The sequence below is a fragment of the Micrasema longulum genome, unplaced genomic scaffold, assembly GCF_059751315.1.
Source record: "Micrasema longulum isolate JH-2025_06_02 unplaced genomic scaffold, ASM5975131v1 h1tg000385l, whole genome shotgun sequence".
Lineage (NCBI taxonomy): Eukaryota > Metazoa > Arthropoda > Insecta > Trichoptera > Brachycentridae > Micrasema > Micrasema longulum.
This window is the reverse complement of record NW_028277586.1, coordinates 112,668-184,756: the sequence shown is the minus strand read 5'-3', so window position 1 is coordinate 184,756 and position 72,089 is coordinate 112,668. Positions and strand designations below refer to the sequence as shown.

The following is a 72,089-nucleotide window of genomic DNA, read 5'->3' as shown; positions in this document are numbered from 1 at the left end:
TAAAAACATTTACGATGCAAACGTTGATGAGTGCAGAAAACGTAGAAGACCGAGAAAGAAATGGAACGGTCAAATTTTACAAATACTTAAAGATGGACATGTCAAAAGTAGGAATAATCAGCGTGCGTGCATGAGATGTATGAATGTAGAGCAAGTGAGGTCAGTATGCTAAGACAGAGTGATATGGCGTTCTATCCTCTCCGTCTGGTGAACGGCGTGATGATTAGTTTATTTTTTGTTGTGAACATAAGCCTTAAATAAAAAAAACACATCAAAATTGAATTGTAAATTTCATGGAATTTACGAAAACCAGAATTTTTTCTAAATGTACCTACTTATATTTTATATGGGTAGTCTTATTTTACCGATTTTTAAGAATTTGTACACTTTTGAATAAATAGGTTTTTTTTATTGGAACCTTCCACGTAATCCCTTAAGCTCCCTTGGCTTATTTTAAACATAAATCTTCTTGAGAGGTGTGTGTGAGCAATTCTATTGCCGATTCCGCCATCTTTGTAAAAGGAAAAACTCGTGCGTCAGAAAGATTTTCGCGATATTGTATTTTTCATGGTTACAGTATATACCCTCTATCCCTTCCACCCACTTACACCCCTGTAGTCTATTTATTTATATTTTATTTTATTACCTTTATTATTTTCCTATTTCATGCATTATTTGTTTATTTTTTTTTGTTTACATATTAGTACATTTTCTTGTATATAAATTATTTTACTAAAACGAAAAATCCCACATAGGCATAACCTGTACGTGGGTATACTTAATCAAGAATACACTCCAAGAATGAACTCTACGGTGTAGATATATAAATAAATATTAAAAATAGAGACAAAATAAACACGGAAAATTACATTTAAATTACACTTTTAAAGTTAAAAGCTCATCGCAAATTAACAATTTGAATAAAACTGCATGTTGAAAATTGTAAATATTTTTTGTATTTATAAAATACGAAATATTTTTAGTTATTTAAAAAGAAAGATTATTTGACAATGTTTTGAGTATGTCCAAATACTTGCAGACTGACTAGATTTCCTCCCTAGGGAGTTATCAATATTTAAATTTGTTGCAACAGAGAGGAGAGACAATTTTATTTTTAGAAGGAAATATGGAAGTCTAGGCATTTACCGGGCTTTTGACCTTGTAGCAGAATGTTACACAGTGTGTAAAATGGCCACTTAAACCATCCAATGACAGGTCATAATCATCAATGACAGGTCAAAAATTTGGACAAAATATTGTTGATAAATTTACCTGGTCCATGAAGAAGTACAGAAATTGGAAAAAAAATTCAGGCGTTGCTTAGTATGTAGGTGAAATAATTCAATTAGATGAATCTCACCCGTTTAAATAAAGGTTTCAGCTCTGTAACTTCACAAACATTAACAGATAAAATAATTGAAGGAATATAGATGTTTAAATATGGGCAGAATGGTGAATGTTACACAGTAAAGAGGCCACTTAAACCAGCCAATGACTGGTCAAAAGCCATGTAGATGCCTAGACTTCTATATTACCTTCCTTAAAATGTTCTTTATCTCTGTTGTAATATGGTAACAATGTTTTGAGTATGTCCAAATGTTTGTAGATTGGCTGGATTTCTTCCTGGAGTTATTTACAAATTACAAATTTAGATCTGACTAACTCCCCAGGGAGGAAATCCAGTCTGTCTACAAACATTTGAACATACTCAAATCATTGTTGATATAATTTGAATTTAACATACTTAAAAAAAAAAAAAACAATTTATATCATTTCGTCATTTGAATTTTAACAAAAAGGTTTCTTACTTTTTACTTAACTCTTTATTGTACCATTTTTAATACAATTTACAAGTTTTAAGCAAATATTTTGTTCATACTTACGCACCCATACACACGCACCCTCTCCCTCATTCATTCCCACACGCACATGTATCCTCTCCCTCATTCATTCACGCATACACACATTCACATACACATGAATACAAACGTCACACAAATACAATTACTAAACTTCTTTTCTTATATATTATGTGTCATTATATTTACAGTGGATTTTTTTAATTGGCTTTAGTATTGTTAAGATTTTTCTAATTATTTTGTTTATGTACTAGCTGTAAAAATCCCAAATAAAATAAAATAAAATAAAATAAAATAAAATAAAATAAAATAAAATAAAATAAAATAAAATAAAATAAAATAAAATAAAATAAAATAAAATAAAATAAAATAAAATAAAATAAAATAAAATAAAATAAAATAAAATAAAATAAAATAAAAAAAAATAAAATAAAAAAAAATAAAATAAAATAAAATAAAATAAAATAAAATAAAATAAAATAAAATAAAATAAAATAAAATAAAATAAAATAAAATAAAATAAAATAAAATAAATATATTGATTGAACTAAACCCAAACAACCTTAACCTTCATAACCCTCACAATCTTAGAAACTTTTTACAAGTACAGTATCTGGTCATATCATATCTTGGCAGACATGGCAAGTGTGTCATCTTTAACCCAGGAGTGATAACACCGCTTGCTTCTCGAATGTTTTCCTTTGCCGTAGAAAAACATCAACAGTACTGTTGGGTTAAACAATGAAAGTAATAATAAATAAACCAATAATTAAAAATCAAATGCCGCCTTATTTTTGTTGAATGAAAGTAAGATGATCAGTCGTGCGCTTCAGGTATTGCGAAGCTCTTTTGTCGGAGTTATCATTGAATGTCCCCGGCTACCGCACCCGTCACACGTCGAGTATTTCATGTGCCAGCAGTTCGTACGAACTATGCCCTGAACTCTCCACTTATACGGTTTGCTCGTAAATATAATTTGAACTTTCCCCTTATTTATCCATTTGATTGTAAAAAAAAAACATTTAAAATGCGCGTACGCGTCTTAAAACATAGTTTATTGTCTTATACTTAGTTTCAATAATAAAGTTTTATTTTATTTTATTTAATCTCTAATTCTTAATATTTTAAATATATTTATATTTTCCACACTTGACACTTGTGCAATATTTACACACACGTCCACCCTCATTCCAATATAACACCCACTCACCCACCCTCTCACTCACTTACACTCACACAAACACACTAGTATGTATTGTACGTGTATTTAATGTATTTCTGTGGATATCTGTCATTGGTTTTATTCTCTGTATATTTTATTTGTTATATTTTTGTTACATGTATTACTGTTGATATCCCCAATATTTTTTTTTTAAAACTACTCAGGGATTGGGAAATATTATATTGATAAAGAGTCGTTTTGATGAATGCGTGCGGTTATGTTCGTATATGGGACATAAAGGATAAGGCCTGCCAGAGAGTGAAGGTGCACCCTTATGTGAGGGTATGTATGTGTGTGAGAGGGAGAGAGTTTATGAGTTTACTAAAAATCCTTCCTTTTTTTTATTAATTTTTTACGGTTGTCGGCCGTCTGGTGTAATGGTCTGCACGTTTGTCTACCATGCAAGAGGTCTCGGGTTAGATTCCCGACATAGTTGATATGAAAAATTGATTTAAAAGGGTGTTTTCACACTAGGATATTTCATAGCCGCCGAACTGGTACCTGAAGCGTAAGACTGATCATCTTACCTTTATGTAAAAAAAATGAATAAAATACGCTGTGAGTGGTGTACCAATGCATTGCCCTATGCACCAGTAAAGAAGCAAATTAAATATAATGAATCAATTTTTATACATAAAATAATTAAGGGGATGAATAAAATAAAAACAATGATAAAATAAAAACAATGATAAAATTTAACCAACAATGTCATACATATGAAACAAGGGATAAAAAAAGATAAGATTACCAATGAGGAGAAAAACAGAAGCTGTACAATGAGTTACCTGAAGAAATAAAGGAGATAGAAAAGATTGAAATATTTAAAATTAATTTGTAAAAATATGTTATTGAAAAATTTTGATAAAAAAATTGTAATTTCATTAAAAGTTTATATTAGTTCTTTAGATGTTATGAACTAACTTAATAAAACATTAATAAATAAATTAGGTTCGATAAGGGAATGATGATTTTGGTTCACAAACAATAAACAATACATTTCTGTTATAATTTCAAGAAAGAAAAACGTGATATTTGCCTATTGTTCATCAATAGGCAAATATCACGTTTTTCTTTTACATTTTTAAAGTAATAAAGGTCTATGACATACTATCCACTAAAACAAAATATTTTTGCTCATTATTAGTAACATAAAAAATACTTTTATATTTGTAATTTTTAATTCACGTAAAAACGGTCATTCCATTGGCCACGATTATACGTCACGATTCGTGTTTATTTGTTCCTGCCATTGAAATTTGTGTAGAACAATTTCATGAATCTTGACGTCACAACAACCAAAGCCGAACTCGCCGCGTTTTTCTACTAACATATTTTTATTGAATTTCTTTTTTACATTTATGTACGAAAACATTTTTCCACGATATCCATATTGATTTTGAAAATACAATTAACTATTCTAAATCCATTTCGTGTATTTGTATCGGTTGTCGTAGTATGCGATATTTCCCTATTATATGTGAACACTACAGGTATAAATAAAAAAAACACAAGTTTTATTTTGGAAATGAAATAAACATTTTAACTAGTGTTAGTTAATATTAATATATAAACAAACTTTTTATATCTTCCGGTTTCGAGACGTACCATTCTCTTCGTCAGGACACTCACTACACGAACATGCAAATACTAAAATACCCTTTTACATTTACCATCACCGTAGTGTACATAGTATTTACGAATAAATAACATGCAGAGTTAAGGGGAATGCAAACACCACCGTGGCCGAACATGCACTAAAAATTTGAACAATAATATTCGGTGGTATGTTCTAGAATGGGTGAGGTTGGGTGTTTGGAAGGAAGCTATCTTCTGATTACAATAATTACGCCTGTAACTTATTACAGTTTTACCAACATAATTCAAATAAGAGACTATTTGATTTCATGAGTTCAGCGATTAATAGTCCTGATACAATTATAAATGTATTGATTACGTTTTGTGCAAATTCTTTTCTTTGTCAAAAAACAGCGCTTTTGACAAAAAATAACACTATATTTCCCGGTCGCCATTGAAGTAAAATAATGTATTTAGTGCAACAAAAATATATTGTGAGGTCCATGGCCGATTAATTGAGGCCCACAGGGCTGAATAAATAGGGCTTGAAGGGCTGGATGTTCTAGTTTTTATTTATTACGTAGTCTTTTTATATTAATTCAGTTTGTTGGATAAACATCCACGCCACCAGCGTTGCCATACCCGATCAAGCGAAAAAAGGTAGATTCAGAAAAATAAATCGGTAGATTTCGGTAGATTCGGGAGTGGGGGTAGGAGGAGAAGAGGGGGAAAAAATAAATTTGACAGTTGTTCAAAATTAAAGCGCCGTTTTGCCTAAGGCCGTTGCTTCAAATAGTTGAAAACGCTTGGTAAATGAACAATTGAAAACCAAAGGGACTGCAATAAGCGAATCACCAAAATAAAGTGATTTATAATGTCAAAAAAATGTAAATTACAATATTTCATTTCAATACTCAAATATTCATTTAAGAAAAGGAATATTTGAATTGGTTCTTTAGATTAAAATTCAAAATATTATTTTATTGAATGAATGGCATAATTTTATCAAAATATATAGTATTTTTATTGTCAAACAAAGAAATAATTAACTGTTTAAAGTTCTATCAGTGCAACTTAAAACTTAATAAAAACTGCTAACTGCTGAAGTACTGAACAAATTATTAAAACAATGATCAACTAAATTTGAATAGATATTTAACTGAAGATAAAACCATTTATATTATTTTCAATATAAAAAGTGATCCCTCTACATTTCACTTCATAAAATAGACATATATGATTTATTTTACCATAAGTATTTATTCAACAATAGCCAATTCCATGGAAAAAACAAGGAAATGTATAAAAATCGGTAGAATTTCAATCGAATTCGGTAGATCGGTAGATTGCTTCCAAAATCGGTAGATCTACCGAAAAATCGGAAGGTCTGGCAATGCTGCACGCCACCAATGTCAGAACAAATATACCCATAAGTATGAATTTTTTTTAGCTTTGAGCAAGGCTCTATTGTGGGTATTCAATTATATTTTTATGCCCTCAAAGGTCTCTCTTACGACCTGTGAATGGCGGAAAGCAGAACCTCCCCATAAATCAATTATTTCCCGTTAACCCTCTTTATATATTATATAACATCATTAAGTACGGAAACCCTACTTCAAAGACCAAAAAATATGTATTATGTAGGTTACCTCCCTATGTTTCTGGCGAAACTCAATTGTTTTGGGTTTTCGGAAGCCAAAAAATATTTTCACGTTTGTGAAGTAAAGACAGGAATACCCGGTATTTGTCGCCGACACGTGACCGTAGTAGAAAATGTTAAGCTTATCTTTTGTTATCAGCGTGTCGATGTTAAACAAGAAGAAACGCGTTTTGACTTTTCTTCATACAAACGTATTCCCGTATTTTCTCCCTGGATTATAGCATTAGAGTAGTGACTTTTTTACACGCTATAAATATTTACTATTGACGTGTCTCAATTGCTTTGCTTTTTTGATACATTGTTTCTTATCAGGGCAAGGACTATCCAAAATCCTGTTAAAGCGCCCAGTTTTATCTGTCGTCTTTGCACGTACGGTAAAAAGTAATGATAAATAAAAGGGAAATATCACTTTTTTTTACAATTTTAAATAGTAAGGGTCTATAAAATATTGTCAAGTAAACAAAAAAATGTACTTCTAAAAAATATTTTTTAATTTATAATTTTCAATTCCCGTGTAAACGATTCATTGCCACGCCCCTAATACGCCACGGTTCGGTTAAATTTTGAACTTTGTTTGTGACCGTTTAAATTTGAATGAAACATTGTCACGAAGCTTGACGTCACAATTTGCAAGGCCAAACATGTCGCGTTTTAAAGAAATATTTTTTTAACAATTTCGTTTTAAAAATTAAGCACAAAAATATTTTTCGACAATATCGATATTGATTTTGAAAATACAATTAATTTTTCTTAATCCATTTACACAAAGGTACGAACACAAAATATTTATTTCTGATATTTAAAAAAAAAAACCCAATTTATTAAGTTTTGTCGTACGGAAAACAGTACAACGAAGCGTCGATTTCAATTAATTAGACAAATTCAGTCCGACGTGCAGTTGCCCTTTTCACACAGTATCGGGAAGGCATTTGCGAGAGAGTAATGGAAAAACAAATACCTATTTATCAACATTGTCCGGCTTCGCATATTCTCTTAACTCTTAAAAGACTGTGGTAAATATTCCCTTTGCACGCGGTGATGTAACATCGTGTTACCACTAGTAAATCACGGAATTTTCTAAAGTTCGGACATTTGAAAAAAAATATGGAAAAATACTGTTTGATAATTCCTTTTCCATAATTTATGCAAATAAACATATATTTCAGCCCTGTTAGAGCAAAATAAATTCAAAATCATAAATACGCCGCTCATATTACGCGCGTGCGTCCCCCATCGCTGTCATCAACCAACTGAATACTGAATCCTGAATCTGTTTTACACAACACTCACTGCAAAACAGCGTCTCTGTATTCCTTGTTATGATTTATATCTTCGTGCTCTCTCTTATACAGATGTGTTAATGAATTAGCGGACATTAATTATTCGTAGCAAGGATAAATATTTTTTGTATTAACATCCAGCATAGTTATACAAATTTTACTTTCCAAATCTGGTGTGAAAATGTCTATTTGAAGTTTACAAAAAATACGAGTTCATCATTTAAGTAGAAAGAGAGATATATCAAGTCTTGTGTTCTATTTCGACTAGTGTGACATCACAGCCACACAAGAGTTAAGCTATCACAATGCAGATTAAAAAAAAAAATTAGAACCAGCACCCAGGAGTGTTTTTAACTCAATGGCTACCTCAATTAAAAATCCCGAAATAAATAAATCGAGTGGAAATTATGTAGTCTGGTCAATGCGTTTCCTTACCATTCTTTAAGTCCCGGGTTCGATTCTCGGAAAAGTATATGTACAAAGGAGTTTTCACTGCAATATTTTATGATTTCTGGTCTGGCGCCCGAAACGCAGAATTGATCGCGTTACTTTTGTGTAGAGGCAGCCCTCTTATAACACGGTCTCCAACCATACGGTTTCACACTAAAACTAGACGAATTGTTTTTCCTAAATGCAGGCAAATTTACCGTTGATAATGCCTGTAGGGATAATGATTGGTCTGTTGAACAGCCTCCCAAGAGAGGTGAATCTTTTTCATGCTGGGATTACCAGTTTTAGACAATTCCTATCTAACTATGTATCAAACGGTGTGTTAGTAATTTATTCGTCTTTATTTACTATTGTTTTTATGAACTATATATTGGACCTTAATAATCTAACGAGCTTTTTTTAAAACATGTTTTTGTAATTACCTAGTAATAAAATATAAGTTCATCGTATTGGGTGTTGTATTGTATATTAAAATTAATAAATGTAAAAAACAAATACAAAATTATGATGTATGGATGTACATCATCAGAAAATAAAATGGTTGGAATATTAGAACTTGCGAAATCGATCGGAGGTGAAGATTTTATCTTTAAAAGTTTACTCAGGACGTTCAAGTTTTATTGATAAAAGATAAAATGCCAGAGTAGATTTGTTGGTAATAGGTTCAGACGTTCAATTTTTTTTTCTCGTGCCGCGACAGTGGTTCAGAATAGCACCCCAGGGGTGCAATTATGAAGTTTCTCTATCTCTCTATGATATGGATGTATGTATGTATGTATATGTGGCTCTGTATGTATGTATGTGTATATATACATATATGTATATATGCATGTATATGTGTGTATGTATCTGTATGTATCTGTGTATGTGAATGAATGTTTATAAGGGTGCACACGTGTGTGTGTATGTATATGAAGATATATAAATAAAAATATATGTTAGTCTGCCTAGCACGGGTCTTCTCCTACTAGGCATTGCTTTATAATATATAATATATACATATATATATATAAAAATATTTTTTTTTTTTTTTTTTTCTAAGTGACTAACTTTTGCTTCTTATATGGCCACACTGATGATTAAACGTCAAAAAATATGAACACTTGAAATCAAACATGATGATTTTCATTTAGAACATTATTGCGACCTTAAGCCTTATCCAAAACACGTAATTAGGTCAAATTGACCAAACCGTATTAGTTTTATTTCCGTTTTTAAAGCAGTTTTATACACCATTTAACGTTTAATCATCAGTGTGGCCATTATATGAAGCATTAAAAATAAAAACCTTCAAAATAATCGCTCTCTAAGGGGGTAGAGATGATCCAGAGTACCACCACAGGATTCTGATTCTATTTCACGCACATAACTGTATTCTTAATCCCTCTGGACATAAAACAAATAAGTTCTGTTATGTTTAAACAATTTATAAAAATATTTGCTAGCACCACAACTAACGAGGCATGAGACTTAATAATAGCTAAGAATCTGCGTCTAGACTTAATAAAAATTACATAAAATTATTTTATCTCACTGGGAATCGAACGTCAAGCCAGTGTTTTAGCGTTCATGCCATTAATATCGATAACGTATTTTAATTTTGATGTAACCAGAGGCGAGACAGGTTTTTTTAAAACAAAAGCGACATATTTCATTCGGAGATAAACATTTTTGGCAATCTGCCACGGCGACTTTAATACCTACTAAAATAAGCTTGATTTTATGTTCATGTAGTTTATTAATCAAGCGTATATGATATATATTTACCTTTTGTTATGGCGGCCATTCGCAAGACAATCGTCTACATTATTTTCGGACACTTTGTTTTTCAGCGGAAATCATACGAAAATATTTGCGAGTAGATTCGGCTATTTCTGATTGCGTCCTACTTTTTGTGGGATTACGTTTAAAAATATATATAAATAATCGTTACTTATAAAATAACATTTGTATTTGAAGCACGTGGGTTATTCAGTATAATAATATTTATTTTATTATAATTAAATAAATATAAAACAACATTGTTTTTATTATAAATTAAGTATACCTTGATTAAGAAGATTGTGTATCTTTGAAACCGGTCGGTGGAAAAAAAAGTGGTTAAAAATAAAGCTGTTTTGTATTTATTTTATTCAATTATTACTTATACCACAGTAAAGGTTTTACTATCAAATGCTTTACGAAGATCAATAAAAATACTGACAGATTTTTCGTTTTTATCTGGTGCATCATTGATGTGTGAAGTAATTTTTACTATAGCGTCATCTGTCTGTACTTAAGCCCTGAATAAATCCAAGTTGATTTTTGTTAATGATTTAAAATGAATTTGTACAATTTGTAATTCGTTTTTTATCATTTTTTTCGAAAATGTTAGATACCTATAAGATCGGACGATAATTGCGTCTCTTCTCCGGATCTCCTGTTTAAAAATCGGTGCAACAAAATGGTGTTATGTATGTTGTTAAAGCGTTATATTCGTCCCAACTTAACACAGGAATTTGGTTCCATGGAGTTGGGATTTGTGTCTCAAAAAATGTTACATAAATATATTGTGAATAAAATAAATAAATTAATGAAATGCCAAGACTTCCATATTTAGTTATCAAAGCTTTCTATAGTTGAAATATCCTTGGATAACTCCCTAGGGGAGAGGACGGCAAACTGCGGCTCGCGAGCCACATGCGGCTCACACCTTCATTCGATTTATTTCGTCTACCGGTTCTAAAAAAAAACTTTAAGGATTATTGCCACTGAAAATTCAAACCCGTGGCGATAATATTGCTAATGCTGTCATTAAATGCATAGAAAAACACCATATTAAGCTCGATAACATTGTATCAATGAGGCAGATGGGGCACAATGTTTTAAAAAAAATATATTTTAAGTAAAAAATTAATTACGTGATACTTTTTTATCATTGCATCATTCAACAAGGACCGCTTTGTGCGCAGATATTTCCATAAGAAATGTTTTAATGATCAATATTGCCATCACCGTTTTAGCTGAAGCTTTTTATCATCGCCAATTTAAAGAATTTCTAGTTAAAATGAAGAGTGAATGCGCATATTTTCTGCTGCTTATGCGCGTACTTTATTATTGAGGTACGTTGCCATTTATTTATTTAATTACATACATGTAGTTAATTACACATTATTTGAGACAAAGGTCCCAACTCCATGGGAGTAAAAGTCCTGTGTTGAGATGGGACGAGTAATTAGTTGACACAGACACATGAGTATATTACCACAAATATAGGATAAGAAATATAAAAAATAATTTTAAAAAACACATCATACAGAAGAAACAGTTTAAAACATTAATGAATTGGCTCTCAAAGAAAATCTTAATTGTTTAACTGCTGATCTTTGGCTCTTTTGACTAATGAGTTGATGTATATTTGAGATTTGGACTAGTTAAAACATTGTTAAGAAAATCTTTGAATATGTAATTCAACGTAGTAATTTTATTGCAAAAAAGTATTAAAAAATATAATAAAGGTTTTACTGTCTTACACTATCACACTATTATACTATTATCGCTTTCACATTTGACCCGCAATATATTTTACTAAAATATTGTTGTGTTTATGTTACATAACTATATTTGTATTGGGAACATTGTAGCCAAAAGCGCTTTCCATTATATCAGGAAGTGAATAGTGTAATGGTATCCAGAATATATTTAGTAGATCCTATTCTATTCTTTGAAATGGGGGTCACTACGACCTGTGAAGATCTGCTGTGATGGATCCTCGTAAATCATTTCTCGCCCTTCAGCCCAGGTCTTCAAAGAGCTTGGCTACTGTGTGGAAGGCAAGAGATCTCATTTTGCTAAATATCTCCCTCCAAGCCCGGATCCTTTGAGTATCGGACTGTTAGAGAGGGATCGAGCTCTTAAACATCCTCAGGTTTAACTAGCGATCCACCAAAGATGCAGTTTTTTTAATGATGTAAAGCACCACATACACATGTGTATAGGTGTTTCCTCATACCGCAAAAACCTACATATACGAAGTTTCACCGTAGAACATTGTAACTTAATTTGATGTATAAATTTTAAAAGATATATCCTAATCGACCTCACCTACTAGACTGCTGAGCCCACTACTAGACTGCATTGAAAAACTATATTTTACCTTGAACTAAAAACGATTCTACAACAATGTACCCCTTGAAATTCACGCTTTGCCAACAATGAATTTTAAAGATTTTGTCAAGCACAGGCTGTTTGAAAAGAGCTACTACAGAGTCGAAGAATATTTGCAGGACAAGGCAACTTGGCAATAGATTCGCGTTCATTGATTTTAGTTTGTTGATTTGAATTGTGTTGTTGATTTTAATTGATCAGTTTGTTGACATTAATTTACTAATTGTTGAATTATTGTATTATATGGTCGTAATTTATCGACGTTTATAAGTGATTCAATAAATTCCTATCTACAGAATATATTAAACTAAACCCCTGTGAAAGAATGTAAAAATGCTTTGAATGAGAAGATAATTCGTATTGTTTGTCAACGATATATTTTGTTTGTTAAAATTTTCGTTGACAAGGACTGGATTTCACTTCCTTAACAGGGAAATCGCGTTTTTTTTCATTTTTTAATCAATGAAATACTGTCGAGTAGAAAAAATGTATAATTTTAAATTCCCGCGAAAACGGTTCATTCAATTGGCCATGCCCGCGCCACTAATGCGTCACGATTCGGTTAAATTTTTAACTTTGTTCATCACCGTTTAAATTTAAATAGAACATCGTAACGAATCTTGACGTCACAACTTTCAAGCCCAAACATGTCGCGTTTTCGTAAAAACATGTTTTTAATGTTTTAATTGGTATTCGTAGTATGTGATACTTCCCTATTCAAATTCTTGACAAAATTTGGATGAAATCGATGCCTCTTTGGTAAATTATATTTAGTTTAAACCTGATTGACAATCGTAGATATCATTTTGAACCACTTCCTCATGGACTGATGACAATTTTATTGGACACCGGATAGTACTGAATTAGTAGCGAGGAAATGCATAATATGTAGGTACTCTATACTGCATCCTACATCCACATTTATATACATGTAGAAGAGGGCGGGTAGGAATGAACCACTTTATTAAAAAAAATGTTATCCTGGGGAAACTACTCTTTAAAAAAAAAACTTTTATTTTTAATTTTTTTTTATTAACACACTAAAAATCGATAAATTTAAATTTAAAAAATGTGTAAGTAGGGGCTAGATTTCTTACCGTCCATGCGCTCTGTATTTGCAAGACGTGCTGTTATTAAGCTTTTATCTGTTATAATTGAAATAGATCTTAATAGGAAACGAGGAACTAGAATCTTAACCGTCCATGCACTCTGTAGCTGCAAGACGTGCTGGGATATTTATTTATTGTAGAGCGCCCTTGAGGTAATTTTCACAGAAATGGCGCTTTATTAATTATAGAACAATAATAATAATAATAACCTCGTTTTTCATGTTTTTTTTCTCACGGTCCAAATTTGAAAAAAAAAAATTAAACATTAATTTAACTACGCGTAATATAATTGAATATAATTGGAATGCCCTACATTGCTCTTTTACTTGGCGTATGATATAATATGATGGTGAATAATCTCTATAAGATATGTTGTTCAATAATTTATTTTCTTTAAATTGTAAAAAATCATAATGTAATTTAGGCCTGTTAAAACAAAATTAATGAAGAAAACATAAATTCGCCGGTCATTTAACTGGCGTGCACTCCCACTCACTGCCAATAACCGACCGATTTTGTCTCATGCTCAAGTTTTATTCTCATGCTCTTTCTTATACAGTTAAACAGATTTATTGTGGTATTGGCATCACTTTCACTCACATAACTATTCTCAGCATAGTAAGAATAAATATTTTTTGCATTAAAATCCTGCATATTTATATAAATTTTACTTTCCAAATCCGGTGTGAAAATTTCCATTTGAAGATTACAAAAAATAAAACTTCATAATTTAAATAAATAAGAGAAATATATTAAGTTTTCTACCCTATGTAGAATCGTGTTACACCACAGCCACACAAGAAAAAATGAAGGTACAATAAATAGTATCTTGAAAAAATTTGGTTGACGTAATGATTTAGTTTATTTGTTAACTCGAATAATGTTTTTTTTTTTTTTTTCAGAAATGTGTTCCCGCCAAATCTCATGCAGGCGACCATTTTCCAATACAGAACATTCCTGACGAAGCCAGATAATGTTACAACAGGTAAATAAGTCAATATAATAAACTAAAAAAGGTATTTTTACATTTTAAAATTACTTTTAAGAAAATGAAAAACGCAAATAAAGCTAAAATGTTTTTTAAAAAAGAGATCCTCGATTTTCCAAAAGGTTTTCTTTTCGGTATTGCTGATGGTTCTAATTATGAATAAATATTAATAAAACATTTAGTGGCAATATCACCTGCTAAAAGCAGTTTAACATGTATAGTATAAATTACAACCAAGATGGAATACATTTTAGAGAAGGGAATATGGAATTGTAGGTATTTACAGGGCTTGACATTGGCTGGTTTAAGTGGTCATTTTACCCGCTGTACAAAATACACATTAATTATATATGTACGCGTATGTATGTACGTATTTGTATTTATGTATGCATATATGTTTGTATGTGTATATGCAAATATATATATATATATATATATATATTTGTAAATATGTATGGATGTGTGTGTATGTATATTAGGGTGTCCCAGACTATAAGGGCAATTTTTTTTTTACAGATTGAGACACGCTATCCCCTTTTATTTTGTTCCATTTGACCTTAATAACTGAAATAATAAATATTATTGAAATCGGATAGCGATAACTCGTGCCGACTTGATGTCAAACTTTGAATATAAACGTTTGTATGGAAACCATAGGGGAATATTTTAACTTAATATTTATTTTGTAAATAAAACAATGGTACTTTGATTATTGTATCATATTTATTATGTATTATACATATTAATTATTTAAAGGACATTATTAATTAAATTTTCTTTTTAAGGTTTGTTTTTTACAGTCAGGATATACTTTTCTGTTTTCTTGTACGCAACGTAATAAATATTGTTTTTGTTCCTCGTCCACTGTGATTAAGCCATGAAAGTCTTGCATCAACTTAACAGCTCTTTCAGCCGTATCATTAACTGCTTTCAGTGACTGCACCTTCATTTTAGCGTTTTGAAACGAAGTAGGACACTCCGTGAGAAAACTGTCATCAATTTTGAGTCGCCTGAAAAAGGATCTGCTGTTCATGGAAACAAAGTCTTCGATGTTTTTTTCGAAAAGAAGCCCGCCAAGTTCTTCTTTTGATGGAATGTAGCGTTTATTGTGGACCGATGGATTTTCTTTGGCCAAATTAGCAACTATTTTTACCTTACTTTCTTGGTTAATATCATCGTCAAATAGAGACAAGATAGACACTTTGTCTGCTAAATACCACAAATGCTCGTCTGAACGATTCTAAATCAATTTTAGAATCGTTCAGACGTAAAAGCGTTTCTTTGTGGCATTATATCTTCTCTACATTGATGTTTTTCCAGTTTGATCGAAAATTTTTGAATAAAGGGATATCGGGACTTGTAGTGACTTGGCTGATTTAGGCCTCGAACACAGCTTTTAGTACCAATTCGTAGATGTGATGGCGGCAAGCAAAAATCAACATTTCTCTGTTCAATTTCTGTTCGAGAAGCACACATGCACCATCAATTCGGCCTGTGTTAGAAGCAGTAGTATCACAACAGAGGATCTGTGCTTTATTTTCAAGATTCCAGTCAACAATAGCATTCCAAACTGCTTGTGCCTGTTCGCTTCCCGATAAGTTTTCTAATTTTGGCACAGCAATAAGTTGTTTTTTATTATCGTATGAAATAACAATTGGTAGACGTTCTTCTTTAGATTTGCGTACATCTAAAGCCGGCAACAGTTTTCCATCCCAGTGGACAGTTACAGTATCTGGTACATCGTTTTGAAAATTAAGTTTTATGGCTTCTGCGCGCTGTTTTCGCTTTTCTGTACGAATTCTTTGGATGAAGGACTTGCTTATAAGAAATTCGTCAGTGTTGTGGCCAAGTGCTTCAATAGTTGCTTCAATAATAAAGACAGAATCTCTTATACTTAACTGACACCTGTCTAATGCCGCCACCAGTTTCGGAGTAACGAAATTTTTCTTCACAGAAGTTTTAATAGTATCGGGCTGTTTCCTCTCAATTGGAATGGACAAATCTTCTTGTAAGTCCGTTACTTCAGAATCAGAAGATGAAGTTTTTTGTAATGGCTCATGAGAAGACGTAAAGGGTATTATGGATACCAAATAAGTGGCCAGCCGCTTTTGCTCCTGGATATTTCTAAGACTCACCTTTTCCTCCTTTTCTGTCAATTTTTGTCCACTCCAGCTAAATGACCGGGTCGTCCTGGCTCTCTCTGCTTTTGTAAGAAAATCTTATCTTCATTTATCTTTATTAATTGAAGCGCATCGGCATGTGCAATATCAAACATTTTTTTGTATTTGTAACAAACTCTTGTCGACGCTGCTCAAACACATCTTGAGTTTTGTTTGCATCTTTTTGCAAATTTCTCCAATCTTGGTATAAGGCTACAAGTTTCTTAACACAGTTAGGTAAAGATTTAGTCGGTAAACGTGCCTTTTCCCAATAAATAATGCACTCGCGAATAGTAAGATTTGCACTTTCATTGACGCTTAAATTGACTTTGCGAATATTATTAAAAAAAACCGCCAGCACTTGTCCATTAGAGAAAAGTTTAGAACCTGTAATTTGATGTTTTATACCCCAAACCAAAAATATTTCCTTTTTAGAACTGCGTAACTCCACAGACACGTTGACACAATGAAAACAATGCATTCACTAATAAAAACAAACACGATATAACAAGCACATTAACACTTAGTTCGCGCGCGCCGTACTATGTAAGTTCTGACAAGTTCCGATGCAAGTCGGCACGGGTTGCCGTGATTCAATTTACGTGAAATTTTATTTATAAGTGTTTTGACATCATTCAAACAAAATTAGAGGGTATGCATTGAAAAAATGAAACTTTAATTTTTCTGGGACACCCTAATGTATATGTATGTATGTATGTATGTATGTATATATGTATGTGTATATATGTATGTATGTTGTATGTGTACCTACATTTATATTAATTTTTATTTAATTTTTATTTAATTTTGCATTGTTTTATATTTACTTACTCTTTCTTCTTCCTTCTTCTCTTCCTTCCCTATTTTCCAATCCCACTTCCTTTCACTCCTAGCGAACCGTATGTATTGTTTTTAATATTTTTGTTCCCATATAAAAACCCATATTTGGTCTTCTTGTTTGTTGTTATTCTGTATGTATAGTTTATTATTTACTGTGTTGGTTTAAAAAAAAATAATACACCATTCTGCCTGTGTTTGAAAATACACGAGGCCTCTAGTATCGATTTCCATTATTTGTCAATTTGATTTAAGCAAAAGTAATATTTGAGTTGTTTCCTTATAACTATGAGAAGAGAAATATGATTTTGATATAATTATTTACCAAAAGACGCATTTTGTTAGTTCAATTTTCGTTTTAAAATGGGTCTATTTCCAAAATTTGTCTTATGCATACAGCTTCAATCCTTTGTAGAATGAGCTGTGAGACTCTGTTTCTTTTCTCCTCATTGTAAATCTCAACTTTTTTTATCCATTGTTTGTTAAATTTGATTATATTTTTTATTTTATTTATCCCCTTAATTATTTTATGTATAGTGCTACATTAAACTTTATTTTTTGCTTTACTGTGAACTTTACTTGATTATTTTCCGTTTTGTCAAAATCTGTTTTTATGGCTGCTTGCAGATCTTACAGAATACAAAATCGGGGGTGGTTACACCGATGGCACTAATGTGCTGGGTCTGGTCACCTTCAGTGTGGTATTCGGTATTACCATCGGCAAGATGGGACGCACAGCCAAGCCTCTGCACCAGTTCTTCTTTGCCCTCTCCGAGGCCATGATGATTATCACCAACTGGGTAATCTGGTAAGTACTAAAGTTCATATCAAGAGCAGAGCCGGAACTACCACAGGTTCTGCTGGCACAAAGAACCAGACATTTGCTTACAAGGGAGGAGAGAATAATATGCTCATATTGGATTCATTTTCAAGCTATACAACATACATTACACCTCTAGCTTGCATGTGACGGAAATACAATAAAATACTGCAGAAATTGCAAGATAAACATATTTCAAGATCCTTTCCCAACGTTTGCCAATAATCTCTTAGGAATCAATTTTAATCAACAGTAGATGTGAACAACCTCTCTTTTATAAAATATATTTTGTCAGCTGACAGGTAAAAGAGATTTATGATAAAAAGACTTTATGTCACTAAGTTCATTATTTTTTAACAATCTCTTGCATTAAAATAATCTCAAGTCCACTATGCGACCCAAAACATCTGTTTATGATTGTATATTTCACTCACTACAGTTTTGCAAGAGATTGTTGAAAATGTAAAACTTTGTGATATAAAATTATTTTACCATAAATCAGTACTGAATGAGTTTTACCGATTCAAAACACTTAATTAACACCAATTATAATCCCATATCTATTCTGTGTGATTTTGTTATTGAAAATAATATACGTGCGGGGAATTGTTTCGACTAATGTAATGGTTTTTCTTGTATGCATCTTTGTAGAATTACTTTATAAAATAAATAAATTTACAAATGTTAAATTTCCGTCCCTTTTAAGTAAGTGACGGGGCGCTAGATCTCGTTTGATCCAGCTCTGATCAAGAGTTGGTCATACCAACTCGACCTAGACTTATAAGGCCTCATCCATGCGTAAGCCTTTTTTTAAAAATCATCATTTTTTTAGGATCTAACACAATATACTCCATACATTTATATAACATGGAGAAAAGAAAAAAGAAAACAATTATTTTACAATAATAATTTATCATGGAGTAAATGCCAATTCAATCAATAAAAAGAATTACCAATTTTTCAGGATGTCTCCCATTGGTGTGTTCTTCCTTGTGATGGCTAAGATCTTGGAAACTCCAAGTTTCTCCGAGATGGTGGGTCAGCTGGGCTGGTACTTCCTTACCGTCATGTTCGGTCTGTTCCTGCATGGATTCGGAACTCTCGGAGTCATTTTCTTCATCGTCACACGGAAACTGCCCTTCGGCTATCTTGTCCAAATGAGCCAGGCCTTGGCTACAGCATTTGGTACTTCTTCAAGGTAATTGAACTTTTATCAAAATAAAAAACTGTATCACTACTATGTGGAATAAATGACTGTTTCTATTGTATTTGTTTCATAGAAATATGCCAAACATATTTTCCTTATTAAGTTGTCAAATTACAAAAATATGTGGTGTGTTACACAGTTAGTTTAGTATGTTCAATAAGATGACATCAAGTGGAGACAAGTTCAGTCTGTAGTGTAGTGGTTGGCGCATTCAACTACCATATTTTAGAGGTTCTGGGTTCGATTCCTGGCAGGGTGGATGTGAAATGTTGGTTTTTAAGGTGGTTTTACATGGCAATGTTTCATTGATAACCTTACCTCCGTGTAACAATAATGATAGATTGTGTCATTCGCCCACTCTACTTTTGAAACACCTGCTCCACAAGTGTATAGTTTATATAATATTTTTGTACATTATATACAATAATAGGTATACCTTCAGAGAAAAGTTATATCAATATGCGTAGTGTTTTTAACTACTTTTAAATTTTGCAAATTTCCCTCTGTATTTATGTTTTCTGTGTATATTCTCTTTAGCAAAAATAAAATTATATTGTTAAGTGTTCTCGGCATGGGTTACCCCAGTGAGGACACATAATAATGTTTTAAAAAAATAATAAATAAATAGAAGATACACTTGGAACACTTTCAAATTGTAATATATTATTGCATAGAGGAAACAACATATGTAATCAACAGAGTCCATTCTACAAAATTAGTTAGGTTACCTTTATAATTGGATTCTTACTGTTTTTTCATACATTAAAGTACCGTCTTTGGTAACAGAACCATACAATTACATAATATAGGTAACCCTTCTATAACACGGCCTCTAACAACAAGGTTTCACTTTAGCACTATTCAAATTTTGCAGAAAACCTCCAACAACACGATTATCACAACACGGTTCTGTATAATATATGATGTATGTACACTTGCAAAATTGATCAGCGGTGAAGATTTTGACGATGTAACAATGATAATTCAGAATGTTCAAGACTTATTGATAGAAGATAAAATGGAGGATTTGTTGGAAATGGATTCAGACGTTTAAATTGATTTTGAGGAGAAGAAGGGTGATGTAGATTGTAAAATAAAAGAATTGGCTTTAAAGAAATTACAAGAAAGTCTAAGCCTAGCAAAAAATTTAGAAACAGTAACCTAATCAAATTTACAGGCTTTTAAAAGGTGACACAAAAGGGAAAATTATAAAAAAAGATTCAGAGAGTGAAGATGATAAGATCTTTCACCCGGAAAAATGTTTACGTTTATTTGTAATAAGGAAGACAATTATTTAAGTATCGATTAAACAAATGGAAAAATATTTTTTTGCTGTTTAATGGATAAATTATATGTATGCTTAATGATATGTTTATTTTTTACAACTAAAAAGCTGTTTTTTTCAAAACCTAATCCCCATTTTTGTACTGGCTCTGAGTCTCAAATAATATGGTTTCACATAACACGTCATTTTATGGGAACTTGGGTATCATGCTGTGGGAGGGTTATCTATATTTATATATAATATCTCTTATATTGTTGTTTATTTACTCTTAATTTACCGTGTTCTTTAAATTAAATACATTTTCCGTATTTCTTTTTAGCTCTGCAACAATGCCAGTAACAATCGGAGTCTGTGACAAGATGGGGGTCGACCCACGAGTGTCTCGCTTCGCTATTCCCATCGGAGCCACTATCAACATGGATGGCACTGCTCTGTACGAAGCTGTCGCTGCTATCTTCATTGCCCAACTGAGGAATGTTCCGCTGTCATTTGGCCATATTGTCGCTATTTGGTACGGTAGAAAAAAATTTTTGGAAATTATGATAATTGTATACACTGTAAATTATTCTAGGAAAACATTTCTGGTTTAGAAATGTTTTATAAAATAAATTAAAATAGACTTAAACATTGCACAAATCCAAATATGGTACAAATGTTCTAGATTAGATTAGATTGTAACTAGATTATCAAAACAATAAAACGCTTTGTACTTACCGCCAATCTGCCAAACAAAATGGAGTTTTTACCCTTGCACTGTATCTGAATTATGCTATTTACATAAATTATTAAATAATAAAGTAGACTCTTATAACCTACTCTCCAAAATTAATCTTAATGTCCCCTTTTGCGTGACACAAAATAAGTATTTGTTCCATCTGCCAGTCTGTAGCATTAACTATGCACAACACTATTTCCTTTATCCTCGTACTCTAACCATAATGCTTTTTTTTCATCTATTGATATATTTTACATGCCCCTTAATTTATTTAAAAATAAATTAAGACTCATTATTTCTGGCTCCGATACGATCCCACTTACTATTTAATGATGCTCACACTTACACACACCTGAACACTTACTCCTACACTAATACACATAAACACACATCAACACTTACTCTCATACAAATACACATAAACATACCCTTTTGTTGTAACACAATTTAATCATATGTATGATTCTTATTTGGAAACTTTGCTGGTCTGTCTTTAAACTGTATTTTTTTTAATGTTACTATATCATTGTCGACTGTTTGTTTCTTTAAAAGAAATAAATTAATTATTAGAGCTGTGGTTTAGGGTTTTGGTCTCAACAATAAATGCTACTAGAGCAGTGTCGCGGACTCACGGAACAAAGGCTCAAACCCCACTCTACTTAACTTGATTCCCATTTTCTAATAGTAAGTTATTTTACAAGTCATTGTAAATGGCCCCCTAAAATTGAAATATTTAGGTAAATCAGAAGAATATGAATATTTATTTTTATCAAAGACAAAAAAATGGGCCAATTACATATTAATAATAATACAATAATGTAACATTTTTGTATGACCTAGTAAATTCACAATAATTAGTTTTATCTGGACACACGCCCTTTTGAGTTTGATATTTTATTTAATACAACAAATATTACATTGCATTATATAGTTGCGTAATCATCATAATCGCGATATCCTTTACTTATTTTTGATGTTTTTTTTTCATTTTTCTCGCTTCTTATAATTAAGTTAGTAGTAATTATTAATGTACAAATAGTGTGATCATAAGTTTTAATGTAAAGGATTTTCACCGACAAGTCATATAAATTGGCTTAGTAAGTCCAGTAATAAAAAAAAATGTGTGTACAATAAATAAATAAAAAATAATAACAACGAACCAAAAATGTATTTATTGCTATTTACAAAAGCAAAATCCGCAGTGTCTATTTGTGTTAACAACGTTATATGCACAAAATTGTTCCTGCAGTCTCATTAGTAAACGTACACTCAGTAAAGAATGTTTAAATATAATTATATGTACCCCAGAATGATTTTCAGTCTTTTTAAAATTATGTTAATCATTTTTTAAATTTATGTACTTAATTATTCAGATTCCAAAAGGCATAAGTTTAAAACATGTCTTTCTTTCAATTTTAGTGTGACTGCAACAGCAGCGAGTATCGGAGCAGCGGGTATTCCACAAGCTGGACTTGTGACAATGGTGATGGTCCTAGATACAGTTGGATTACCTGCTGAAGACGTTACAATCATTATTGCCGTGGATTGGTTATTGTAAGTACTAACAGAAAAAAGGTGTTCTTTGTAAAATCAAGGATTTCACAACATCAATCATTGAGTGATTGGGCTTGTGTGTATTTAATGTTACGTATTCATGCATTCATTTGGCATGTCATTGTTTAAATAGTTTATCGAGATCCCAGAATATCTTATTTAAAACCAACAAATTCAAAAAATTGAGAGCCATAAATCAAAATAAAGTTTTAATTTATGGGGTAGTAATAAATTTATTTGTTGAGAGAGCAGGTTGTTAGTTTATGTTACCCGAAGGACTGAATGAACTGGTGTTAAAAAATGTGAGGACTCAAAATCTGTGTTTTATTTTAGTTCATAAAAGTCACACTGTTTCAACATGGTATATCCATTTTCTTTTGTTAGATTACCACATTATTTGTATTTATAATTCCCAACCAACAGTGAGGAAGTTCAGTGTTATTTAAAAAAATGAATTCTTAATAGACTATTGAAGTAAACCTAAAAAATTAAAATATGTACCCTGTTATGAACTGGTGATTTGCAGCCATTCTACGACATCATTTGACATGATTGGATTAGTTTGTAGGAACGACAAATGGTTTGTTTTTGTTTCTGACATCTAAATATATTTCCTATGTTTTTTTTCCTTCATGTAACTCATATATTTAAAATTATATAAAGTCTTATAAATAAACAACTGCAACAGTGTAAGTCACTCTCCAAGCACAAGAGTTAGTCTCTTTTTTTGGAGAGATACAGTGATAACATTTACTAGATGTATAAAATTAGATATGTATAGAATTTTAAAAAACATGTAAGTACCCTTTATGAAATTTATTAAAAAAAAAATAAAGAAGTTTCCCCCCTCAATTATAATTTATACTCCGGCTACCATGATTGCCTATGGTTGCCACAACAACCAAAAAATACTCTAATTTATCGGCTTTTGCAAACACGTAGCCACATAAACCTGTGACGTTGCAAAAGAGTTCGTTTTGATGAATTTTTCATACATTTTCTAGAAACTCCAACATACAATTAAATGCTCTAATTTTTACTAAGTGTAAGAAAACATTTTTTATATCAAGTTTCCCGTAGCACCGAACTTCCTTATTTAAAATTAAATACTAAAATGTTTTATCAATTTAGTGCCTTTTAAACTTTTTTCATTTTCACAGTAGATTTTCTTAGGTTTTTAAAAAAGAGTCCAAGATAGACTACCATACAATAAACTATAATTATCCATAAAAATCCCAAATAATTTAGCATGATAAGACTCCATCATCAGGATCAGTGTGGTTGATGATTGTTAACAGGGTTGATGTCAGAGTACAATAAAGCAGAAAAACTTATTATATTTTTATTAAATGTGTTTCAGGGATCGCTTCCGAACGACAATCAATGTGATGTGTGACATCTTCGGGACCATTATAATCTCTCACCTGTCCAAGTCAGATATAGCAATGGTTTCTGAGGCAGATGAGGCAAATGCGGATCCCCACGAACTTCAGGAGTTAGGGAAAGCTAACAATGATGACAAGTTGAGCATCTAATGTTATTGTGCCATGCAAACATTATTTTTCTCCATAAAATTGACGTTTGCGTTAATCTTGCAAGGATATACAATTGAAATTGAATGTGTGCTTGCCATGATAGGATTTGAATATGGCCATAATTAGTTCATAATTTAAGATTCTCTATTAATTTGTTCACTGATTTCAAATAAACTAAAGTATTTATGTACGTACCTATATAAAACAGGTTTCAGTTAATTTAATTCAATTATTTTTATATCAATTTCAAATCCAAGAGAACCTGAATCCTTGATTGTGAGAACGGTTTGTAAGTGTTTTGTGTCAATAGAGGAATTAATATGATAGCCGATAAAGCAGTACATTTATTCTGTTTGAATTTACTCACAAAGCTATATTATATGTGTACTCAAATAGCGTCAGCAATGTAAAATAATTACTTAATGAATTAAAAATAAGTTGGGTTAATTTATAACATAACTTTTAGTAATTAATATTATATAAAGAGTTAGAGTGTAAACAAAAAGTATATTATAACTTAGTTTGTTTCTTACTAGCTAAACATTTTGAAGAATGTGTTCATATTTTGTTAAAATATTCATCATATTTTGTAGATTTCTTAACACATTATTCGTAATCTTGGAAATTTATTTCGACCCATTTGATTAATTTAAATGTATTATCGCTATTTTTGATCTCCTCTTTAGATTAAAATACAAATTTTCCGTAGATTTTAACTGAGCAAGAACGTTAATGCATGGATGTAATAAAATTGTGGTAATTTATAATATAAATAGTTGTGGATCAATGTTCATTGTATTTGTAAGTCATTAGATGTAATTGTTCAGATGTATCTATAAATTTAGTAATTTAAAGTGTTCAACACTCTAAAAGTGACTCAACTACAGTAAATTATAAGTAAAACATTATGAATTCAGTGTTGCTAAATATAAAAGGGTTCAGGGTTATTAAACAATATCTAAGGACTATTTGAAATTAAATAGAATTTCCAACAAATACCTGTTTCCCTATAATATGAGTTTGGTTGGGTCCTACCCTTTGCCATATATAGTACAAAGTACCTACATTATTATTTTATAAACAAGTCGTTACAAGTTATTGAAACCATTTTACCCCAGATATAAAAATATCATGATGCACATATAATTCAAACTTATTTCAGATACATTTTCATAAATATTTTCATCTTTAATATTGTGAGAAAACGTGTTACTGAAATGCCCTTTTGAATTAAATTGTAGTGACTTCAATATTACCAATGATGAAGTTTGCAATTAATCATAGGTGCATAAATATTAAATTAAATATTAATCTGTTTTTCTATAAAAAAACTCTCACTTAAAATGTGAGGAGAATGAAAATTAAATAAAACAATGTTTTTTATGACTGTCAATTTGAGAGGTAATCCCTGCCTATATATTTTTTATCATTGTGTTTAAAAATATCAAATTGTCTAACTAGCTCCATCTCAGGGGTGATTGGGCATCTAATTTTTTTTTCACAAGTCATTTAAAACATTAAATACCTAACACAATTAAATATATAATTTTTTTATTGATGTGCGATATTGTTTGTCAGAATTTGACCAACCCAATAACAAAAATGTTTTCACCTCAAAGCTTTAATTCTTTAGCATTGTGAAGTAGGTATATTATTATCTATGATATTTAATTGAAATTATTTTGTTAGATAATTTTAATTATTGCTGTTACAATGGTTTTTTAAAAATCTTCTTATTCATTGCCCTAGGTAAAATTACTACATACATAGTATTTTATGTAACATCCTCTTTTCTTATAAATATTTGTACATTACTTTATATTTTAATATTTGTTGTAAAGTAAACATATTATTTTTACATATCTTCATGATCGTAGAAAAACGACACTTATGATTTTCTTCAACTTTACATGAGAGCTGTTTAAAACTTTTTGTGACACTATGTACAAAAGTATATCCTTTGATACTTGAGTTAGTTATATATATATTTTTCAAACCTCGAATATATTTAAAAAGTCAATGTTACATTTTTCGCGCATCCATCATTGTTCTATGATCACGACAATATGTTTACAATGTTTAAAAAAGCTTTTTACTGTAATATGACACTTAGTGTCCCATGTGCAGGATAATAAATTACATTGTTAAATATTTTATAAACATGTAAGCATTCAACATGTCTAAAATGTTAATTCTTGAATATAATGCTTTATGTCTACTCAAATAATATTATTTTTATTTAAGAGATACACGATTTTCTTTTAAATAAATTATTTTATGAACTTTTTATAATTTATTTTGTATATTTAAGTACAAATTACTGTACTATAAGGTCAGTTTTTTTAAGAATCTTTGAAAAAAATTAACCACCTCTATTTTCATTTCAGTAAGAGTAGTTAAATACAGAAAAACAGTATATTTTTAGTAATGTATAGATTCCAATTGACAAAAACATTGTATGTAGGTGTAATATTAGCATCCATTTGTCTTATATTGTTGTTTAATATCATTAGAATTAATAAAGATGTTAAAATATTTGAAAACATTAAATATTATTTTATTTATTTCCTTCTCATTGTGTTCTGGTACCCAAGATCATTATTAGGCAGAGTGTAAGCTAGGTTTATTGTTTATTTTATTTAGTTTATTTTATGGGGGAGAAAAAAAAACAGTCGCACACAAAAAAAAAACTGATTAAAAAATATTTTTGCAGTTTCTATTTTAATTGTAAAATACAAGAAATGTAATGTTCAATTGACACACTACAATAACTTACCTACTTAATTTAAAGTGATGACTACACTGACTATACGAGACAGAAATATAATATGTTTACAATATTTTTTTTCTAAACATGTTCAATTACCGGTTATCGACAAAGATATTTTTATTTTTTATATAAATATACACACTTTCGTATATACCGTATATATACTCTCAGTATATACCGATAAAGATAGTCGTTCATAATTGCGGCCCTGAGACCCTTCGTTCTAAAGCAAGCGAATAACCATGGGGCTGCCAAATTAAATGAATTATTTTTAATTTTGAATTAAGCTTATGATGTTTATTAGACAAATATATATAAAGAGAGCTACCCATATTTGAAAGTATATTACTCTAGAATTTTATAGCCTTGGAATTTGGAATGCAAAAACTGTTTTATCAGAATTCTTTTTATTACTTTATCCTTTCATTATTCTTTATTTGCGTGTATGATACCTTGACTCAATTGTAGTACAACGTACAAACATATCTAATTTATGATTACCGGCCCAAATTTAGTTAGCATACCAATTGCATTTTTTACAAAATGGAAATCACAAAACAAAGTGATTTGCATAATTTACGGCAGTATTATTTTATACATGGCAACATGCGACTTTTCGATACTCAAGTAAGTAACTCGAGTCAGGCGACCGGGCAACACCGAGGCGTGCACTGCAACAGAAATGTCACTTTTGACATGTCGATAATAATTTAATGGTATTATGGGAATCTGGGACATTGCTCCCGCTTGCATTAATTAATTTTATATGGATATTCAATACGGTAACCAAATATCAATAGGAAACATGGATTAGTGCACCCTTTCCATGCCAACTTCAGGCAACAGAGGAAATGTAAGTAGCACGATTGTTCCTTTATTTACTTTGATAGGGAATCACTGCCAAGGTGGACCCTACTTGTTCTTGCATTTTGGGAGCATTGTTTAATTTGTGAGTGTATCTTAAAACTGTTCTTAAATCACAATGAAATATTTGTGAATGTGTTCATTACAAATTAATGATAGTTTATTAAGCCATCTTTTTTTATCGGCTGTATTTATTTCAGTAAATTAAAAACAAGCAGTAAATTAATATTACTCTACATATCTGTTTGTTGTTCGGTTTGTGGTGTGGCTTTTAATACTTTTAACTACTGTGCATAATGTCCAGGGTTCTGACAACATCAATATAAATACAGTCGAACTTAGTTATAATGATCACGGAAATAGCGAGATCTCGGATATAATGAGGAAACATTAGAATAATTTGCCCTATACAACATGCACTCAAGCAACAGAATAAAATAAAGTAGAAAATAAAATAAACATAGAAAACAGGACTATCTGAATTGTAATACTGATCATTATTTTTGCTATCAAATAGTACACCAGAAGCTTGAGGTTGATATTTTAAAAATATGTATTTTTTACACGGTGCCGTATCAGTTTTTCAACAAAAAAGATATGTCTAAAACATCATTACAAACAAACAAACAAACAAACCATCACGCCGTTTCACCGTAAGGGTAGGCAGAGAGAATAGAACGCCACAACACTCTATCTTTGCATACAGATCTCGCTTCCTCTACATTCATACATCCTCTCATGCACGCGCGCCGATTATTCCGACTTTTGACATGTCCATCTTTAAGTATTTGTTGGATTTGGTCATGCCATTCATCTTCCAAAATATAATTTATGACTTACTGGGTTGTGTATACAGAAGCGCGCGGTGATGTTTTCGATTAGCGAAGCAGTCATTTGGTACTAGGTACATACATAGGTAAAATTTGTGCCTACTACTATAGTCCTTAAAATATGGCTTGACTAGAATTACAGTTGTCAGCAAAAGTTTCGAGATAACTTTGTAGTAACGTCTAAGGAGTGATTTATATTGACACATGAAAAATCATTTGTATCTGGCATGTTAATTTATCTTTTTAATGCAATGCTTGACATATAAATCAATATTATTATATAAAATCCGCTTTAAAACTAAAATAAACCTATTATATTAATGACGTTTTTACAAGGTTACGTCATTTTGCAAAATGTTAAAGATCAGACAAATGGATCAATGTAAATCGATCGAATAAAAAAATAATTCATTTGTTGTGGTTTGTGAAAAAAAGTATAAATGTCTTATTTTTTAGTGAATAATTGCTTTAAACACACTATAGTACGTTTGTTTTTGCGTTTTTATATCAATTTTCAGAAACAGTTTCATGTTTGCATGAAAAAACTGATAAAATCAATTTGATCGGTACATGATCAGTACTTTCCATCACTAGTCACATTAGTTTGGCAGCTGTCAGCTGTCATTTTAATTAAGCTATATTTTAAGGACTACAACACAGAAATTTGAATTTGGTACTTTGAAATAAACTAATAAGCAATTTCATGCCATAATTTCTGCAAGATGATCAGTCTTACGCTTCAGGTGCCAGTCCAGGTGAAATATTCTGGATACCCTTTTCATTTTTTTTTACAAATAAACACATTTGATTAAAAATTTATATTTGAAGCACTAACTTTGTGGTTATATTCATTGTCTAGTTTTGAAGATCGTATCCATCTCACTCCACAACTCCACACCTCCCATCTTTACAACAAGAACAAAAATATAAAAAGACTTAACTTCAGCTCCATACGTTTCGATTTAATTAAAAAATGAGATTCATGAGTTAATTATAACTTGATAAAGAAGCTTGTGTAGCTTTGCAACATGTCGGAAGAAAAAATGAAAATAAGTGGTTAAAAATAAAGTTGTTTTATATTTATTTTACAATGTTCTCTCTGTTTTTGCTTTCATGCTGTGGCACTAATGGGGTCATCATGCTCATTAGACCAATACATTTTATTACAAAAATATCTCTTCTAGGCAAGAAGATGTGTATTTGGGTTGCGTGGCAAGTCTGCGCGTAGCGTGGACGCAGCCAGCCGTGACTGCGGGGACCTGCTGCACATCGGGCCCGCGCCGGGGCCCGGCCGGGGCTCCGGCCGCCGGGGGCTCGGACCCCGCGCCCACTCCACTCTGGGGGCCCCCCGCACCACCACGGACAACCCCCAGGAGAGGTGCGACCGGCTTAGCCTCGACAGGTAAAATATAAATTATGAACTTGAAATTTAACACAGATATTGCGAAGCTTCCATTATAACATCTCTTATCTCAATTTAGTCGGGTTTTAAGGAGGAAATTAACCTTCTCGTTTAGTAATGAAAAATTGCAGTTTTAAAAAAATGAAATTATATTTTCGGATAAATAATTTATTTATTCAACAATTTTAGTCAGCATTCCTTTATGGGTTATTTTACCCACTAAGTAATGTAGAGTATGAATATTGAATAACATGATTAACGAGGAACTGAAATATTGGTTTTAAAGGTACACCGTAATCTTAAAGTTTTTATGGACTGGCACCTGAAGCATGAAACTGATCACTTTACCTTCCATGTAACAAAACTGCTCCAGATACGCTACAACTGGAACAAATGCAGTGCCCTATGCACCACTGAGTGTGGGTTCTCTCGATTGAATGCGAACAAAAGGAGGTGTGACTTTTGTCTATTTGACATTCCATTTTGAAGGCTTGTAATCAAATAAAATAAAACTTGTAACGTAAAAACAAACCCAATGCCGTGTAGAGCTGAAAATGTTATTTTTCGAATGACATATAACCTTTACCATTTTCTTTTTACTTTCGGTGCTCATTTTCAAATTTGGAAGAAAACGGACACAACTTACATATATCTTTTCTTGTTGATTGTTTTGGTGTAGGCGAGGTCTAACCACTCTACCCGCCTCTCTGTGTGATGGAGTAGGAGGCCCACGATTGCTGTCTCTCCAACATAACCTCCTGAGCTCTCTGCACGGTTTATCTTGCCCGGGACTCGTGTTGTTAGATCTGTACGACAACCAGCTTCAAGACATTGCATCCCTCGACACTCTCACTTCCCTCAGAGTCTTGCTAGTGGGCAAAAACAGGTATGTTTTGTTTAGATTGAAACAAAAGAAGCAAATATTTATTGAAATGATTTTGTTTTTATTGTGTTCGAAAAAATAAAGCACACATTTTGTTTTTAAAACCAATATCCGGCAAATGTCACCCGCTACAAGCAGCTATGTAGCGCATTGTCGGTTCGATTTCGGCGGCCATATCCGACAAATCTGGGAATATTTCCAAAATGGTTCGTCTTCCAATGCTTCAAGATTTGTTGTTTCCATAGGCCGACTTAACATAAGAAATAATCCAATGGTGTTAAATTACAGGGTTGTGTAGACCAATTGAGGACCGCTTTCACAAAGCGAAATATCTACAAAAGTAAAATTTGTAGAAGGTTTTTTTATGAGTAAAAATAAGTACCAGAATTTTGACAAAACCAAAAATAAGGTTCTATAGAAATCATCTGCAGGCGATTACTAGTACTTAATTTAACTCGGAAGAGTCTTAAATACATAAAATAAAGTAATATGCTAATTAAAAATACTTAACTTCAATATCAATACATAGATGGTGCTCCAACACGCTAGTGAATGGTTTCTCATTTAATAAGATATATACAAGAATCAAAATGGTACCTGTGTCGATATTCGCTAATAAGCGGAATGGGGAATGTTGTAAAACGTAAAGTGGCCACTCAACCCAGCCAATGACAGGTCATAAGCCCTGTAAACGCTCGAATATCGATAATCCTGAATTTGAAAAAATTCTACCTCATCTCTGTAGGAATATTGATAAAAAAAAAAAATCTATAGAAATTCTTCATCCTATCTCATATACTAATAATCAGTAATATAGATTAAGTGGAACTACTCATTAAAAAAATCCATACTTTCTTAATTTTCACAAAAACGATACGTCTACAAGTCTACATATTTTGTGATAGAAATGTATAGAATAGTTGGTTTGTGTTAGGAATTATACTATTCAATTTTATATGCCTGCTCATACCTATATATAGGTACGTTATTTCTGAAATATTTTCATATTATTACACAATCAAATGATAATTCAATCCGATGCGACTCACTGCAACTTCACCTATATTGTTTTGCCAAAATGTCATTTTACCACTTGATAGATCTTATAAGAATCAATTTCTGTTAAAAAACACATTTTATTTTTTTTGTAGATATTTCGTTTTGTGAAAACAATCTTTAAGTAACATGACCACTTCTAGAAATAATTCTGTCACCAAACTTGTAGTAAATTTATGGTTTCACAAAGAGCCGAACATTTGGTAAACTAAACATTGATTTTTAATACATATATAGCCAATATTTATTTTTATTTAAACATTTTTTGAAATTTTCAATCATGCATCTCGACTATTGCTGATGTATATTTTCAAATCACTTCTGAATATTTCTTATCTCTCCCTCAGCACTGGTTTCTTTCTTCCTCTTCTTTTGTTTCCTTCTTTCCATTGAAGACTAGTATGATGAAGCTATTGCATTATTAAAATGTTTTGTATGTAATTTTTATTCTATTGCAGAATCCGAAAACTAGAAGGTCTAGCGGGAATTGCCTCTAAATTGGAAGTTCTAGACTTACATGGGAATCGTATTACGATGGCTACTGGTCTGGCTGGTCTCCGAGAGTTGAAAGTCCTCAATTTGGCAGGAAACCAGCTCCGCTCTGCTGATCTTCGAGGACTCCCACAGCTTAGAGAACTGAATCTGAAGAGGAATAAATTGAGAACGGTCTCTGGATGCGATGGAGTTCCTAAACTCCAGAAATTATTCCTTAGCAATAATGATTTGCAGAGGTAAGAAAGTCGACAAAAATATGTCATTTTTGTACCGGCAATATCTATTGTAATAGTCGGCCTCGCAGTGTAGTGGTCAGTGCGTTTGCCTACCATACAAGAGATCTAGGGTTCGATTACCGACATGGTTTATGTGAAAAATTTATTTAAAAAGGAGTTTTCACTGTGGAATATTTCATAGTCCCAGCCGTACCTGAAGCGTAAGACTGATCACTTTACCTTCATGTAACAAAAATGATCAAGATATACTGCGATTGGTGCACCAATACAGTGTCCTATGCACCATTAGGTGCGGAAAGGGAATAATCATGATGATGAATATCTATTGAGTAACATAACATCGATGGCAATCTATCGCGGTGTAACTCAAATTTGACCACTTTAGACAAAATAGATTACATTATTTTTTTAAATGTGTGTTTAGTAAAATTATGAATTTTTAAAATTATGATGTACCTAAATGTTTTTTTTAAACAATCCGTTGTTTTACTGAACACACATAAAAAACAAAGTTTTAATAAATAAAAAAAATATCAAAAAATCCTGCTTTTTTATCCGTCATAAAGATTTTTTACCTTAATTCAGATGATGCATTTCATTAATCAATAAAAGTTTTTAAATATTAATACCAACCATTATGTTTTCCTCATTTTTAAGTAAAATATTAGTCATATTGTTTTGCTAAAATCCAACACACGTAATATTTTTTACTTAATACACAAAGGTTTGAATATTGTCTAAGTAAATTATTAATACAAAATAATCTTTATAATTATTTCAAAACCAAATTCTGTGTAAAATGTGAACATTTATGCTTTAGGAACAAACTTTCTTGCCTGTTTTCTAAACATTATTTAAAAGGTCTTGTTGTTCTTTCCTTCTAACTTTCTGCGTGTAAAATTATAAACGGCTTTCTTTCACATTACCAAACTAAGCATTCATTTATAAATCTACATAAAATATCTTTTAGATTCGTGAGTTGTTTTATTATCCACCGATTATAATTATACGTTATATCCATCACTTTTTTCTTCGCAGTATTGATGATATCTCAAGTGTAGCCATGGCGACATCGCTTCGTGAGGTTACTCTGGATGGAAATCCCGTGGCCCTCGGAGGTGACTGTGTTCCCTTTCTTGTATCATCTCTCCCTACGCTGACCTTCATTAGCCAGATGCAAGTCACTGAGCAGGTACAGGCAATCAATACTACGATCCCTTATCCAAGTTCTTCGTTTATTGAAGAATGTGTGTGATGATATTATTTTATTAATGTGACAGGTGCGCCGAGCTGCAATGGCTTGGAGACAGAATAAGGAAGCTAGTACCAATATTGCCTTCCATGAGCTTGGAGAAGAAGCCGATGCTAATGCACGCCGAGAACAAGTTATTTCTAATGCAAGAACAAACTGGGAATTATTGAGGTATGTAAAATAATATCTTGCTACGTTTCTGACTCATTTTTTTGTTTTGAAACTAAATAACGAGTCATTTTTTTTCCAGATCCCAAAGCAAGTGTCTTACCTCACCAACTACAACCATATCAAACACTAATTTGTCAGTAGAGTTTATTCTTGATTCCGTAGCGTTACCTAAATCAGAAACACCCGACTTAATAAAAACTACAAACTTCATTCCGTTTGCAAAGACACCTTCAAACCCCAATTTGAAAAACAATAGCACAAACATAGTGAAAGCCAATGCCACCAATGGCTTCGGAGAGAAACGTGTCAACTTCTCACACAGGAGTGTGTCTCAAGACACGGATATTTCTCACTCTACCTCGACCAGTAGCGAACTGTTGAAACTACCTCCAATTTTAGTACCGATACTAGACTCATTGGAGCATCAACGATTAACGTTAGGAGGTTTAGATATGTCGGAAAAGACTGTAGGAAAGGTTCTGAAACGCTGGGAAAGTTTATCTAGTGTTGATCCCGTGATGAATTCGTCCCTCAGTTCCCTACCGACAACAACCAGCGAAAGCGAATCGGAAATATCGAAGAAAATACCACAGCGCAGAGTCCAAACAGCTAATAAAAAACGGGCAACATTTGCCAGCAGTAAATCCGTGTCAATATCAGACAACCATGTGAAATTACCGCTCAAAAACCGATCCATCAGTGACAACAGTGAAAATATGAGTGTTTTGTCGTCCACGACTAATTTCAATTCGACACTGACTAATTCCTCTACATCTGGTAGTGAAATGGCGAACAGATTTGGAAAGAGGGAAGTCGTATCGCGATCGGGAAGTGCGAAGAGTCGTCACATTAAGAGTGCTACAACATCGCGCAGAACAACCACCAAGCAGTCTCCCGGGCGGCCTGTCACAGCCAAACCTAAAGTTCCTGCCAAGACTCTTCTAGAAAATGGGGCATCAGCTAACCAAGATCCCGTTGTCAAAGATAGAGAACAAGGTTGGTATAGTTTTTATATTTTTACTTAACTTTGTTTCGTATCACTTAAATAACTGCAAGCGTGGTAAATGATTTAGGAAACAAAAACTTTTTTTTATTATTAGTTCTCTTCAATATTTATTTGTTTGGTGATTATCATTGCCTTATATATATATATATGTATATGGATAATTTTTATAGCGCCGTTTTTGTGAAAATCACCTCAAGGGCGCTGTACAATAAATAAATATCCCACCACGTCTTGCAGCTACAGAGCGCATGGACGGTTGGGATTCTTGTTCCTCGTCTCCAATCATGATATACAGGAGCTAGATTACAGCACGTCTTGCAGCTACAGAGCGCAAATACAATAAGAAATCTAGCCCCTATTTACATTTTTTATTTGACAATAAAGTTTAGAGATTTCGTGATATTTAAAATTTTTTAATAAAAAACAAATTTATAAAAATAGAAGTTAGATAACAACAAGTCTTGCAGCTACTGAGCGCATGGACGGTTGGAATTCTAGACCTCACTTACTAAATTTGGAGATTTGATAGTTGATAACATTTACCTATTGAAGCTAGATTTCTAATCGTCTTGCAGCTACAAAGTGCATGGACGAGTGAAATTTTGGCAACTTAAAATTATCAATAAATAAATTAAAAAAACTGTATTGTTACCAATAAAAAAATATACAATTTAAAAAAAACTGTTATCAAAAGGTAATTGTTTCAATTATCTCCTTTTTTTTTTAAATGCCACATGACTAATTAATATTGTAGGCACCAATGATTATTTGTTGTTTTTACAAATAAAATAAAACAAATAAATACTCACCAATGTTTTGAGTTTGTCCAAATGTTTGTAGACAAAGACTGGAATTCAACTTTAAGGGGTTATTAAGATAAACACATTACAACAGAAATATAGAACACCTTTGAAAAGGAAATATGTGGCCTTGTAAAATGCCAAGACTTCCATATTTGCCTCTCAAAAGTCTTCTGCATCTGTTATAGTATATAGTACAATATAGTAGTGAAGGTTTTTGTATTTTTATTTCAACTCCAGATAGATAGAGTTTATTATAAAATCCTAACCGCCAGAAAAAGTGTGTTGTGTCCTGTGTGCTTTTCTGCTTCTATTATATATTTTCTTCAAAATATTTTCGATGCTTTATTATTTATTACCTTCTTTTAAGAAATCTCCGAAACATTGCATTAATTTCATACAGATCATCACAATGCTATAATTAAATATGAACTATCTCCAGGTGGCGACTGGTTAGTGGAGGTACGCGGCTGTGAGGGTAGTTTGTGGGGGCTCGGGGCCCTCAAGCGCTTGGAGAAGGGATGGCCCCACGCGGAAGCCGTCACCACTCTGCACTTCCATTACGTCAGCTTCGCAGATGTCTGCTCCAAGCTACCGACCATCAAACTCAGGTGTGGGCGGACGGATCCAAACGTCACTCATCAAACGTATTTGTTTTGAGGAAGATTAATTTATTAGAAATGATAATCCATTCTAATATTATAAATGCGAAAGTGTGTTTGTTTGTGTTTCTTTCACCTCGCAACGGAGCGACTGATGAATGTGATTTTTTACATCGGGATAGCCGGGGAGCCGACAAGTGTCACTTGTTACTTTTCATCCCGAAAGAACATCTCATTTCCTTCGGAAAATTCTTATGAGAAAAAAGCATTAATATCTTTTTCTTCACTACAACAGGCCAGGAGGCCTAATTACAGTAGTGAGTTACAGCAGAGAACACCCAGGCTTGAGAAAAATTATAGTGAATTTGTGTGTTCTCACCGGGAATCAAACCCGGAATCTTTCGTGCGTGACTAATTACACCATGAAGGCCGCCTATATTAAACATAATAACAATGTTACGTCACCATAGACTAACGGACTGTCGTATTTTTTGCATAGCGATTGTTGGAAGACCTCCAGTCGATACAGGCTACTTTTTTTCCCAAAAAATATATCGTTCGAATTTTTTTTATTGTTAAATGACAAAAAAGTTAAAGATGATAATTATTGTTTTGAATTTAAAAATTTCATTCCGATACTCTTTTAAAAAAAATACAAAATTGGTTTAGTTTTGAATTTAGTTGGGCATAATCAGTCCAACGTGCAGTTATCTTTTTCGCACAACATCGGGAAGGTATCTGCGAGAGAGTGATAGAATATGTTCAAATACCTATTCATAAAATAAAATAGCATAAATAAATAAATAAAATTATTAATCATTTTTACCAAACACCACTTATATAATACCTGCATATCTATCAATGCACTCAGTCCCTATTAATGTATTTAGAAAAAGGTATTTTCTTAAATATTAAATTCCTTCAGGTTTCCAAACGCAGTTCACCTTTCCTTCCGGGCATGTGGGTTGTCAGTGTCTGGACAGCTGGGGGCCCTCGCCGGTTTACGGGGGCTGAGCTCCCTGTCCATCAGCCGGGAGGGCAACCCGCTAGCGCTGCGCCCGTGGCACAAGTATGCCATCTACAGACTGGCCCATTGGGGCCTTCGCACTATCGACCACCAAGAGGTAAGCTAAAATTATACTCATGTATTTAAAAACTACTCACATATCATCATTCCCCTTCCGCACCTAATGATGCATAGGACACTGCATTGGTACACCATTCACTGCGTATCTTGATATTTTTTTGTTACATGAAGGTAAGTTGATCAATGTTACGCTTCTGGTGCCAGTCCAGGGACTATGAATTTAAGTGTAATAACACCTTTTTAAATAAATATTTCATGTCAACCATGTCGGGAAACGAACCCGAGACCTCTTGCATGGTAGGCAAACGCGCTGACCCTACACCACGATACCGACAGCGCTATGATTTTTGAAAGGTTTGTAATTTTTCAATTACTCTGCGTGTGATGTCACAAGTTCTCTTTGGTGAGTTCTGCTTATTGGTGAATCGGCTTCCCGTAAACCGAAAATCTATTACGACACTCTTTCTTTGGTTGATCCGGAAGAACTTGTGACGTCATTAGTTTTTTATTAAAATCGTTTTATTATTTTTTTTGTACATTTTCAAGAAACTTTATCACGCGCTAGAAATAATTTTTTATATCCAATTTCCCATAGCACTGAACTTCCTCATTGTAATATTATGCATATTAAGATAAGATGCAATGTCGTTTGAACGTCAAAATATCATTTGGTATATAAAAATTAACATTAATAACCAAAGCATTTTTAATTAATGAGTACTTTACAATCATGCTTCCCGAATTAATTAGGTTATCAACCCAAGAGAAATCTATTAAAAATACATTGTTTATAATAAATTTACTATAAATACAAATTAATTTAGTATAATTTTTCCATTGATCAGGTCACAGACACAGACATCTTAACAGCGAATGAAGAATTCAGCGGGCTGAGCGACGTTGTACTCTGGTCACTGCCGGACACTCTCCTTCAGCCCTTGCTATCTCGCTTGCAGGGGGAAAAGGACGCCAGCACACCCAAGCAGATGTCCGATAGGGATGGGAATAGGCTAGACAGAGACAGCAGCACTCACAGAGTGAGGGACACGAGTGTGCAAAGGAAAGTGCTAGAACGAGACAACAGCGTGCAGAGGAGGACGTGGGACAGGGATACCGTGCATAGACGAGGATGCGAGAGGGACGGGAGTAACATTCGTCGTGCGTGCGAAAAGGTGGAAGAATCGCCGCAGAACGGAGTGGCCAGGAGTTGGTTGTGGAACGCGGATCCAGCACTGCGAGATGTGGTGGCACGTGAGGCTCTACAATGGAGGCGTGGTGCCATGTCACAGGTAATATTATCCAACCTTTTAACCCTTTATTTACTGGTGGGACTTCAAGGTCCCATTCAATAAAAACTCCATACAAATGTTAATCGTTAATGAATTCTGACGGGAGTTTCATCACTAGATAGTAGTTCTTGCGCAGAATTGAACGTTTCGTGTGATGTCACACATCAAATTACTATAATTGAATGTAGTTTTGCAGAAAGTCCACAATTTGAAAAAAAATAGAAATTGATTTTATTTATTTTGTTTTTGCACCACAACAGGCCAGGAGGCCCAATTACAGTGGTGAATTACATCACAGAACACCTAGGCTTGAGAAAAATCCCTTTTTAATTTTAGTGTTCTCACCGGGAATCGAACCCAGAACCTTCCGTGCGTGAGTCAAGCGTCTTGACCACTACACCACGGAGGCCGCTGATCGGATGCAGTAAGGTCAATTCTATCTTCTGCTAAAAACAGCCAGATCGCTTTGATACAAAAAACTGTATTTATCACCTTCTGAAAATGGTGTCAATCACAAAAACGGCGTTCCTCAATTTGCAGAAAACACCCACAACACTATAAAAATCTTACGGTACTTTAAAAATAATTCAAACTGGTCAAATACATGATTAGATTTTTGTTTGTAGTATAAAAAAAACTAATGTATTCATTGTTTATCATCTGTTGTGTAGATTTGATTATTCACTCTTTTCACAAAAGTGCTATTATTTCAGATTCACTTTTCTATGGCTGGCTGCTTTTTGTATAAAACTACGTTCAATTGCGACTACATGTTAGAGCTGCTATTGTCAATGAACTTATTCACAATGCAAAGTTTTTCTACGCGTTAAAAAAATTTTAAAAATGGTTTACGGAGTACCATAAAAGATAGAAGAAAATGTAATTATGCAAACACAATTTAGATGATATGCATACCTATTTTACTAAAATATTTCATCAATTCTGAAGCTATTTTCTTATAGTCGTAAAAACTGTGTTAGAAAATGGTAAACATGTTGTGGTAGAGCGGGATTCGAACCTTGGACCTCCTGATCGGGAGTCAGCAACACTACCAGTGAGACCACAACCCGTCTGTATATCATTAAATTTAGTAATTTCAATTAGCATTTGCTAGTGCTAATTTTTATATCACTTCACACGACCGCTTGGCTCCTGCATATAAATATTTACTACCGCAATATGTATTCTAGGAAGAAGTTGTTCTGCGTCATCGCGGGCGCGCTCATCTCTCCCGAGTGCTGTGCCAGGCCGCCCACGCGGCCTTGAAGCTGCGCATCCTTAGGAGGCACTGGCCCTCCATCTTGCTGCTCTTCCTCACCGAGATCTTGCAGGACTACTCCACGATGCCACAGCACGTCGCCAAGCACATGAAAGAGCTCAACGCGCAACTCGTCCTGCAAGGAACCGCCAAGAAATGAGACATTCCAATCGTAAATTAAAGTATCAACATTCACCTATCCAACATGACATAATAATCTGTTGGACTCATTCGTCAAATCGTTCGATCAACGTATGTCGCATACCAAATCATAGCACTAAAAACTGCCAATCATTTAGTTCTCATTTATACTACTCACACATTTTATAATATTTTTTACCGTATCCAAAGAAATGGTAATTTGGTATCCAGTGATATATTGAGGACTTTAATAAGTTCTCGCTTTTTATCGTTCAGCGTCTCTCGGATTCAATTCATACAGCACTCAATTTCCTTATATTTATTTATTTATTTATTCATATTTTTCGCTTACAAACTATAATTAATAATAAAAATAATGTGACCTCACTGGGTTTTCCCGTGCCGAGGACACTTAACAATTTAGTTTTTTGAAATTACATTTGAGAATAAACAAAGAAGACTAACTTAAAAAACAAACATATTTAACAAATATTCAGACAGTTTTTAAAACAAGGTATTTATGTACATCTATATTATTTATATTACAAAACACACAATGAAAACAACAAAAACCTAACATAAGCTATACAGTTGTGGAGCAGTTGATTCAGTATTGGTATGGGCGAATGAGACAATCCATTTTACTTCTACTTAGCTCCACTATCCATTTTTTATAGCCTTTTTAAACATTTTCTCATTACTCATTCTCATATTAATTTCCTTATGATTCCTAATGCTTTTAAACGTTTCGCAACTGTTGTGTGATCAACTCCTAATGATTCTGCAAGTTCATTTTGCATTTGACATGGGCCTTCATCGAGTAATGCTTCCACTTCGTCTTCAAAATTTTTCGGTGCGCCAGAGCGCATCTTTCTTCATCTTCAACATCAAAATTAATATTTCACATATTTTGAAAGCATCGAAACCGATCTCTGCATGTTGTTTCTGACAGAGCACGGTAGCTTTAAGTCTCTAAAAAAAAGAATGCAGTGAAATTCCCCGCTATTACTCGTTTTTTGGCATGAAATTCGACAAGTTGAACAACAACAATATGAAAGAATATGTTGTTTACACTTTGGCAGAATAACATATACGGTAATTTCAAGCTTGGGCTTGGTGAGCTTCACGATAAAGTTGGCTGTAGTATTGCCTAATGTAAAAAGGCTAAAATGACACCATCAGTCAGGAAACAGAGACAACATATTCATGTCCCTATTACATTTCTTTAATACATATGCATCGTCTTTTTAAATAAATCCCGAGTAGGCCGAATTCATTCCAACATTTCGGCTACCTCTGCAGGAGCAATCTTCAGAATAAACTAATAGTAAACTAATGCAGCGTAACTTGATCATATACCACACGGAGGTAAGGTGATCAGTCTTGCACTTCAGTTATCAGTCCAGGGACAGTGAAATATTGCAGTGTTAAACTACCTTTAAAACAAATATTTCACATCGACCCTGCCAGGAATCAGACTCGAGACCTCAAGCATGGTAGGGAATACGTGAACCACTGCTTTATGAGACCAACTTATCCCGACTCGATTTCCTTTTTCAGAATTTTTACCAGAGAGTTTAGTATTTAAAAAAAAATATATCGCTTCCGTTTTATCTTAAAGAAATATTTGTGTTCTTATGATTTACCCAAATACATATTTGAATTTTGGGGGCCATTTCAACGAGTTGTAAATAACTCGCAATTAGAAAATGGTAAACAAGTTGTGGTAGAGCAGGGTGCGAACCTCGGACCTCTGATCCGTGAGTCCGCAACACTAGCCACGGGACCACAACCCGGTATCTTTAGAAGTAATGAATTATTTCATATATTTGTGTTTCCATCATGAAATGTTTTATAATATTACAGTTTTTTTAATCAATGTCACATGATAAGGAATTTTTTCAATGCTGTTGGTTTTAAATGGCATTATTTTAACACTCTTTTAAAAATTATTAAATGTTTAAATACATTTTATCAATATTTTTTTATGTCACAGATAATTTTTGTTTTACATTTATGTATGTCGTCGGTGATACTGCAATACCGCATAACTATCCATTGAATTTTTAGGCAGGGGATCCTAAAAAGCATTTTGTTAATATACTACTTACAATTTTGATCAACCAACAATACTGATGGAGTATTAGAAAAACTGTCATTTATAGTAAAAATAATAATAATTCAGCTCTTAGTCCCTATAATGTATTTATTTCAGTAAAACATTTTCGTTTAAACAAAAACAGGTTACGCGCTATTGCAGTATCACGAACTATATGTAAAATTCAATAAACCCCTTCCAAATTCATGACAATTTTCTACTGTTCCTAATAGAATATTTAATTGCATTTTTTTATGCCTCCACCCTTCAAACAGAGTAAACATATCTTTATTATTATGTAGAGTATGTTTTTAAACTCAAATAATAATTAAAAAAACATTATGAAATCGATATGTTTGAACTGTCTTAATTACACTAAATGCCTTAACAAAAATGTATTTAAATATAGGTATTAAATAATAAGAGAATTAAATAATAGTAGCAATATGAATTGTCAACATATTTACCTTATCATTTTTTAAAACCATAACTAAATACATAACTCATATACTACCTCAATTTTATGCATTTACTTCATATAAAAATATTATCAACTATATTATTTATTTTTTAAATTAATTTCATGAAGGATTTTGTTTAGAAAAAAATATTCACACACAAAAGAAAAAAATACAATAAATTAATACAATGACTGATGAATTAAGGGGTAAAAGCAAAAACGCCACCGTTTATGATCACTGTTTTTGGAAGATCAACAAAACTTGTAGCGAAAAGAGTACTTCTTTTAAGTTCAAGTGCACATTGAACTTATAAGAAAAACCGCTCACAGCGAGAGTGAACGGACCACCCTTAGCAGATCTGCAAAAGCAACTGGCATTCTGTGGCATTGGTACAAGCTGGCCTGCGCCACACGTGAAATTATCTCTCTCACTTGCGAATACATCTATAGCACCGAGAGTGAGACGTAAAGAGTGTTTGAGACAATCGTATTGTCGGTACTCTTTTATTTCATCGCTGTGAAAATACGCAAGCTTTTGATTGCATAGGTGATTTATTTCCAATTTCTAATAAAATGTTTTCTGATAATAATTCACTTTATGGCTAAGTCGATATGACAGGTATCGCATTTTTTCTTCTTTTCCTTAAAAAATAAGTAATAAACATATGTTTTTCAGGAAACAAATCAATTTAATTATGTTGTATCCACAGTTTTAAGGCCATATTGCGAAACTTCAGAGGAACATTTTTCATGGTGTACTTTTAAAAATATCCTAATAATTTTTTTGGAAAATTGCATTTTTTTATAGTAAAGATTGAAATTAAAAATGTGTTTGACGAACAAATACACACCAGATGCCAACCAGGGAAGGGGCTAGGTAGGAATTTGTGGAAGGGATGCTAGTGCGTGATATTAAAAATTGTTTCCATTTTCAAATTAAAATAATTATTTTTTCAAGTTCTTGAACAAAACAGTTTACCTTGAGGAATGTTTCTCTGAAATTTCACAGTCTTGCCCTGAAACACTGTATTTATATGTCCACAACCTTCCATTTTATTGCCCATCTCTGCAGTACTCTCTAGGTATTTAAGGAAATGTATTTTTACTATATGTATAAGAAAAGCACTGATTGAAATTAGACTTAGAATAGCCGCAATACGCAAAACAGTTTTGGATGTTACAAATTTTGATCTATTGACAAAATGCACTTAATTAAATAATATGTACATGTTCTTAAGTTTATCTTTTGACTATTTTTAGGTGCTGGTTATTATTATTACAGCCATTTGTATTTATGTGATGTGTTGTAGTGTTGTTGAATGTTATCTTTATATAATCATGTTTACCTAATATTTAGATTGTTAATAAGTTACTGAATAGAATTCATAGATTCTGTGATTATTTACTTTGTACATGCGTAGGTCACAATCATTTGTTATGTCTATTTCTAGTCTTCAAATCATCTTAATTATGTCGGTGTAAGCGAGCACTTAAATTGATATCTTTTTTAAGTAAAAGATTTTGAATTTCGGTGACGCTGGGTTCATTACTGGGTATTCAATATATGAAGCCTAAATATAAGAGACAATGAGGTAATTTAGAATAAGCATACACCTAATCGGAATCAAAAGATTTATACGTTTATTACTGTTTCAATTGTGTTTATCTTATGTATTACATTTTTTACTATTTTTCTGTTGTTTTATTGAAACAAGTAAGTTTAATACAATGTTAAATAGTCCACTTCATTATCTTACAAGTGGAAATGATATATTTGTTTAGTTTACAAAAATGTTTGTATGATTTTGGACACAGAGTTATAAAATGTTCGTTAATATGCACTAAACATAATCTCCTCTGGAAATAATGTAAAAATGATTTAGAGGTTTAGTTTTGCCTTCTTTAAAAGCCGCCACTTTTAATGTTGTCCAACAAGAAAATAGGAACGTAACCTGTTTTTGGAGAGGTATTTAATTATGTTTGGAAATACAAAGGTGGAATCAAAAACTCTTTATCAATATTGAATTTAAATTTAAGACTGTAACTGCCAGAATAATAAATTGTTAAAATTGAATTGTAATACATAATAAGCCTTATGTTGCCTTACACGTGAGAATTTACAGGGCAAGTACTATAAGAAATAATCTAGTCATTTTTCTACATTATAAATATGTTTTATTTAAAAAGAAACTGTTGTTCATATTTTCATCTATCAATTTAGATTTCTAGATACAATATTATTAGAATCTTCCCTTTCAAATTATATTTATGTTTGTAATCGAATGTGAATCACAGATTTTTAATATTCAAATTTAAGCTTTCAAAGCGTTGACTTTGTGGTAAGATGTTTTATTAAATGAATGCTAGCATTTTGCAAGGGTGTTGTTTATCCCTAGATTTATTTAGACATTACTCTGACAGACTACTCCGACATTTACGGTATTTGGGTGCGTTCCCGGTGCACCCCAGCCCTGCCTCAAATTAGTGTAATTTATGTATCTAACATAAGGAACACACTATTTAAATGTACCTTTGCAAAAATTGGCTGATTGATTAGCCAATGCAGCGGTAACGTTTTATCTCTCCGTTGCAACAAATTTAGATCTTAGTAAAAAATATATGTTACTAAAAAAGCATTAAAATTTCATTTCCTCGGTCTGTCAGACTAATCATTAGTGATGTTGGATTAAGTTAACATGGTATGGTACTGTACTTATTTTTGGTAATGTGAAAAATGGTAAAATCTAGCACAAAGCTTCGCTTTTAATGTCATGATATGTTCGGTTAGTGTCATATTTGCTATCATAATTCAGAGTTAATTTCCTGTAAGCTACATAATTCATTCTTTGAAAAAACTAAATTTATATTTACATGAATAAAATCATAATTGGAAGACTCTTGTGTCAACAATAACAACTAGATTTACACTTTATGAAACACAGATAAAATTATGATACTATATTTTATAGCAAAAACGGTTACGAGTGCGGATTGAAATGAAGCTTACCCTTTGGTAGGAATAAAACATTTTTTTTTTCAAAAACCATTTATTTCTCAACATAGTCTCCTTTTACTTCGACACACTTAGTAAGACGATATTCCAATTTTTTTATACCATCTGAATAATACGATTTCGGGAACCTCTCAAAATACGCGTTAGTTTCGGTAATCACTTCTTCGTTTGAGCTGAATCTTTTTCCTGCGAGCCATTTTTTCAAGTTTGGGAACAGGAAAAAGTCACTAGGAGCTAAATCTGGACTATAAGGTGGATGATCAACCAATTCGAAGTGTATTTCACGTAATTTTAGCATTGTATCTAATGCTGTGTGAACCGGTGCGTTGTCTTGAAGAAAGAGGACTTTTTTCTTCTTTTGTGGTCGTTTTTCCTTGATCGCATCATTCAATTGATCCGATAATGCACGATAATACTTTCCTGTGATTGTGGATCCTTTTTCAAGATAATCGATGAGCAATATTCCGAGTCCATCCCAAAATACAGTGGCCATAACCTTGCCAGCCGATTTCACTGCCTTTGCCTTCTTCGGAACACTTCCCACCCATTGTTTCAATTGATTTTTGGTTTCAGGTGTATAGTGGTGCACCCACGTTTCATCAGCAGTTATTAATCGACGCCAAAAATCAACAGGATTACGCTTTATCATGTCCAAACACTGCTGTAAAGTGGTCTCTCGAACTCGTTTTAGTTCGACACTGAGCAAACGCGGCACCCATCTTGCCGATATTTTTTTCATATGCAAATGTTCATGCAAAATATTGAACACACGTTCATATGAAATGTTTACCATTTCAACAATCTCACGCAACTTCACTCGGCGATCATTCATAACTATATCGAGGATTTTCTTGATATTTTCTTCAGTAACCACCTCTTTTGGCCTTCCTGTTGATGGTATTGTTGCAGTGCTTGTTCGGCCGCGTTTAAATTCAGTAATCCAATATTTTACCATGTAATCTAACGGAGCAGACTCACCGTAATGTTTATCGAGCTTTTCTTTTGTCTCTTGCCGTTTTCCCTTTCAAATAATAGTGTTATCACTGCACGAAATTCGTTTTTTTCCATTTTTCAAGAAACACAAAAGTTGTTTACTTCAAACGACTACAACAAAAAAACTAATTGATGAATTTGGATGACATTTTAACAGCTGCCGTTTGACAGATTGCAATTTGGAAAAAATAAATATTTTTTGTGTTTGTGCTGCCATATATCGCTAGGTAGCTTCATTATCAATCCGCCCTCGTATGTAGTATCATGTCCCGTTCATTCATCTCTAGTTTTCCATTTTGAAAATTTACCAATGACATAAAATTCTAAACGTTTTTAATATTCTGTATTTTAGATCTAGTAAACCCCGCCTTCGTGTTTAGTTTTAGAACACAACCCATTTTATTTAGTATGCAAAAATATGTGATCCATAATTTTTCATTGTTATATTTTCAATGTATTTCATTAATATCTAGTCATTTTTTAAATATAATATACAAACTTAATAAACTGAGTTTCATTTGAACTATTTTCTTTGATTTTCTATTCTAAAAGACATGCCACAACATTTTACGTTCTTTTATTTATTTCACTATTCATTTTTACAAAATTATAACAGGTTTTTTTTTTAAAAAACATTAAAAATTAATATAGAAAGTTATCAATAAAAAAGAAATATAACAAGTTGCTGTATTTACATAAATAAATAAAAAATATTGGTATTCAGTTGTCTTTCTGTCAAAAATTTGATTCTCCTAATCACATTATTATTAATTTAAATCGGGTTTTGGTCCCGTGGCTAGTGTCTCGGACTCACGGCTTAAAGGTCTGTGGTTTGAATCCCATTCTTCCTCAACTTCATTCCCATTTTCTAATAGTGAGTTATTTGCAATTCGTTGAAAATTGCCCTCAAAATGAAATATTTGGGTAAATCATAAGAACGCAAATGTTTATTTTAAAAAAAAACCAACAAATAGTAATGATATTGTAATATGTGAAGCGTACAGGATAATATAGAGGATGAATGCATTTTGTCCAGATGTTTATCAAAATTTATGTTTGTTTAATAATTTTTATTTTTAGTATTCTTTAATTTTTAGTCTTTCTTCCACTTCCCATTGTGTCGTATACCAATTCAACACAGGGCTCTTGGCCTCATAGAGTTAGTGATACATAATAATTTTTTGTGATATGTATATTTGTATGAATAAATAAATAAATAAAATAATGTCACAAAAAGAAGTTTTGAGATAAAACATTTTTATGTTTTCAAACCCCTTGGATATTAAAATAAACTTAAAATTATTAAGAAACTTGCATCTTTACTGTATTATCTGATCTAAAATGGTTTTCATTAAAATTAAATAGTGTTTACTGTATTATCTGATCTAAAATGGTTTTCATTAAAATTAAATTATCACTTTATTTTAAGTATTTGACTAACATCCACCCCTGTATGCATTGGAAAGTGGACCATAAATGTCAAATTTTATTAAACAGAAATGTAAATCATGTGAACGGCCATCAGATGCTAATATTTGTTTAAAACACATCCATCCTTTATATCTTGTACCCTTCATGTGTTGTAACTTCCCTGAAAAGAACGAAAGTAGGAAGTCTCTCCTTGTTTAGAATAAAATCTGTAACTCTAATTTTCGTTATCTAATTTTTAATACATCGACGCCCTTATTGGACTTTTATTTCAATGCAAAAAAATCGCGTTTTGTGGAAAAGAAACATTACATTTTGCGCCCTGAAACTTTTTGCAATTTATTGGCCTCGTTTTTCCAAATTAATATATTATTCGTTTTTTTGTCACTGGCAACACCATCCATTTACACATGGCCAGGCGAATTGTTTTGACATTGACAGTTGCTCGAGTTGTGTTTGTTGGTTAATTTTGTCATTTCGCGTGTTTCATTAAAATAACTGATTTCAAAATGTTGCGAAGGGAAAAGAAAAAAAAGAGGGAGATTTTATCAGATAAAATCGCAAATTTACTGACGGTAGCCCCCAGTGCCGATGTTGAAGACGATCACGTGTTCGGAACTAAACCTAAAACTGTCACCAGAGAAGATCTAGATTCTGATGGAGACAGTGGCGAGGAAGCCGCCCTAAGTAATTTCAGGAAACAGAATGCGAGTCTGTTGGCTGATCTCAGTGGACGATATGCCGGAGAAGTTACTTCGAGAAAAGCATTAGGCTTGGAAAAGGCGACCACAGACTCGGACGAAGATAGTATAGAAATTGATTCTGACGATGCGGCGGGGGATTCAGACGATATAGTGAATGATTCAGGTGATGCAGCGGGAGATTCAGACAATGATGTAGATTCCGACATTAATGAAGATAATGATCAAACTTTAGATTCGAATTATGAAAATTCTGAAGATGACGATTCGGAAATTGAAAAGGAAGGAAGTTACGATGAGGATAGTGACGTGGAAGGATATCAGGATGGTTTTGATTTAAGTAACGCTGCATCAGTGAAGGAAGACTCGGAATTCAAACACTTTAAAGAGAAAGACGTTTCTGAGGAAGTGGAGAAAGGGAAATGTGTTAAGAATCAGTTGACGCTGTGGGAGAACTTACTCGAAATGAGGATAAACATGCAGAAGTGTTTGATTACTGCCAACAGGATGCCCCTCCCGCACACATTTCGGGCCCTAAAACAAGATGGCGGAGAACAGTACCTGAATGCTCTGAATAAAAGCAAAGGCAACGTTACTTCTTTGTTAACAAGGTTAGCCAGTATATATTTTAATAAAGCAAAAATGAATGTTTTCTATAGCGCCGTGTTCATATAAATAACCTTAATGGCGCTTTTATCTTATTTTGTTGATTCCAAATAATTTTGTTTACGTTTATTTGTCTCTAGCTATTTTCAGGTGACTGTCCCATCTTAATCAATGATAACAGCCTTTAAATTATGCGTTACTATAAATAATTGAAAATAAGACAGGTTTATTTAATAAAGCAATCATAGTCTTTTTAACAAAATCAATATTACAGTGATAAATATTTTGAACATCTGACTATGTAATTGTCTAATTGATAAATTGTATAACTTTTGATTTCAATTCGGTTGCGTGAAAAAAGTAGTTTTAAAAAATAAATAATAATTTTTGTTTAAATAATGCTTACAATAAATATAACAATTATACTTATTTTTTCATTGAAATGAGATATAGTATGTATGTGTAAATAATAATCTGTAATATTAATAAACTAGAATTGATTGATTGCGTCTGTTCCTTATACTCGCACACAGGAATATGAGTCTTATTATTATTTTATTTTTTTTGCACCACAACAGGCCAGGAGGCCTTACAGCACGTCTTGAGAAAAAATCACATAATTTTATTTGTGGGAATGGGAACCAAACTGGGAATGAACCCAGAAACTTCCATGCGTGAGTCAACCATCTTGACCACTGCACTAAATCAGGGTAATTTACGTTTGTGAAAATTTAATTCTCAATCAGAATAATAATTATCTATCTGTATTAATATTTACCTCGATTTATTTTGGGACTATTATCTTTTTAAATGATTTGTTCTTTTATTTTTCATTTAATCGCTTACAATCTAATATTTTGACGAGGTATTAAATATTTCTGTAAATTTTGTGAGGTTTTTGTAGCATTATTTTGAGTGAGAGATTATTTGTTATTACATTTAGATTACTCCGAACAGCAAAAAAAATTAGGTCCAAAGGGACGATACATCTAGGAGACCAAGTCAATCGAGGCGCAAGGAGTTGAAAACTTAGGCCCAGAGGGCCAAATTCTGTAGTAGGTAACCTGCTAGACGCTATCGCCGACTGTTACCTGATAGCATTTTTAAATAATATAACTATAATAATATATTCTTGAGGTCCTGAGTTTGATTCCTGGCAAAGTGTACATGAAATATTGATTTTAAAGGTCGTTTGAATCGCAATATTTTATCGTTCCTGGAATGACACCTGAAGCGTGAGACTGATCACCTTACCTTTTTGTAACAGACGATCAAAATACGCTGCATTTGTTTCACTAATGCTGTGCCCTATGCACCTCTGGGTACAGAAAGGGGTATGATGATGCTGATCCTTGTGTACAAATCACTAAAATAAATTTAATATGCCCACGGGTTTCAGAACATGAGTGTTCCTTTGTCAAGGCTTAAAATTATCATTATCAGTGCTTCAAATATACATTTTATAATAGAATTATTGTTTATTTATGTATTTACTGTATATTAATTTTAAGAAAAGTATTAGAAAACTTTATGTACATACCTTAGTAGGTAAATGTTTACACATGCCGTTTTGTTACTTTCCATATTAAAATAGTTTTAATTTTACAATAAGTATTTCATTCATTTTACTTTATAGGTTGATCGATCTTCAAAGCATTCTAGTTTCAAAGTATCCAGAAACTAAGGACCTATTTTCTATGAATAAAACAGTTGCTGAGATACCGGAAGATCCCATGGATGAAGAGATTCCAAGCGATTCAGATTCTGTTAGCAGTGAGAAACCCGTAGAAAAACCAGTCCAAGAAAAACCGAAAGTTAGCAGAAAAAGGAAACTGGCAGATTTTTCCGATGAATTGAACGACAGATTCATTACATACGCAAAGTACAGAAACAGCGTTATACAGAAATGGAATGACAAAACACGAGTCCCCACCAATCAGAAAAATCAACCAACGCCAGCTTCGATTTTGTCACAAATAAAATTTATTTTAGGGGACAGTAATAAGCTTATTCGAAGAACGCAGCTTCGGCGATCAAAATATCATATTTTAGGTGAAGAAGTTCAAAAAGAAGATGACACTAAAGATTTGCCGATTCCTGAAGAAAGCACCGCTAGCGAAGAATATTGTACTGAAATATTTGACGATGACGATTTCTACCACCAGCTTCTACGAGAATTGATCGAACACAAGTCCTCTGATATTTCAGATCCTATTCAGCTCAGTCGGCAGTGGATTATGCTTCAGCAGATGAGAAGCAAAATGAAGAGGAAAATAGATACTAGGGCGACCAAGGGCAGACGTATTCGCTACGCCGTTCACTCCAAACTGATGAACTACATGGCTCCGGAGCCTAATTTGGAGTGGACGGATGAGATGAAGAATGAATTGTACGCATCTCTCTTCGGTAAACAGTTTGAAGGAAACACTGAAGGTAGTAAAAGTGAAAAGAATAAAAATGGAACTCTAGAAATTATGTCATAATTATAATATGTTTATATTTTAAAATATATATACACAGTTTAAAACATCTTGTTAATTATTTATTTTATATTTTATTTTATTTTATTCTAGAAATATACAGTAAATAGGAAGAAACGAAGCAATTCTTATCGAGTATTAACAATAATTAATGAAGTACAGTGCAAGAAGTTAAGGTTTGAAAGAACAGTTATGTGTCTTTTAAAATGTATATAAAAATTAGGTGCTCACTTATAAAATTGCTTTTTAATAAAAAATGCTATTTTAATAAAAATAGTATCATCATAATCTAGACAGCTCGAGGTGGGCCATGGCCTGTCTCCAGGAGTCTCCTTCACTATTGTCTAATTATTTGACCAGCCCACCTCAAGCGCCCCATCTTGATTACATCGGGCTCTCCGTAGATTTCATATACATATTATATTAAATTAATTAAAATTTTGTCGTATAGTATCTACAGTTTTGTCATTTTCAAGGTAGTTGATTGATGCCATCCATTGCTGTAAAAGTCCCGTGCGCCGGGGTCGACTAATGCTATGAAGGCATTGTTCACCGACTTCCGAGTATTTTTTTTCCCTTGTATGTACATACTTAAAAGTTGTTGTACAAGATCCATTTCTCATCCCATGTAACGGATCCGACTCAGCGTTTCTTTGTAATTGTGTCAGCTCAGCAAAGAAACGCAGGCATCAATACGAGCTTGCAGCTTGCGTTCATTCAGCTCGTAGCAGCGATTATATTTATAGATTGAATCAGCATTCTCTTTTTTTATTTTTTTATTTAATTTTTTTTTGTTTTTTTTACAATAAACATAAGAGGTAAAACAGAGTATTAAAAAAATAAAGGATAATCACATAGCAATGAAATACATATTAATAGTAAACAAAAAAAATCCCACAAAAAACTTTGTAACACTTCATTATGAATTATTATAAACATAAAAACTTTGTTAATAACAATGTGTAATAACTAATAGTGTTGCATGTTTTATGCTCTTAGAAGAACACAGCTATAGTTTCGGGAGAGCACTCTTCCTATGGGTGCTATAAAGTTAATATAATACCTACATAATATTTATTAAGGAAATCATACAGTCTTTATATAAATACAAGGTACAAAAGAACAATTTTAAAAAGTAAGACCAATTACAGATTTAATGTTCTCCGTGTTAGCATGGAAGCTTAGAATCTATACAAAAAACAAACAAATCAGTGGTGGAACCTAAAGCTGGAATGGTAGGTGGTTATTGCACTTATCTAAGGTGTTAGCGTATATATGGGTACTAGTCTAGAGAACATGATCAATGAGGCAGAAGAATGTTAAAATTATATTTATATACAAAAATACTTTCAAATTGGGCAGTTTGTAAAAATGGCAATTTCATAGGTAGGCCACTAATGACTATTCTTAATTCTATGCCCCTAATACTTTATTTCATCAGCAAAGTTTTAATCTTTTTTTCTCAAAATATATTTTTTTAAATGACGGAAGGGTTAAGACATTTTTTCAAAAAAAAATCCTAAAGATTTTTTAAATTTAAGGATTCTCTGGAAACAGTCTTTATTTATAAACGCCCTTAGGGCTTTTATATGGATAAGCATATGACATACACAATTAATAAATTTACAAAAATATTTCAAAAATCATTCCACACCCAGTGGTGCACAGGACACTGCATTGGTAAACCTAATACATCGTTGTTCGATCATCTGTTACATAAAGGTAAGGTCTTATGCTTCAGGTGCCAGTCCAGTAACAATAAAATATTGCAGTTCAAAAAACTTTCAAAATCAATATTTCACATCTACCCTACCAGGAATCGAATCCAGGACCTCAAGAATGGTAGGCAAACGCGTCAACCACTACACAACAAGGCGGACTTATCTCCACTTGATTTCCTTATTCAGGACTTTTACCCGAGAGCAGCCAATCGAGTTGAAAACAGGCATCGGGGGCTCTGGTTCCATTTCACACACAGAATTGTATTATTCTCCTGGACACAGAAAAATTAAAAAAATACAATAGTAAAAATCAAATTATTCATAAAATTCTTAATAGATTCTTTTTTAGAACACACGACTTGATTGCGAGGTAGCATTGCGATACCTGTATTGATTAGCAAGCCGATATGCGGGTTATGATGTGCAGCGGGAATATTCCCAAGAGCGGCACTTCCCGGAGTGAGAATATTCCCGAAACGCTGGGAATATAAAATTATTATTACGTTCCTATGATTTTACGCAAAACATCATCACTATCGTCATTCCTAAGATTTGAAAAAAGTTCAAGACTTTTCCTAATTCCATGGTTCAAATATACAGAAAAAATAATTTAAAAATTAATTTAATGTTAATTTACATGACTAGGTAAGCTTGACAATATTTTTAGTATGTCCAAAGACAAATTCTGGATTTCACCTAAAGAGCTAATATTATTAAATTACAACAGAGATGGATAGCATTTTACTAGAAATGAACATATAGAAGTCTAGGCATTTACAGGGCTTTTGACCTGTCATTGGCCGGTTTCAGTGGCCACTTTACACATTATGCTTAAGTCTAAAAACCTGAGTATACATTTTAGCCGCCATGAGTTTTTTTAAAATTGTAAGTAGTATTTAAACAAAATATTAAAAGTTGTTATAGAATTTAAGTAAAAACAGGTGGTTTGATCATGAATAAGTTGATAGTGGCGACTAAAATGTATACTTAGTTTTTTTAGATTTCCATAATAAATAAATCGAGCGTTATAATGAGCAATATAAATGGCGGAAAACAAAAAACTCACTGCTTATTTAGTAAAAAAATCGGCGCATCAACCTTTTTTTACTTTCATAAAGCTATTACCTTTTTAATTTTTTTTGAAAAATTAAAAGTACCACTGATTACCGACTAACTTTAAGACGAAGCTTATAACTATGACAATAAAACCAGTCCAACGCGGGGTACTTAGGTACGCTTCGCTTAGGCGAAGCGTACGCACTTGGGAACTTACCGAGTATGTATGATTTTTGACTTAGTAATGCCTGTTTTTCTAAAAAAATATTGTTTTAATCTATGTTAAATTTATCGTTTGCATGTCTAAAAAGTGCATAAATGTATACAGATTTTTAAATTCCCATAAAATTTCGGGGCACTGGGAATGTTCCCGGGAAGTTACGGGGAACTTTCCTGCCAAGCGAATAATTCCGGGAACGGCACATCAGTACATGCGAGTAACTGGTGAATTTGGCCTTGTCACTGTGCTTTTTTATCAAATAAATGCATTTATAAAAAAGATTTACTATAGTAGACTACTAATATGGACTGTAAACTAACCTTTAATGAACATATTGATACAATGATTAACAAGTCACTAAAACTCTTGGGTTTTGTTAGCATGACATCTAGTGACTTCACTAATATGTTCACGGTTAAAACACTATATTCGTCACTTGTTCGTCCTCTTTTAGAATATGCATCCGTGATCTGGTCTCCGTTCATGTAGGCCGGATAAATCATATCGAATCGGTGCAACATTGTTTGCTAAGAAAAGTAGCATGGATGATTGGGCTCGAGAGGAGAGACTACACTTACGGAGAAATGGAGTCAATGTTAAAAATCTCAAGTCTACAAAAACGTAGAAATAACATTGACTCCATATTTATGTTTAATTTACTGAATGGCTTAATTGATGTACCATCGTTCCTGGAACAAGTGGCATTCAATGTTCCGATCCGCCGGTTGCGAAATAATAATGTGCTGTTCCTCGATCAACACAGCACAAACTATGGCTTGCATGCATCAATGTCCCGATTGTGTCATATTGTAAACTCGAGACAAGATCTGGACTTTTTTGGTGTAAATTTTTATAGATTTAAAAATCACTAAGATAGTCCAGATCTTGTCTTGAGGTTGTAATTTTTTTTTTGTCTTAGATTTAATTTTATTTAGTTGTATTTTATTTTATAAGTGCCTGTATTTATTTTAAGGAATTTAATTTACCAGTGTTAAAATGGACTGCATAAGTATGTCAAATAAATAAATAAATAATAATCAGTCTAATAAATATTTTCAGTTAGATTTATTTATCTCGCCTTAGCATTTTGTATTCATTTACTACACATAAATATTAATGAATTCTGGTTAGCACTGGAACAGTGATCCTTACCAGCCTCGAGACATCATTTTCAGATATTGAATCATCCATTCCTAATAAGTTTGGTCAATTAACCTGCGACACTTGACACCATCTGTGTGTCACATGAATTACATACACTTGCTTGGAATTTAATTTATACTAAAGCGGAGTAGAGAAGTTGTTATTGAAAAATACTTATCTGCCATGTCTGTGTCAAGAGTTCAACATCACTTTATTTTGCAATAACTGTAATTCGATCACTCTGATACAATTATTTCCATTTTAGCATTCACAATCTAAGGTGTATTGCAACTAGATCAAACCTAAATATTTCAGTCTTGCGGCCATTTAGAACTAATCGTAAAGATCTGTGCTAGAAAACAACAATATATTTAACAAATTACAACAGGGATGGAGAATACCTTAAATAAGGGAATATGGAAGTCGAGGCATTTACAGGGCTTATGACCTGTCATTGGCTGGTTTAAGTGGCCAATTTACACACTGTGTAACATTCACCATTTTGCCTATGTTTGAACATCCATATTTCTTCAATTTTTCCATCTGTTGATTTTAGTGAAGTTAAAGAGCTGAAACCTTTATTGTTGTGAAGAGATTCATCTGACTGAATTATTTCACATACTAGGCAACGCCTGAAAATAATTGTTCAATTTTTCAACTTCTTCTTGGACCAGTTGGTTTAATTACAATATTTGAGTTTGTCCAAATGTTCATAGACAAAATACTGGATTTCACCCCCTCGGGGGTCATTAAGATTAACAAATTACAATAATTCAGTCAGATGAATCTCTTCACAACAATAAAGGTTTCAGCTCTTTAACTTCACTAAAATCAACAGATGGAAGAATTGAAGAAATATGGATGTTCAAACATAGGCAAAATGGTGAATATTAAACAGTGTGTAAAGTGGCCACTTAAACCAGCCAATGACAGGGCATAAGCCCTGTAAATGCTTTGACTTCCATATTCCCTTATTTAAGGTATTCTCCATCCCTGTTGTAATTTGTTAATCTTAATGACCTCCGAGGGGGTGAAATCCAGTCTTTTGTCTATGAACATTTGGACAAACTCTAATATTGTAACAATCTATTTATTTAAGGACTTATTCATTCCATAAAATAGTAATGAATATCTCGAAAATCTTTTTCGTAATAAATAAAATAATTGAATAGTTCGATTAAGTACAACGCCATGCTAAGGGAGGGGAGATATTAATAATGCCCTTGTCATGTTCGCAAAACTTGTAGGTCAAAATACGTATTACCCTTTGGCGGGAAAGCCCACGCGCGCCATCTTGTAAACGTGTCCAATTAAAATTCAAATTTCGAGCGACCGACGACACATTCAATTGGCAGCAAATGGTTTTTTTGATCACTCATCGACAGCTCAATTATTATTATATTGATGTATTACGCACCGAAGGGACGTAAAACTGGGTTAAGATGACGCAAACAATGAGGTAGGTACAATATGTAATGCGTGAGTCAAATTTACGCCCACGCAATTACATACAAAAACATGTCTAAATACCCTTTCATTGTAACCCAAGTCCCTAAACTCCACATTAAATCCCATTCTTTTAGAACTACGCTTGTAAAAAGGTTCAATACAAATAACGGAGTTTAATTTTTAAAAATAAGAAAAAGACGCTGAGCTTCTATTTTGAGGCTTGTCAGCAGGTGAGATAGAGGGAATATGGAAGGAGGTAATGAAAAATACACCACACCGCTCAAAACAATTGAGATTTTTTTTTCTTGTAACTGGCGGGAATCGAACCCAGAACGTCAGTTTCGCAGTTGGCCGTCTAACCAACTGCGCCACGTGGGTATACTGGCAAAAACCGTTAATTTGAAAATATCCGAATTCGACTTAATAGTTTAGTTTTTTAATAGTACTTAGTTTTGTAAAGTTTTTAACCCTCTACAAACTGGCAAAATACACTAGCCATATTAAAGTTCATATAATTGTATTTTTAAAAATAAATTACAAGTTAAGTCGTTTACCAGGTATTTTATTCAGGCTAAAAGCTATAAATAACTTAATATAAAATTAAGAAAAGGAAAAATTAAAAAAATGTTTTAAAATGAACAATTAATATCTTACTTTATTTACATTTAAAAGACATAAAAATAGTAGAATTGGACCAAAACTTAAATGTTTGAATTCTCAAAACAGGGATTTGAGAGTTGAAGTTTTTTGCCAGTATACCCACGATATATACTAATTATTAACGTTTCCAAACAATTTATGTATATTAACATATTACAACAGACGTTAAGAAAACTCTGCAAAGGTAATATAGAAGTCTAGGCATCCACAGGGCTTATGACCTGTCATTGGCTAGTTTAAGTGGCCACTTTACACACTGTGTAATATTCACCATTCTGCCTATATTTGAACATTTACATTCCTTCGGCTCTTCCATCATCTCTTCAAAAATAAAAAATAAAGTAAGTTTTTAATTTGATTCCAATTCGTTGTATTATTTTAAAAGCAACAGAAAAGTGGTCTTAGATTAGTTATTGCGTTTTCTTTATTTAAAAATGCCTTAATTTAATGATTAAACCAATTGTCCGTATTTCTCCATATCCGGATAACGTCTGGCATTTGTTAATCCGTATAATTGGAGTTTTACTGTAGTTCTATTCAATGTAATATTTGCTTTTCTGTTCCCGCATACGCTTTGAAACTAAAAGTACATATTTGCATGTTGATAAATGACCTCTTGTTTATTTATAAATTATTAAATAATAAAATAGATTGCCGAGAACTGTTAACTTTTATAAAATTTCGTATTCCACATAGATCAACAAGACATTTTTTTTTGTTTTACAGTCATCGTGGTACTAATTATTCACCGAATTAATCAATTGTTCGCATGCGGTGACTTGCAAATCAATACAGGGATGATTTAGATTTATTTTACATCACGCCGCTGATGATCAAGTCCTGTGTTTTGAAAGAGAATTAATAATTAAAAATTCAAGGAATGATTAGTTCTTTACTTTTGTTTTCACTCTTTACTCTTGTGTTTATAATTATTTTTTAAAAAAATGTTAAGAATTAACATTTATATTAATTTACCTTTCTTTTAAATGGGTAAATATTTATATTTGTTACAGGTGTAATATTTCTTTTTTTATATTTAAATACTGTTCACTATTGTATACTTTTCGGATGTTTTTTTAATATTTTTTTTAATATCATGCTATTTTTTGTTGTATTTTTTTTCACTGGTTTTAATGTAATTATGTAAAAGGTTCATGGAACCGTAAATAATTAAATAAATATATGTACTACATTCTATTTTATTGGTTGGTTCGAAGTATTTGCCATTTGATAATATAAACATATTAATACGTATGAAAAAAGAGTTAAATAAATAATACAAAAACAATAAAAATAACCGTAAAACTGACGTATAAAATGCCTATTTAAATAGTATATAATATATGAATGACTTAATTAAAAGAAGCGTCTGATTTAAAATACAAGAGATCCTATAAATTATACAAGCTTGCAAATCCCACTATACATTGATGTTGACATCAGAACATGTTGTTGTTACCCTATCCGCACGTTGGTTTTAAATTTTTGTGCAACTACTTTGGAGGTTTACAGTGTGGCTGGCTAGTTACTATAATTAGTGTCCTGGCGAAGAGACGAGTATGATTCGAAACCGGTAGACACAGAAAAGTCGGAAAGAAGTTAACTCTTAAAAGACTGTGGTAAATAATCCCTTTACGCGCGGTGATGTAACATCGTGTTACCACTAGTAAAAGACGGAATATTCTGAAATTCAAATATTGAAAAAAAAAAAACATGCTGACATTCTGTTAAATAATTCCTTTTCCGTAATATATGCAAATAAACATATATGTTGCTATTAAAGGGCTAAATTATAAATGTAGCCCTGTAATAGCAACATAAATTAAAAATCACAAATACGCCGCTCATGTTACGCGCGTGTCCCTCATCACTTTCATCAACCGACTGAATACGTTTTAGACACCCGCCGCAGATCAGCGTCTCAATCTTCCTAGTTATCACTTCTATCTTCGTTCTCTCTCTTGTATAAGGTATCTGTATAGATGTGTTGCTGAATTAGCGGACATTCATTCTTCGCGTAGCAAGGATAAATATTTTTTGTATTAACATTTAGCATAGTTATACAAATTTTACTTTCCAAATCGGGTGTAAAAATGTCCATTTGAAGATTACAAAAAATACGAATTCATAATTTAAAAAAATAAGAGAGATATATCAAGTCTTGTGTCCTATGCCGACTAGAGTGACATCACAGCCACACAAGAGTTAAGTAATCATCAGCTCGATTAATTCGAATACCTAATGATGAAGTTCAGTGCTACCTGTAAAGTAATTTCCTGAAATTTGATATAAGCAACGTTTTCTTACACGCGGTAAAAATCATAGCATTTTATTTTACATTAACTTTGACAACTTGAAAGAAATTGGCTTGCTCACAGTAAAGCAACCAATTAAATATAATGTAGCAATTTTTATACATAAAATAATTAAGGGGATGAATAAAATAAAAACAATAATAAAATTTAACCAACAATGTCATACATATGAAACAAGGGATAAAAAAAAGATAAGATTACCAATAAGGAGAAAAACAGAATCTCAAAACTCATTGTACGAGGGATTGAAGCTGTACAATGAGTTATCTGAAGAAATAAAGGAAATAGAAAAAATCGAAATATTTAAAATTAATTTGAAAAAATATGTTATTAAGAAATTTTGATAAAAAAATTGTACTATTATTAAAAGTTTATATTGGTTCTTAAAATGTTATGAACTAACTTAATAAAGCATAAATAAACTACCCAAATGAGAGTGTTTGAATTTTTGTAGTCAGAGAGGTGATTTTTATCCTAAATCTGAATCAAAATTCATTGAGTCATTCTCATTATTCTCTAATTTATTATACTGAAATCCCTTCAACCCGTCTACAGATCCAGTCTCCCAGCTTCATCAAGGGTTGACAATGACATAATATTCTCGGAACATCTGTTCTGAAGATCAAATCGTTGATTCCGTAAATTATCGATTGACCCACATTTTTTTACCCTGAAGAAATAAATTACGTTCCTTTATCGGTATTAAATTGACAGTTTACGACTTACGAAGGCAAGTGTGACAGAATCCTAATAGGTACATACGTTTCCTACCCCTATCCCTATCTGGACCATAATAAAGGGTAGATGTATAATAAATTAGACAGAAAAAGTGCGCCTAAATTGAACCATCTAGCCTTTATAATCGTACAAGAGCAATTATTAACCCTGAATATTTTAAGATTCGAATTAGAGTACATCTTTTGCCTGGGTCCAGGCGGATGAAGAATATCATTCTGTAAGTGAAATAGAACCTTGGAATAAACATTGAAAGCATCTACCACATACCCGAATCTGTTTTAAAGACTAAATGTCTTTCTTCGGATTCACTCGTAAAAGCAAGAATTTTTTTTTTCATTACGAATTATTACGAATTTTTCATTACGATTATTGATTGATTGATTTTTCTTCCTCTACAAACCAAATTCTGTAAAGAAAAGCACGAACAAATATTTACCTGTACAGCTTTCAATGTCCCTCTCACTGTCGCTCTAAAACCTCCTCTCATCGTCTACGAGATAGGGACAAGGGGAAGTATAAATAAAATAAATAAATAAATTCTTCACCCAGTTCAAACCCCTTTATGTTGACAGTGATAGGAAACGTTAGAAACTACTTTCTGGAGCACCAGAACGCCCCCAAGTGACACTCAAGGCCGGTCACCGGCGGTGCACCCAAAAGAATCTTGTACTGGTGTTATCGACTAGATGGATTCATTCAAGTAAAAATCCTAAATAATGAGATCAAGCTGAGGAAAATCCGCCCTCTAGGATAGTTCGCCTAGCGTAGTTGAGGTCCTGGGAGGGTCAACATAAAATATTTATGGTGATGATGGTTAAACACTGCAATCTTCCTGTCGGCCTCGTGGTGTGATGGTCAGCGCGTTTGCCTACCACGCGAGAGGTCTCGGGTTACATGGTTGGTACGAAATATTTATTAAAATGGTGTTTTCACACCAGAATATTTCATAGTCCCTGGACTGGTACCCGAAGGGTGAGACTAATCGTCTTACCTTCATGCAACAAAAATGATCAAGATACGCTGCAATTGGTGTACCAGTGCAGTGCCCTGTGCACCATTCGGTGTGGAAAGGGAATGTTGTTTGAATACCATGTTTGTCTTCCTGTAACACTGTAATTCGTAGTGATTTTCTTTTCTTTTTGATTTACATTAGATTACTGCTCATTTTATGTTTGAGAATATTATTTAACTTACTGTGATGCTACTTGTGAAAACCTGTAATTGGCTTATTGATATATTTTTTTTGTTTTATTTATTAAATGAATATAGATGTTAGTTATCCAAATAAAGAACAACATAAAAAAGAATAAAAAATAAATAAATGAACAAGCTGCTTTTTTTTAAATTTACGATTTCATGTGTGTTATTTCAATTGAATTTAACAGTACTACCTCACTGCCCTTTTACAAATTATATGGAGGGCCTTTGTCTGATATTCATCCTTATGACCATATTGCAAACACGAATTGTAGCAAAAACTGTATTTACTTGCATCACAAAAGCCTATGTCTATTTTATTAATTTTATCCCAATAACGTCAGATTAGATTATTATTTTCTTTATTTTAAAATTTCCTACCTCCGACGCCCCTAATATAAGTCACCAAAACATAAATCCCATCACATCACAAATATGGACAACGTTCGTTAAATTATATGGTTCCAAAAATATTTAATATGTTGCCACTTGACATGAAAACATGTCATAATAAAAATAAATTTATGTTTTTATTACGTAAGTGGTTAGTAGACAGAACGTTCCTATATTGATTTATTATTCATGTAAAACATTTTTTTATCTCTCATTGAATACATTTGTGTTATTTTCTTAGGTTAACCTTTTCTTTTATTTCTTTCTTATTTTATTTACATTTCTTAGATCTTAATTTTAATAGGTAATTTTAATTTTCTTATTATTTTTATTTTTTCTGTAGATATGAATAGAAATTTTCGATTTACCTTGTTTATTTTTTTCTATATTTAAAATATATTCAAGTAAATTGCTATTTTTTCATTTTATTTGTATTATTTTACTCTATTTTCTTACTTTTAAAAACAAATATTTCTTCAAACTATTTTAATCTGGTTTTGTTGAGTTTTTTCTTCTTAATAATATTTTTCAAAGCATCAAAAACAAAATAATGCATGTTAACTATTTTATACGTATACAGAATTATGTCTGTACTCTTTTTATCTGATTTTTCATTAAAACTAATGTCTGAGCACCCGATGACAAACTATTATTGAATAGTTTATCGGGACAAAATACATTTTAATACTATGTTTTCTTTATAATGTAATAATTTGTATATTTTATTGAATAAAGATTATGAAAAAAAAACATGCATTTAGCACTGCTTATTTAAAGTTCAATATCTACATAGATTTTATCAAGTCACAGTAAAAGGATTGTTAGTAGGTAGGTACAACGTTTGACAATTTCAACACCAAGGGTTAACAACACTACTTCCCTTTGATGCTTGCCCACCACATACCGCACACCGCAACTGAGGACATAAGTTTCCTTGGCGGTGCCCACATGCACGGAACAGCTGGAAGGAGCTCTCTGTAATTTGGTGGCCTAAGCATCTTTTTGCGGAGAGAAGGTACTCCAGAAGTACGTAATATGCATTTCATCGGATTGAGAAAAGAGGGAAGTGATTTCTTCACTGACTGGGGTTGAACTGATTGAACATGATCAGATCGCCGAAATGATTACAAAACTTTTTAAAAGCCTTGAAATTATTTTTGGAAGCCACCAGATCTGTACGATATATCCGACAAGACCTATAACTAACTTCTTTTGATGGGAAATGACGGCTTAAATTTTAGTTCAGTTCAAACGCAGAGACATTGGGCTCCCTGGACAATATATAATGTTTAATATACCAATCATTCTGCACATTCTCTTAAAGACGAGAATTTCGCTGAGTTAAACTTTCTTTTGTTTTAAAAGTTCTTCCGTTTTTAACTAAGTCAGGATTTTTGTCTGGTCTGGTAACACTTGAAAACAACTCATTGAAAACTGGTACGATTAAAGCAACCTTCCCTTACATATAAGATTAAGTAGGTTTATAGTATACACAAGCTACCACACTCAGAAACATTGGCCGCCAACCTTGCCGCGGGGAGAAATTTCGATTACTGATCATCGCGCAGAACTCAGACTTTTTTATGATTCAGTTAGGAAACGTAAGTCAACCACAAAAACACTGTCGAGGTGTGAAAGATTCAAATACAGATTTACAGAATGGTGAATGCATCATGTTTGTTTATTTAATTTTACAAGACGTCCAAGGGCCATTGACAAAAAAAAAACACAGGTTACAAATACAGTAAGTAATAATAAAGTGAAAAACAACATTTTTTAATTTTTTAAATGTGTTGAAACCAACAAACCAAAAAAAACAATCCAAACAAATTATATTCTATAACTGTGTAATCAATCAACTAGTAGGTAGTTATTGTTTATTTTGCATAAAAATGTTTACCTTAAAACAGGTTGTACCTAGTTAGGCAGACTAGACATGATCCAGAGAAAGCTATTACGCAAGTGTGTATGTAGTAGATAAAGTAATTGTTATTTTTGTATATAAACCATGATTATTATTACTACTATTATTAAATACAAAACAAACTCAGCGTTACAAAAAATACATATTTATTTATTCACTTAAAGACAGTTTATTTTACATTATTTGAGACATAAGTCCTAACCCCATGGGACTAAAAGTCCTGTCTTGAGTTGGAACGAGCTATTAGTTGAAACAGACAGATGAGTATATCATTACAAATATTTTATAGGATCAGAAACCCAACAATAATATTGACAATAAATATTTAAAAAAACAAATATATGACACATCAATATGGTAAACAGTAAACTCAAACATTCGGAAAATCATCAAGGAGTTTCCCACTTAAATCCCTCTCACTAAGGATAATCTAGTTTTTAACTCTTCTCTTGAAAATAGTTTTTGTCCTTGAGAACTTAAATGTCAACTATTTTTGTATGGTTAGGTGTTGACACAAGTTTTGTCCGCTTTTGCCCAGCTTTAAAAATAAGCGACAAAAGAAAAACAAAAATAAAAAAAAAACGTCATTCGAAAAAAAAAATCCTCTACAAGACCTTGTGTTTGCTTTTACGTTATACATATTATTTTATTTGATTACAAACCTTCAAAGTGGAATGTCAAGTAGACGAAAGTAAGCAGTTGCGATACCTCCTTCTGTTACTGGCATAGCTGCTCGCGATATTTGCTCAGTATACAGTGAATATGCTACGAATGAAAGGACACCTCGTCGATGGTTTTTGGGTTTTAATGACCGCAATATTCGACTTGAAAGACATGGAGCCTTCTGGACGAACAGTGGACTTCGATGAGGACCACTTGAACCTTATCATTTATGAAGATCCCCTTCAAACCCCCCTAGCATTGGCTAAGCAGATGAATTGTAGTCACATGACTGTAAACCGCCATCTTAAATCGTCCTACCGTCTTTGAAACGCAAAAACTATCGAAGAGCTGTCCTTTTATTCATAGCATCTTCTCCGTACACTGCGCGTACACTCCATCTTGAGCATCTTTGAAATAAAACGGAGACAACTTATGTTCACACTTAATACAAAAAACCCTTTTTTTCTTTTCATAAAAAACAGTGCAAAAAAAGTTTAAAGAGGTACAACATAAACAGTGAATTTTAAATACATAAAAAAATTGTAAATATATGTAGGATTTGGTTGTTGTTGAGGGTTGGAGCTTCTACCCCAGTTGGAGATTAACAAGACACGAGGGTGATGTTTGATGAGTACACGTATTTATTACATGGTGAATAAATAAATTTGCCGTGAAGGCGATGAGGAGATAAACTGGCTGACATGCTGGATCTGAGTGACTGCGTTGAGCTGACTTGGTCCCGACTCTTTGGGCTGACCTGCTTGAGCTGACTGATTGGGCTGACTGTTTTTTTTTCTAAATAAATATTTGCGTTCTTATGATTTACCCAAATATTTAATATCAAGGGCCATTTTCAAAGTGTTGTAAATAACTCACTATTAGAAAATAGGATTCAAGTTGGGGCAGAGTGGAATTCGAACTACGGACCTTTGATCTGCGAGTTCGAGACACTAGCCACAGGACCACAACCCAATTCAATTGATTAAATTTTTTTCTCGTTACCACATTGCAAATGATCGGTAACAAAATATTTTTATAATAATAATCTAAATTGACGTAATAAAATATATAAAAATACCACTGTGGAAATAGACTTTTGTAAACTAAACTTGACACAAGTACAGAAATACTTCAGTAAAAGTACTTTTTCCACTTACCTGAAAACCGTTTAAAAGACCGTGAGTCTTCCTATCGGTTTCGCTCAACCAAAAAGCAAGGTTTTTGTGAATGAACGAGCTATTTATCGCGATTTTAATTGAATTTAACTACATAAATGATTAAATACGTATGGCCCTTATCGAATAATGTAGCTCTTCCTCATGACTATATTACAAACACGAATGGTAGCAAACACTGCGTTTACTTGTATCTAATGAAATACTTACCAGCGAAACCATCTTCAAAAACAAATATTTGATGCAGACTTTCCCAGGAATCGAACTCGGGACCTCAAGCATCCGAAATATGCAATAACAACTGCACTTCGAGGTGGACCTTTCTTCATTCGATTGCTTTTTTTAGAATTTTTATCCAAGAGCAGCCATCGAGTCGAAAACACTCATCCAGGATTCTCGTTCTAGTACACACACAGAACTGTATTCTTAATCCCCCGGACACAGACCATCTCGTAAAACCGACGAAATCCGTCACTAATTATTCCACATCTGTGGGTTTAATTGCCGTTCGTATTTGTATTTTATTTCTACAATAAATTACAACGAACTTCCACTAAGATCTGTCACGAACAAACATGAACATAGGGACATAACGGGGACTTTAAGGGAAATAGACAATAAAAATATATTTAACGTAATTTTGATCGTCATTATTAATCGTAAAACTTCTGTTTCATATTAAACCAAAATAAGTCATATTATAGGATAAGTAACTAATAAAATAACTTAAAATGTATTTTTTTATGCAATCCTAAGAAAATCCCACAATGGAGCTAAAGATTTTGTTTTGGTGTGGGAGTGAATTATTACTCTTAGCCGGTGCACTTTCTCCACTGGTCGTTTTCGTACGGGGAACCTAATGTCGATCTTAAATGAGCTGCCTTAGCAATACACAGCTAACATCTCTATTATGTTTTTTAAATTTCCCGTTATGCTCTGCGTTCCCATTATGCCCCTCCTTCCCCCACGTATTAATGAATATAAAGCGATATTTTAAGGCTGTAGTCTGGAATTTGAATTTGTAATTTCCCACTAGTCGCGTAAAATAATGCCATTTCACGACGAAACATGTAAAAAAATCCTCTAGCATCGTTCGCTTTTTAATTTATTACATAGGTAGGTAGGTTGGTAGGTTCTTCTTTATATTCTTAAAAGTCAGGTGTCAAGCTAATTGCGAAAACAATATCGAGGCTTTACTGACATAATGCATTTAGTCATTAAAACAGGTTCCGAAATAATCGTATTAAAAACTTTTTTATTCTTTCAACACATTATTTCTCCGACAATTTTATTTTAAAGCTCTGCAAGAGTAATTTTTATTCAAGGTATAGCATAAAATTCGAAATCAACATCTTGCACATATATATTTAAAAATATTATAAATGTATAAAGACAGTTGACATTTTTTTTTATATCTATTTTTTAATTTATTTTTTACATTTTTTTTTTTGTTTTTTTACAATACACATAAGAGGTCAAACCGAGTATTAACAAAATAAAGAATAGTTACATAGCAATGAAATACATATTAATAGTAAAACAAGTAAACAGGAAAATCCCACAAAGGCATTCAAATAGATCAAGTCAAAGAAGGAATCGTGTGTTAGAAATACCACATTGTAAAACGAGGCTCGCACAGAGACATGCATATTTTATAGGCCCAAAAATTTTTATGATATAATTTGTTGCCCTTTAATAATAAGGAATATTTTTATGTTTTTTTTAAATATTAGTATTTCCTTTTTTAATTAATATAAAAAACATATATCATGTAATCTACGGAATATTTTATTTTCTCTTTCTTATGTTACACAAAATATTTATTATAGGAGAAAAAATTCATTAACATTATGCATTCTGTCGTCAGTAAACCCTCGACATAATATGTAATAGTGTTCATAATAGTGTTCATTTATCGAGCCATGATCGACAAAAACAGTAATTTACAGGAAAACACTTCTTCCTCTTCATAAACAAGGAATAAACTTTGAGAATCAAACTCTGTTTCAACTGTTCATATTATTGATATCAATAAAATAAATATTTGAAACAAACCTTGGTTTTAAAAGTATGTTTTAACATTCTCCTGTAAAATAATTCTCCTGTCGGTAACGATGTTTTGGTGATGATGGTTCGATATGGCATTCAAAACGGCTATTTTTGTAATCACTACTTATTTGTTTTATGTAGGTATATTTCAATTTTATTTCAATTTTATGTATTCATATATATGTACATTACAGAATTGAACATCTTTATTCATACATATAGAAATAATTAAAATAATAAAGTGAAATTAGGTTTATATAAAATTAACACAAAAGTATACATAAGACATACATATCTAGAGAATAATATGTTAAAAAAGTAAGAGAATCTTGTAACGAAAAACTCCCTCAGAGACATGAAAAATGTCAATGTCCAAAGTAATATCGTTCAACATAGAGATAGCCCTTCCAAAAGACATTACAGGGTTATACAGGGTCTACGTTCAAGGCGCACGTATTACGCACACAACACAATATATAATACTCGTACAATTTCTAAACGGGGCTGTATTTATAAAACGGGACTCTATTTGTGTTGGTATCTCAATTGTTGTGAATAAGGAGTGTGGCTTATGGAGTGATGTGTGTGGTGTTTGTTTTATATATATTTATTTATTTTTACAGAAACAAACAGTCAACAATGAGATAATAACATAAAAAATATACGGTTTAAAGACAGACCAGCGAAGTTTCTAAATAAAAATCATACATATAAAATTGTGGTACAAGAAAAGGATGTGTTTGTGTGTATTTGTATGAGAGTAAGTGCAGAGGTGTGTTTGTGTGTATTTGTGGGGAAGTAAGTGTTCAGGTCTGTGTAAGCGTGAGCATGATTAAATAGCAAGTGGGAGCGTATCGCAGCTAGAAAGAATGAGTTATAAATTAAAAGGCATGTTAAATAATATATCTATAGATGAAAAAAAAGCACTCTAGTTTGAGCAAGAACGATAGAGACAAGAGTGTTGTGCATAATTAGTGCTACAGACTGGCAGATGGAATAAATACTTATTTCTTGTCACGCGAAATGTATGGTAGATTTAGTGTTTTTTGTCATTATTAAACACAAATAACATCATATTGTAAAATATTATTTGCTTACATGTTAGTACTTTTAATTCTATTAACATTGAATTTACATTTTTGTATTGGTTTTTTTAAAAAAGAATTCTTAAGGTTTTGTTTTGTTATATGGTTATGGGTTTTTGGATGGTCCTAGCTCGCTTACATAGAATTAAGAATAGTCCAGAAACCGCATACGAGCATCAAACAGAAGGTGACTAATCTACTCATAAATGAGTAGTTTTACGTTTCGACCCATTAGTTTCTTTGTAGACGTCGCTCAGTACGCAACTCATGATTTGAATTCAACTATGCCGTGTTGTCCTTTTAAAGTGTAGAAATACTGCTAGGATCTTAACGAAACAGGATAAGATCAAATTTCATTTGTAATAAGCAAATGAATGTGTAAGTAGCATTACATAACATTACTTAAAAATTGAATTATTTTTCCATCTGTCAGATTGTCGAAGAAAACAAAATGAACATTTCGTTAGTGTTGCCAGGGTAGTAAATTTTTTTACCCTACTTTACTCATCTAATGAGAGAACTAATGAAAATTGGACCTCGGATTAAACAACTCTGTGTTGGACATTTGACCGACATTATCTTTAAAACATCAAATATTATTAAACATGATATAAAAATATCCGTGTTATGTAAAATAAATTTTGTTTTATATTTTAAGTTCAAAATTAATTAATTCGATTACCCTTATTAAATGACCCTTTACTTATCTACTCTGTTGTGTCAATCAATATTTCCGCGTGCACAATAAAATTAACAGATTGCTTTTTTTTTTTACCTTACATTTGTGTTATGATTATATTTTTTCCCATTGTGCAACATTACGCGGCGACATCACGAATATGCGCGGCAAAACTAGGGCATAGTAGGGGGATTTTTAAACACAGTCCGATGTATTCAAAAACGATTCTACGCGCCTTCTGGACTATTCTTAATTCTGTGCTCGCATAGTAAAAAAATATAAATATCAATAATGTGTAAAAAATCACTGTTCTACTGCTATAATCTAGGAGGTAAATACGGGAATACGTGTGTATGAAGAAATCGAAGAAAGCGACCCGAAAAAGCAGTGTAAGATTCTATAATTTCACACACTACAGTTTTGCAAGAGTTGTTGGAAAATATAGTTCGTAGTAATCATTATTCAAAGTTATTTTGCAATAAATCCGTGCTTCTTAACAATCACACCAGAGTCGCCCATACTGACAAAACCTTTTCTATGATTGTCAATCACGAAGCTACGGTTTACAGCAATACAACGGGCTGTAGGTACTCGGGTCGAGAGTTGAATGTTTGATGTAAAATCAAAACCTAACATTTGGAGCGATTTTATTCTATGCAAAAGTGCGAAAGGGCGCCTCTTTAATAGGCCGTTTACAATGGGACAATACAACAGATATTACTATTGTCATGTCCCAGCTACGGAGCTGCCTTAAGCTAGGGTTTCCTAGGACAGCGGTGCCCGTATCTTAACGGCCGTCGTGAACGGTGATGCGGTGAACAGCCGTCGTAACGGTGACTAGAAAGTGATTTCCTAGGAAAACGGTGTTAAATATTGTTGATAATACCGTTTTCCTAGGAAACCACTCTCTAGTCACCGTTACGAGTGCTGTCTACCGCATCACCGTTCACTACGGCCGTTAAGATACGGGCACCGCTGTTCTAGGAAACCCTAGCTTTACGGGAACAGCCTTTGGGACAGAACGCTGGGACAATACGAACAATCGCCTGCAGTTCACATGTGAGCGCTGCGAAAACGAATACACGACGGCATTTATTACGAGCGAATTTACGAAAAATATTATTAATTTTATACCAATATATTATATTTGAATCGTTCAAGAACGACAATGGTCGATCCTGGGACAAAATAATATCGTACTGTCTACGTGCTAACGACCTTTAAGCTGGTAGCAAACGTGAAAGTTCAGTGTTTTTATTATTATTTGTTAAAAGGCTATTTATTAACTATTATTATTAGC

At 32.5% G+C, this 72,089-nt stretch overlaps 3 protein-coding genes across 3 annotated transcripts; all 3 read left to right on the top strand.

Annotated features, from left to right (window-relative positions):
- The first annotated feature begins 14,202 nt into the window (after positions 1 to 14,202).
- On the top strand, positions 14,203 to 25,732 carry LOC148281995 (excitatory amino acid transporter 3-like). The gene is made up of 6 exons (XM_088225781.1): positions 14,203 to 14,286; positions 17,913 to 18,093; positions 19,070 to 19,303; positions 20,917 to 21,108; positions 22,732 to 22,866; positions 24,227 to 25,732. The coding sequence occupies exons 1-6, from the start codon at positions 14,226 to 14,228 to the stop codon at positions 24,399 to 24,401; spliced, it is 978 nt and encodes a 325-aa protein (XP_088081907.1). The 5' UTR covers positions 14,203 to 14,225; the 3' UTR covers positions 24,402 to 25,732.
- Positions 25,733 to 27,813: 2,081 nt separating this feature from the next.
- LOC148281994 (uncharacterized) lies at positions 27,814 to 40,686 on the top strand. Its single transcript, XM_088225779.1, has 11 exons — positions 27,814 to 28,024; positions 30,050 to 30,267; positions 30,947 to 31,153; positions 32,665 to 32,937; positions 33,976 to 34,129; positions 34,218 to 34,360; positions 34,440 to 35,356; positions 36,609 to 36,777; positions 37,694 to 37,892; positions 38,701 to 39,144; positions 40,335 to 40,686. The coding sequence occupies exons 1-11, from the start codon at positions 27,998 to 28,000 to the stop codon at positions 40,560 to 40,562; spliced, it is 2,979 nt and encodes a 992-aa protein (XP_088081905.1). The 5' UTR covers positions 27,814 to 27,997; the 3' UTR covers positions 40,563 to 40,686.
- An 8,254-nt stretch (positions 40,687 to 48,940) lies between these two features.
- LOC148281993 (protein AATF-like) lies at positions 48,941 to 52,372 on the top strand. Its single transcript, XM_088225780.1, has 2 exons — positions 48,941 to 49,847; positions 51,479 to 52,372. The coding sequence occupies exons 1-2, from the start codon at positions 49,045 to 49,047 to the stop codon at positions 52,323 to 52,325; spliced, it is 1,650 nt and encodes a 549-aa protein (XP_088081906.1). The 5' UTR covers positions 48,941 to 49,044; the 3' UTR covers positions 52,326 to 52,372.
- Positions 52,373 to 72,089: the final 19,717 nt, after the last annotated feature.

What these genes read in the sequence shown, in the direction of transcription:
- LOC148281994 (XM_088225779.1), top strand. Translation starts at nt 27,998, where the DNA reads ATGCCAACTTCAGGCAACAGAGGAAAT. An exon ending in AGATGCAAGTCACTGAGCAG is followed by an intron (nt 34,130 to 34,217) that starts GTACAGGCAATC and finishes TTAATGTGACAG; the next exon opens with GTGCGCCGAGCTGCAATGGC. An exon ending in TGTCAAAGATAGAGAACAAG is followed by an intron (nt 35,357 to 36,608) that starts GTTGGTATAGTT and finishes AACTATCTCCAG; the next exon opens with GTGGCGACTGGTTAGTGGAG.
- LOC148281995 (XM_088225781.1), top strand. Translation starts at nt 14,226, where the DNA reads ATGCAGGCGACCATTTTCCAATACAGAACATTCCTGACGAAGCCAGAT. An exon ending in GCCAGATAATGTTACAACAG is followed by an intron (nt 14,287 to 17,912) that starts GTAAATAAGTCA and finishes GGCTGCTTGCAG; the next exon opens with ATCTTACAGAATACAAAATC. An exon ending in GCATTTGGTACTTCTTCAAG is followed by an intron (nt 19,304 to 20,916) that starts GTAATTGAACTT and finishes ATTTCTTTTTAG; the next exon opens with CTCTGCAACAATGCCAGTAA.
- LOC148281993 (XM_088225780.1), top strand. Translation starts at nt 49,045, where the DNA reads ATGTTGCGAAGGGAAAAGAAAAAAAAGAGGGAGATTTTATCAGATAAA. An exon ending in GTTACTTCTTTGTTAACAAG is followed by an intron (nt 49,848 to 51,478) that starts GTTAGCCAGTAT and finishes TTTACTTTATAG; the next exon opens with GTTGATCGATCTTCAAAGCA.